Source organism: Mytilus californianus, unplaced genomic scaffold, assembly GCF_021869535.1.
Source record: "Mytilus californianus isolate M0D057914Y unplaced genomic scaffold, xbMytCali1.0.p SCAF_3, whole genome shotgun sequence".
NCBI lineage: Eukaryota > Metazoa > Mollusca > Bivalvia > Mytilida > Mytilidae > Mytilus > Mytilus californianus.
This window is the reverse complement of record NW_026262679.1, coordinates 76,321,339-76,392,369: the sequence shown is the minus strand read 5'-3', so window position 1 is coordinate 76,392,369 and position 71,031 is coordinate 76,321,339. Positions and strand designations below refer to the sequence as shown.

The 71,031-nt window shown below is 32.5% G+C and overlaps 2 protein-coding genes and 2 long non-coding RNA genes across 4 annotated transcripts; all 4 read right to left on the bottom strand.

Moving 5' to 3' along the window:
• Positions 1-11,797: 11,797 nt before the first annotated feature.
• On the bottom strand, positions 11,798-13,025 carry LOC127733257 (uncharacterized). Its single transcript, XM_052242599.1, has one exon. The coding sequence runs from the start codon at positions 12,904-12,906 to the stop codon at positions 11,899-11,901; it is 1,008 nt and encodes a 335-aa protein (XP_052098559.1). The 5' UTR covers positions 12,907-13,025; the 3' UTR covers positions 11,798-11,898.
• Positions 13,026-21,092: 8,067 nt separating this feature from the next.
• On the bottom strand, positions 21,093-25,687 carry LOC127733279 (uncharacterized). The gene is made up of 4 exons (XR_007997062.1): positions 25,603-25,687; positions 25,205-25,270; positions 22,616-22,662; positions 21,093-21,241 (listed from the first exon to the last, which is right to left on the bottom strand). It is a non-coding gene; the product is annotated as an uncharacterized LOC127733279 (long non-coding RNA).
• A 1,264-nt stretch (positions 25,688-26,951) lies between these two features.
• LOC127733647 (uncharacterized) lies at positions 26,952-30,076 on the bottom strand. Its single transcript, XM_052242964.1, has 6 exons — positions 30,047-30,076; positions 29,479-29,558; positions 29,184-29,277; positions 28,189-28,213; positions 27,498-27,552; positions 26,952-27,060 (listed from the first exon to the last, which is right to left on the bottom strand). Exons 1-6 carry the CDS (start codon positions 30,074-30,076, stop codon positions 26,952-26,954), a joined length of 393 nt encoding a protein of 130 aa, XP_052098924.1.
• On the bottom strand, positions 29,519-33,913 carry LOC127733280 (uncharacterized). The gene is made up of 4 exons (XR_007997063.1): positions 33,624-33,913; positions 32,469-32,562; positions 30,829-30,922; positions 29,519-29,558 (listed from the first exon to the last, which is right to left on the bottom strand). It is a non-coding gene; the product is annotated as an uncharacterized LOC127733280 (long non-coding RNA).
• Between the last annotated feature and the right edge of the window lie 37,118 nt (positions 33,914-71,031).

Here is a 71,031-nt window from a genome sequence, read left to right as displayed (position 1 = left end):
TAAGTCTGTTTCTTTGAAGCTAAGCAATATGTAATCTATATTTAGTGTATTGAATGATTGTAAGGTGTACATGTATTTCTAGTTTGATTTCTGTTACCTTGACCTCATTTTCTTGGATCATGTTAAGTTTATGTGATAATTGTAGTAAAGCTTTATATTAAGGACTATCAAAGGTGAGTAAAGAAGCAAGAGATTTCAGCATATGCTCTCTTATTCATGTTGAGTCCTTTTACAGCTGACTTACTTTATAGCATGGGGACTATACAAGCTTACATCCACTCATTTGAGCTCTAATGGATACCGGTAGGTATCTAGTTGGCAATGATACCACATCCTCCTTATTTGTATTAACATATAAATCTGGCAAAGAGACTGGGAGAAACTGGGTTTTTATAGCTTATACAAAATACTGTATAACTCAACATAAAGACATGCATACTTTCCTGGTAAGGAAAACGTACAATTTAAGACAACTATAAATACAAGAGCTTGCTGTGCGGTGTGAGCCTAGTGTGCTACGTGTTGAAGACCGTACTTTGACCTATAATGGTTTACTTTTATAAATTGTGACTTGGATGGAGAGTTGTCTCATTAGCACTCATACCACATCTTCTTATATCTAAACAAGAGTATTCCAATTGAAAACATAAATATGGAAACCATATCAAGAATGTCAAAAAGAAAAAAAACAACAACATGTGAGACGAAAGCATTTTCATTGGTATGATTGTTATCAAGCTATTACTTACATAATAACTGACCATTATGTATAGGTGTATCAACAAAAAATGACATATACAAAGCTACTATCACTGTGCAGAAATGTTAAATAGTATCATATACAACCTGAAAAACGATTGTGTTACAATTAGAGAAATTCACATTTTAAGTTTAAAACCACTAATTCATAGCCCAATTTCTTAATGTTTAATTCTGTAATTTCAAGCATATATGGCTACTTTGTCTAAAGGTCAAATAAAGTGGCAGTTATTTCATGTCAAAACTTTACCTTTATATCCTGACTTGTGCTGAAAAATTCAACATACCTTTAATTGCATGTTAGAGTGTACTGTTTCCCTGAAGTTTGATAGTACAAAAACAAATTCTTCTGATCTGAAGAACAGGGCAATTGTGCCCTCCTATTAAAATTTCATATGCTTCTTTATTATTTAAAAGAAACCCTCAACAAGGATTTTACTATAATCCAAAGTCCCCTAGATTTAATTTGACAGCAAAACTTCCCAAATATTTCACCTATTGAAAAAGATACAGCTATATGTAGGAACTATTTTGTTTGAAATATGTACCAGTACTACTTTCTTGTATTTTCTTTCCAACTGGACCTGAACTAGTGGTTCTATAGTCTATACCTATAACATATACTAAACTAGCTAGGAAAACCAACACTTTTTCATGTATGCCTTATTTGAAGTTATTTCTTTTGTTTTCTTATTATAACTTTTTAACACAAAGCTTTTTTACAGGAACACTAGTAGTCTACATCTTTAAATTGACATCAGAGTTTTGCATATGAAGTCTTCTTTTTCTTGTATTGCATGGATATCATTCAAGTTATGGAGACGCTTCACACAATTTTAAGACTAATTTAAACTAATAAATTTAAAATCTAAGTGTACACCTTAATTTTATACAGTATCAATATGGGGAATAAAATTTTCAAATTTATATGAATGTATAAATTTAAAATCTAGGAAGATACTATAATATTATACAGTAAAAGTTAAATGGGAATCAGAGCTTAAAATCTAAAAGGGTACTTGATACTCTGCAACAGAGACATATAATACAATATGTTTAATACTGCAAGTCTAGCGAGAATTAAACCTTAAAATCTGAAAGCAAATTTTATACAATGCAAGTTAAGCTTAAAATATAACAGGTTACTTTATACAATATGAGTAATGCAGGAAAAAACCCTGTCTCTTCCAGTTTATCAGTCTATATACATACATACACAAAAATATTGTTATTGGCAGAGCACTGTTCAGTAGCTACTTTATATACAAAGTAATTTTATAAACAACATCTCCTTGTATGCATATCTGAGAAGTATTTGTTTCTGTTTTAAATGGCCATTTAATGCAGCTGTTAATGGTTAAACAACTGTGAACTTTTCATATTTTTTTTTAAATGTGCTTAAGGTAGATGAGATGTCTTTCGTCTTATTGTATTTTAATATAGAAAATAATAATAGATCTACAGTTTAAATAACCTATTCAAATTTTGGAAATGGAATGGATTTCATTAGTAATACATTTCATCAAAAAGATGAACATTTTGGGTTGGGTCTCATTATAATTATTATTTTTTTTTAAATACATCATTTTTTTATTAGATTTCTTCTAACTTGCAAAAAAAAAGCAACAAAAATTTACTTTACAAGGGGAGACAACTCCAACAACTCTTATAAAGTATAGTGTGGTAAAATTAACTATTTCGGTGTGTAGCAAGAGAACGATTCCCTTGAAAGCAAATATTAAGAGCCAACGTCTCATAATTTAACTTAAAATCAAATTGTTATGTTGTTTTCCATAACTAAAATAAAAAAAATCATGTGAGACAAAAGGAACTATTTTTTTTGCTTTTGAATAGTTCTTTGATCAACTAGTATGCTGTTTACCATATTTTTAGAAAGCATGGTATAGACTATATTTTAGAAAATTATTACAAATCATAACAATTGACATCTAGACCCGCTATTCTACCTTAAACTGATAACACAACCATTTTTTGAAAATTAAAACATTCACTTTTCAAAAACTGTAGAGAAAACAGGAAAAAATATTCTGACGATTTTTATCATTAATTATGATAGAAATTGCAAATGGACTTTGTTAATACCAAAGAAGTTGACAATGGGTTTCTATATGAATTTACCGGTACCCTAAAAATCAAAGAATACTATAAACACATATCATTTTTCAAATTATTTGTTCTACCATAATATAGCTATGGAAAACTGGTTTTATTAAAGATTTATGGCAAGTAGCTATATCATGGGAAAACAAATAAAAAAAACCTTCTTTTTTCACTATAAAGGATATGTTTCATGGTTATTCCTGTGTAATTTTGGACTTTTTGTGTGCTTTGAGGTTAATCCGTATGGACCAGTCGATGGTGTTTATGAATTTTGTTTAATTGAATTTTGAAAATCTAAGGCTTAGACAATACAAGTATAGGAAACTGACCACCATTCACAGTTGTATTACCACTAACAGGTTCCTTGAATGTAATTTGATTCTGACCCCCATCCACATTACTACATTGTCTAATTTCTGCTCCAACACTACCTTGTACACATTCTCCATCTTCCAAAAATAGTTGCAATGTATAGCATGTTCCAGCTAACAACAATAGCGGAGCTCTAAACATTAAAACAACAACATTGCTCTGGCACACAATACGACGATCTATTTTACCAATTATTTCATTCGAAGTGGTTTTAAAGAGCTTAAGTCTGGCAGAGAAGGATATATGTGCCTTGCCGTAAACACCTACAGACCGCAAATTACATGTTGTGTCTACTGTAAAGGATAGTCGTTCTCCATCTTTATTATTGCACGGCAATAGTGTATTGGTATTACATACCATAAATCTGTTGACCACGATATCATTGTTGGCTTTGTATAATCTAGGTGAACAAATCTTTTTGTATTTATCATCTTCAGTGAAAGAAATGTCCTCAGTGCTACTAATGTACTGAAATATTTTGTTACACATATATGTTGGAAGAATGTGGTCGAACACACATCTACTGGCAAAAAAAGAAATGCTCATTAAGCAGAATCTGATATGGGGTGCAAATAAATCCCAAATGTCAGGTGCATCATTGTTACTACAGAACACCGATATCAAATCAAAAAGAAATTCCTCGCTTACAATCAAAGAGTCTCTGCTGACAACCTTGATCATAAGTTGTATAGGAAGTGCATAAAAGTCCTCTACAAAGTTGGCACCAAGGTTAACAAATTTAGCATCTATATAGTTAAAACACATGTCCTTAACAGTATTTAAATTAAACTGATCTGAAATCATCAGAATATTAAAAACATTGGCATCACAAACTGACTTTTCCAAAAATGACTGGCAAGCTGCTAATAAGTCGTCAATCAAGAAGAATGTTGATGCATGAAGAATATCAGTTACATTGGTGTAGGTTATATCTATAGGAATGTCATATAGAAAATCAATGACCTTTTTCATGGTACCTATCTGAAAATTGTTGCAGTTGACTACTATCTGATCATGATTAATATTGGAAGCACTCCATTTCTCCAACAATTTTTCCTCAAAATAATTACTTGATGTCTGCAAAATAACAGAATGGCAACTTATGGCATTGTCATCTTCACAGACCAATTTAACATTACAAAACTTTCCTGCACGGTATGCCTCTTGTAGTCTATCTTTAATAGTCATGGTATGGCTGTAAAAGAACGTAATCATAAAGCTGTATTAATTCTAAGCTTTTCATTGCATTATATTCAACCACTTTTTTAGAGGGTTTCAAAAAAGTATTTAAAAAAATAATAGGATATGTCACTTTTTGATTTTCATGTATTCAACTTTAAGCATTCCTGATGAAGGTAGAGCTACAAAAAATAAATGTGGAATGTGTCCACAGATGATGCCTCCGCTAATAAGCATTGTGTATAAGTTTTGTAACATGTGGTTGAGGCAAACTAAAGTTAGAGAAGGGAAACGAAAAATGTAGCAATTTTTCCATTTGTAAAGGGGCATAACTCTAGAATGATGAAAGTGACGCCACCAAAATTCAAACTTGATCTGTATTTAGTGGTAATAAGCATTGTGTATAAGTTTCATAACATTTGGTTGAGGCAAAATAAAGTTAGAGAACGGAAACCAACTTTGGGATGTACGTACGTACAGACGGACAAGGGTTAAACTTAATGCCCCTCTGTTACGGCGGGGCATAAAAAAGCACTTATTGTAGAGAAATAAAAGTATAAAGTAATATTTTTATTGTCACCATGCAATATGAATACAAATTTATGAATAGAACATTTAGAGAAAATGTATTTATTTTCATGTAAATAAAAAAGAAACATCAACATCTATTCCTTTACATTCATATCTGATGATATATAACTCTTAGTACAATGTTTTTACTAGTTGGTATGTTTACATATGTATATATACAATATGAGGTCAATGTCAGAAAAATATAAACTTTTTTGTATGAGGCTCAGAAACTGGGTAAGGGCGAGGTTTAACCAAGCCCTTTCCCAGTTTTGTGCCGAATACAAAAAAGTTTATATTTTTTTTAAATTGACATAATAATGTTTTTATACTGCAACTTAAATAAATACATTGATAGCTATTTAAATGTAACACAAATTTCAAACTTATTTGGATCCCTTATTGAACCCCTGATTGTGGAAAAAGTGTTCCATGATGAAATTGACATTGCACAAAATATGACTGTGTTACTATATTTAGGAAATAAACACAACTAGGTGCAGTATAAATGAATATATACTAATATATGCACAATATTATTTTCATTCACATAAAATTTTCTATAATGATAAAGTTACACAAATAAAAACATTTTTTTACTCCTCTCACCGAAGGATATATTAAAGGATAAAATAAATGGGGAATGTGTCCATAGGACACAGATGATGCCGCCACTTGCATATCATATTAAGTTATAAAGGGACACAACTGAAGAATGGTGAAAGTTTATGAAAATTTATATGTAATCTAAGTTTTGTGGTAATAAGTATTGTGTATTTCTGAAAATTTGGTTGTGGAAAACTAATGTTAGAGAACAGACACGATAAATTCAGTAATTTTTCCATTTGTAAAGGGGCATAACTCTAGAAAAATAAACGTGACACCCCAAAAATCAAACTTTCATAACATTTGGTTTAAGCTAACTTAAGTAAGAAAATGGAAATGAAAAATTCAGCATTTTTTTCTTTTGTAATGGGGCATAACTTTAGAACAGTTAAAGTGACACCACCAAAATCATAACTTAATCAATGTTTTGAGGTAATTAGCATTTTGTACAAGTTTTAATAACATTTTGTTGAGGAAACATAAGTAAGAGAAAGGAAATGAAAAATTCAGCAGTTTTTCCATTAGTAAAGGCACATAACTCTAGATTGGTAAAAGTAACACCATCCAAATCAACCTTGATCTGTATTTTGTGGTAATGAGCATTACATATAAGTTTCTTTACATTTGGTTGAGACAAACTAAAGTAAGAAAATGGAAATGAAAAATTCAGCAATTTTTTCATTTGAAAAGGGGCATAACTCTAGAACGGTTAAGGGGATGCTACATGTACCAAAATTCAAACTTGATCTGTGCTTTGCAGAATTAGCATTGTGTTTAAGTTTCATTACATTTGGTTTCGACAAACTAAAGTTAGAGAATGGAAACCAACTTTGGGATGTACAGACGGACAAGGGTAAAACTAAATGCTCCCTCCCCTATCGCAGGAGACATAAAAATTTTAAACAAGAAGAGTAGGGTTCACAACTCCCTCAGAAGACAAGACAGAAAATTTGCTTATAAAAAATTATTATCTTGTTATTATAAGCTGAATTTTCCCAATACTTTTCTTTCCTTTATGCATTGAAAATCAGTATGGGTTTAGATGTGGGTTTTAAACAAGGTTGTTTTTCCTGTTCTATTAGTGCTAATGCTGTATGAAATCTAATTAAAGGTAATAAAATGCCACTAAGAATAGGAACCTGAAAATTCATTTTTTTTTTCAAATCAAACAAAGTTTAGTTTTGAACCATAAGAACATCAAAGTGGACCAATCTAGAAATAAGGTTTTAAAATCCAATTACAAAATGACATGTTATGAAAGAAGTACACTAAGCCCCTTTGATCAAGAAGGCTAAAAATGAGGTCATCATGCTATCTTATGAGTAAAAGAATTTTGTCCTAGTTTGTCTGGGCGGAATAAAATTACTAGTTTAAAAAGTCCATGGTTACTACTAGTATATCTAATCCAATGTCAGTAATATGTCTCTTATAAAATGCTTTCAGAATATAAAAAGACAAAATGTGGTCATCATACATTTTTTTTACAATAACATAAAATAGAAAACTTTCCAGAAGATTGCTTTCTAAATTATACATTTTCTGAGTTACCTCCCCTTATAACATGCAAATTTATAGAAAATTGAAATCAACCAAAACTTTTAAAAAATAATGTAATCAAGGCCAAATATATTCTTTCCTTCAAATGAAAATCATTGTTTCTAAGTTGCATTCCTGCATCAAAATTTGCTGACTTAATAAAAGTATAGTCCTATTTTAAGATGGAAGAAGACACCCATACCATCTTAAAAGCAGTTGAACTATTTGCAACTATAGATCATTTTATATATATTTCATTAACCTTTATTGTGTCAGGTTCTCTGACAGAAATAGACTAAATTTAATTTGATCCAAAACATAAATCAAAGATTCAAGTTGCCCAGTTGCACAGAATAGAAAACAGTCTATATTGAAATGTTTGCCAAAATTGAATGTAATTTGTTGACGGTAATCCTCATATTGTTAATCTCAGATGAGACAATTATCTACTGGCCAATCAACCAAGTGACAGGTAAATTGATATATTACAAATGAAATATAATTCTTATTCATATTTCGCCTTCGGTCTCAAGTAATTAATTAGCTTAACTTCTCTATGAGGGGTGAAGCTTACATGTAATATCTCTGTTTAAAGAAACAAACTATAACCACCAGACCATAGATGGCCAGTGACCTGGACCCTAGTATATAAGCACCTGTTCCATAATAACTTGTCATTATTTTTCTAGAGGGTGTGAAGTGAACACAACACTTCACTTGAATTCTGTTTAGTTATTTTATTTTTTATCTAATATTTAGGGGCAAGTTACTTCAATTACATTTAACTTGTCTACGATGTACGACAAGTGCTAATGTTAATTAGACATAATAATTTCTCAATTGTCTACGATGTATGACAAGTGTTGATGGAAATGAATTTAAAATTTCTTGTCTGCGATGTATGACAAGTGTTGATGGAAATGAATTAAAAAAAATTTTATTGTCTACGATGTATGACAATTTTATATATTCATTAAGTTTTTGCCTACGGTGTAAGGCACATGTGTTACTAAATTCATTAACTCCTGTTTGTTAAACAGGTAGATATTTAAAAGTATTTCTTTTTACCTGAAGGTCGTGAGTACTCTTCAGAATTAGCACGTGTTTTACCTGTTCAGGTACACATTATTTTATTACAATGGCTGAATTTGATAATGCAGATGTATTGCTTTAGCAAGATGTTTAGAATGATGTTAACACTAATGAGGGTGATGGCTTTGATTTTCATCACCTCTGGGTTGTTTTAGAAATTAAAGATGATAAATTTAATAGGAAAACTAGAGGTATTTTGAATAAATCCTCTTCTTAAACAGTTATAGAACCTAGTAGTTTTATAAAAAATCATAAAAGGCATTGCAATTGGAAATGAATGACAAGTGACAAAGCAACAAAACCTGTCAAAAGGAAGTTTTAAAATCTAGTGCTACTGGTATAGCTTCAAAATATCCTAGATTTGTGAATATTTCTCAAGAGGAGATAGCACACTTGAGATTTAAAATAGGCATGTAGATTGATACATTGACTCATTATTATTAAATGTAGTAAAGAGCCTGTATGAACCATGAGGTTTGAGACAGTTTCTCTGCCTTCCACTCAAGCAGAGGTTGTAGAGAACCCTGCTGCTTTATTCCATTTTTGCCATTAGAGGCTTACTTTAATGAAGATTAAGTTCTAGATTTTGATCTGAACTACTGTAATGATACAGTGCATGTACCTCCTATTGGAGTTTGTGCCATGGCTGATGATAGTCCAGCCAGAGCTGAATTTGATACTTCTTTTGATCCTGCATTAGGGTTTTCAGAAGCCTTTAAGGCTTCTCTTAGTGAGATTAATGGTCTAGTATCTCAGCCTGTTTGTTGAACAGTTTAATCATGATACATGTATTGCTTGGGAAATCCCAAAATTGTGTAAAAAGGCAGAAAACTGGGTCTGAATTTTCTTCTGGACTTTCTGTGACTGTTAATACTACCATGTCAGTAAATATCAAATCAGGAAAATATCAAGTTGATAGAGGAGTAATAATATCTTCCTGAGAACTGCGAGAATCCTAGTGTGCCTAGGATAAATAAATAGATCTAAATGGCACTGCCTAGACAGGCCCACTCTGTGGTTTCAAAGATGCAGGAAACCCAGAGATACTTTATTAAGGGGTTGACCATCACCCCTATTGTTGAGTTGGCTAATATTTGTTGTAAGAATGAGCCATTAGATCTTGATAATATATTAGGAATTTATTGTCAAATTCTATTTGTTTGACCATGGGTTTCTGGTTAAACGCATAGGAGATGATCAGAAATATCTAGATGATAAAACCAATTTGTAATTCTGATGTGATAGTTGATTTATCACGTTTTTAGTTATGATTGCATGAAGCAAACTTGGTGATTATACCAAGATTCTTAAGCAAATCCTAGATTCCTTGGAAGAGGTTCCAGGTCTAGCAATTATTTTACTCCCAGCAGTTATGGGAAAGGCAATATCAGTCTTTTAACTGCGGAGGTTCTGTCGGTCACCAGGGCGTATGGCAATTCCCTTCATTGAGAGGGAGAGGTTTCCCAACAGGGAACAGAGAATCTCAAAGAGGTCACAATTCTCAACCAGTTCCTATATACAGTAGATAACTTAAATATTATGAATTGGAAAATATTACTAATGATCTATTGATATTCGTTTTAATAAGAAATGGTTATAAAATTATTTTTAATGTTGTGCCACAAGGTTCATCATTTTTGAATAAAATACATTTCACTTTACATTAGGATGAAATAATTTCAGAAGTCTAAAAATTGATAGCTAAGGGAGCTATTTAAAAGGACCATTTATCATTTGTTTAGATGTAATTTATAGGGATGATTATCTATATATATATATATATAGCTAACATCCATAGATCTCACAGATTCATATTTTAATATCAATAATGATTATATCAAAAATTCCTGATTCATGTGGAAAGGACATTATATGATATTTATGTTCTTTGTTTTTGGATTGGCTTCTGCATAAAGAGTTTTTACTAAGGCTTTTAAACCTGTCTACGCATTTTTATGAAAAAATGTCACTTGAAGTATATACATGATAAAGTTACATTGATGATTCTATTATTATGGATCAGAATCTAGATAGTTGTACTGTGAATACAGAAAAAATGGTGCAAATGCTTGATAAACTGTGCTTCAGAATAAATTTTAAGAAGTCGGTCCTCATTCCTTGGAAATACATTGTTTTCCTTTGTCTCATTATTGATACTGAGTTATTTAAGTTTTTTCTGACAGATGAGAAAATAGTAAAATTATCTCCCTTGGGAAGTTCTTCTTAAATAGAATTGTGTAACTGTATTATTAGATGCTTTGCATCATATATTGGTCTTGTTGCGCATGCTTTTAATGCGGTATCTGTGGGAATGTTACATTGCAGAAACATGGTGAGAAATAATGTTGAAGCACTGAATAGTTGTTACAGTGATTATTTTCATCAATAGGTGAAATTTTAACAATTTAAAATCAGAAATTGAAAATTGATAAGGCCCATCCAAATAAGTTTTTGGATTGGACCAGATGCCTCATCAGAAGGATTTGGGATCCAAATTTGAAGAAAAATTTTCTGTTGGTAGATGGAGCTTCTCGGAACGTAGGCTCATTTCATATAGATTACTTAGAATTGTTGGCTATATTTTTCTTTTGGAGAGTAATTTTTAGTCACAAAGAGTCTTGTTAATTGTTATACAATCAGAAATTACATTTTCAGTAGTTTTTATTATGCAATAGGAGGTATAACCTCTTTGTCAGTTGACAGGCTTACTACAAATATTTCATTATTTGGGCTTGGTGTTCAAGAAAGGACATTTTTATCACTGCTCATTATATTCCTGGAAAGAAAATTTTGATGCTTATCATATGTCTAGAAATTTTACAGATTCAACAGAATGGCAATTGAAAGAAGAAATATTTGTTTTGTTTTTATCACGTTTTCATTTTCAAATCTGTAGATAATTGTTTCTCTGTCTTTTGACCAAAAAGCTCCTTTCAGAGATGTTTTTACTTTTCATGGTCAGAATTAAGACCTTATATTTTCCCATCTTTTTCCTTGTTGGGGATAATTATAAAGAAAATTATTAGTGAAGTTCAGAAGGCTATTTTTATTATTTCTTTTTGGCCGGCTCAGAGTTGGTTTTCTTTGCTAAGACCATTTTAATTTATTTGCCAGTTAAACTGCTAAGCATAAAAATTAGTAACGATGTTGCATACTGAAGAATGTTCCTTCATCCAAGCATATCTTGGATGTGCAGGATGAAGGTCATTCTTAGAATATGAGCCTGAGGCTCGAAAGTAATGAATTAGCTTAACTTCTCTGTGAGGGGTGAAGTTAACATGTAATAACTCTGTTTAAAGAAACAAACTATAACCACCAGACCATAGATGGCCAGTGACCTTGACCCTAGTATATAAACACCTGTTCCATAATAACTCGTCATAATTTAAAGTAAGTTTGTGTCGACCAAAAAACCCATAGGAAAAGGGTGGGTCTGACTGATAATCCCTAGGGTGGGAATTAATTACTTTCGAGCCTCAGGCTCATATTCTAAGAATGACCTTCATCCTGCACATCCAAGATATGCTTGGATGAAGGAACATTCTTATTCATATTTCGCCTTTCGGTCTCAAGTAATGAATTAGCTTGTTTAAAGTGTAGACACAAACTAAAACCAAAAATCATACAAATGCAACATTTAATTGAGCATAAACAATCACAAGATCATCCAGTAATTACGGCAGAAGAAAAGTCCTTAGTGCCAGTATTATTCAATTCCCTGTAATAGAACTTATAAAATGTTTTAGCACATGTCCAGTTAGCTGTTACCATAATGTCTTTAATAGAACATCCTGAAGCTAATGCAGCTGAAGTAGAGGCACATCTAAATGAGTGAGCCTTAAAAATGTTGATATCAATGCCTGCTAAAAGTAGAACTGTCTTTAACCATCTAGATAATGTAGAAGTTGAAACTTTACGAAAAGTTGCATAAGAAATAAACAAACTAGATGTCTTCCTGACATCTTTTGTACGCAAAACATAATTAATCATTGTCTTAACAACACAAAGTTCTGGTTTATCAAAACGCTTGAACACCACATTAGGCAGACTGAAACCAGGTCTAGTAGTTTTCAAAAGTTCCTGTATATGAAAAACTATAGTGCCTTGTCTTTGACTAAAAGACATAAAATGTAAATCCAGAGCTGATATAGATTGTGCCCTAGCAGCTGTAGTCAAGGCAACTAAAGACACAAGTTTAAAAGTCAAAGTCTTCAATGTTAAATCCTCCAATGGATATAAAGAACTTAAAAAAGTTAGCACTAAATTCACATCCCAAGTGAAAGAGTATCTCGCTCTTGGCGGATTCAGGTTAAAACAACCTTTCAACATACGGTCAACAAAAACAAATTTAGTAACATCTACTCCAAAAAAGGATAAAGTCTGTGTCAACATAGACCGAGTAGTATTTAACACTGAATACGAAAAGTTACTGTCTTTCAAAAAATTCAAATAATCTATTACATCCTTTTCAGATGGTCGAAAGGAATTGGTTTTCCTTTGAACACACCAAATAACAAATTTTCTCCAAGAATATTGGTATTGCTTGATTGTAGAAGGTCTCCAAGATGCAATGATGACATCTGCAGATGATTCTGAAAATCCTCTATCAATAAGCGATTTCCGGATACAATACACACGGTTAAATTTAGTCTCTTCCTTAATGGATGGCATTCTCCTGTATGCGGCATCATAACTAAATCTTTGTGTTGAGGCAGTCTAACTGGCAAAGAAATTAACATTGGTATTAGCAAAGAAAACCAACTTTGTGCAGGCCAAAAAGGAATAATCAAAATAGCCTTCTCAACTCTGTCACTAATAATTTTCATTAAATTTTTCCCCAACAAAGAAAAAGGTGGGAAAATATATGGTCTAAAATCAGACCATGAAAAAGTAAAAGCATCAACAAAAGTAGCTTGTGGGTCAAAAGACCACGAAGCAAATCTAGGGATTTGAAAATTCAAACGTGAAGCAAACAAATCAATGTTTGGAACAAAGAAATGTTTACAAATTCTATCAAAGATTTCTACTTTCAATTGCCACTCTGTGGAGTCTGTAAAATTTCTAGACATATGATCAGCATCAAAATTTTCTGTTCCAGGAATATACTGAGCTGTGATAAAAATATCCCTTTTTGAACACCAAGTCCAAATCTCTGCAGCAAGCCTGTCAAGTGACAATGAGGTCATGCCTCCCATTTCATTAATATAAGCTACTGCAGTTGTATTGTCTGATCGTATACCAATATGGCATGAGTTTTTGTGACTAAAAAATGCTCTTAAAGAGAAAAATATAGCCAACAATTCTAAGTAATTAATATGAAACGAGCGTTCTGACAAGCTCCATCTACCACCAGCAAACTGTCGTTCAAATTTGGATCCCCAACCTTCTAATGAGGCATCTGTTTCAATCCAAAAATTTATTTGTATGGGTCTTATCAGTTTTCCATATTCAGAATTTAAATTGTTAACCCACCAAAAAATTTCAATTTTTGACTCTTGTGTGATAATAATTTCAGAGTCAAAATCACCATAACAACTATTCAGTGCTTCAACTTTATTTCTCTCCATGTTTCTGTAATGTAATGGTCCCACAGATACTGCATTAAAAGCATGTACAACAAGACCAATAAATGATGCAAAGCATCTTACAGTAACACACTTCTGTTGAAGAATAATTCTCCCAAGGGAGATAATTTTGTCTATTTTCTCATCTGTCAAAAAAATCTTAAATAACTCAGTATCAATAATGAGACCAAAGAAAACAATGCGTTTTGAAGGAATAAGGACAGACTTCTTATAATTTATTCTGAAACCAAGTTCATCAAGCTTCTGCACCATTTTTTCTGTATTTACAATACAACTTTCTAAATTCTGATCCATAATAAGAGAATCATCAATGTAATAAATACATCTAATGCCATTTTTTCGAAAAAATGCATAGACAGGTTTTAAAACCTTAGTAAAAACTCTTGGTGCAGAAGCCAATCCAAAACAAAGAACCTGAAATTCATATAAATGTCCTTTCCACATGAAACGCAAATATTTCTTAAAATCATTATTAATACTAATACTAAAATAAGCATCTGTGAGATCTATGGATGTTAGATAATCATCCCTTTGAATTACATCTAAAACAAATGATAAATGTTCTTGCTTAAAATGATGATAAGCCACAAAATTGTTTAAATTTTTTAAATTGATAACAGGCCTTGAAGACCCATCTTTCTTAGGAACTAAGAAAATATTGGAAATAAACTGGTTGTCCAATGAAACAACTTCTTTAATAGCTCCCTTAGCTAATAATTTTTGGACTTCTTCTGAAATTATTTCAACCTTATGTAAAGGGAAATGTATCTCATTCATAAAAGATGAACCTTGTGGCACAACATCAAATTCAATTTTATAACCATTTCTTACTGTATCTAATATCCATAGATCACTTGTAATATTTTCCCATTCGGGATAATTAAGTTCTCTCACCTTAACTAATGTCGAAAATGGTTGTTCTGGTAGAACCCTCTCTGAGAGTTGTGACCTCTTTGAGATCCTCTGTTTCCTGTCGGGAAACCTCTCCCTCTGCCCCTTAGGGAGGGGAATTGCCGTCCGCCCTGTCGGCCGACAGGGCCTCTGGAGTTTAAAGACAGATATTGGTCTCTACTATAGCTGCTTGGAGCGCTATTATTGTTAGACCTGGATCCTCTACCAAGGAATCTAGGATTAGCTATTGGAATCTTAGTGTAATCACCAAGTTCCTTCATCTGCTTCATGCAATCAGCACCAAAAAGTGATGAATCCACAGGAACATCAGAATTGCAAATTGGTTTGAACTTATCATTAAGATAAGGTCTAAGAGCTGAGCGTCTCCTCTGTGTCAGAGAAAGAAAACCATGACCTAACAAACAAATAGAATCTGACAATAGCTTTCTAGTATTATCAACATCTAATGGCTCATTCTTGCAACAATGATTAGCCAACTGAACAATGGGGGTCAACCCCTTAACAAAGTATCTCTGGGTTTCCTGCATTTTAGAATCCACAGTGTGGGCCTGTCGAGGCAGTGCAGTCCAAATCTCCTTATTCACCCTAGGAACACAAAGGTTCTCACAATTTTCAGGCCGTAAGTATCTCTCCTCTATTAACTTTATACTATCCTGATTTGATTTTACAGACATTGCAGCATTTACAGCCTTAGAAAGACTAGAAGATATTTTAGGCCCAGTCTTCTCTTCTGTATTTAATTGTGGGATTTCCCAGGCAAAATCAAAATCATATTGTTCAACCTGTTCAACAACAGGTTGAGATACTGGTACATTAATCTCACTAAGAGGAGCCCTAAAGGCATCTGAAAACCCTAATGCTGGGTCAAAAGAAGTTTCAAAATCAACTGGGGCTGGACTATCATCAGCCCTAGCACAAACTCCAGAAGGAGGTACATATACAGGATCATCTAAGTAGTCCAGATCAAAATCATGAACTGCATCTAAGTTAGCCTCTAGTGGCAAAATTGGAGAGTTAGAGGATACAGCAGCAGGGTTCTCTACAACCTCTGCTTGATTGGAAGACCGAGAAACTGTCTCACACCTAGGGGTCGTTACAGGCTCTTTCCCACATTTATTTATAAATCCTCTAAAAAGATGAGTCAAAGTGTCAATAGACTTGCCCATAGTAGATATGCCCATCTTATCCCTCAACACTGATAACTCCTCTGGAGAAAAATCCTCAACTCTAGGAGATTTAGTAGCTTTACTAGTAGCACTAGTAGACTTAGCCTTCCTTTTGACTGGTTTAGGTGCTTTGTCACTTGGAATGGCAGTGCCTTTTATAATTCTACTAGGCTTTTTAGAGGGTTTATTCAAACTACCTCTAGTTTTCCTATTTAATTCAACATTTTTAATTTCATCAGCAACATAGAGATGCTGAAAATCATAGCCATCGGCTTCATTAGTTTCAATATCATTTTCATCATCTTGCAAAAGCAATACATCTTCATTTTCAAACTCAGCCATTGTAATTAAATAATGTGTACCTGTGCAATAAAACACGTGCTAATTCTGAAGAGTACACACGACCTTCAGTTAAAAAGAAAAACACCTGTATTTATCTACCTGTTAAACAAACAGGAGTAAATTAATAAAGTAACAAATTTGCCGTACAGCGTAGGCAAAAACTTTAATGAATAAACTTGTCATACATCGTAGACAATAATTTTTTATTTTCTTTTCATCAACACTTGTCGTACATCGTAGACAAGAAATTTTTTATTTCTAATTAACATCAACACTTGTCGTACATCGTAGACAAGAAAATTTTATTTCTAAGTTACATCAACACTTGTCGTACATCGTAGACAAGATAAATGTAATTAAATTAACTTTCCAACTTACTTATCTATAGATAACAATAAATTAACTATAAAAGAATATCAGTGAAGTGCTGTTCACTTCACACCCTCTAGAAAAATAATGACGAGTTATTATGGAACAGGTGTTTATATACTAGGGTCAAGGTCACTGGCCATCTATGGTCTGGTGGTTATAGTTTGTTTCTTTAAACAGAGTTATTACATGTTAACTTCACCCCTCACAGAGAAGTTAAGCTAATTCATTACTTGAGACCGAAAGGCGAAATATGAATAAGAATGCCTTCCCCTCAGGAAGAGACTAAATTTAACTGTGTGTATTGTAAAAATATAAGTGAACAACACCTGAAGTGGTGATTGTGTGGTAGGGTAAAAACATGTGTATTGTATTCAGAAATCACTTATAAATAGAAGATTTCAGAATCATTTGCAAAATATGTTTACACTTCATCTTGGAGACCATGCATCTATGATCAAGCATTATCAATATTTTTTGAGAAATTTCATTATTTGGTGTGTTCAAAGGAGAACCAATTCCTTATCACCATCTGAAAAGGATGTTATTGATTATTGAAATTTTTTGTAAAACAGAAGCTTTTCATATTCAGCATGTTCAATGTAAATTTTACTTGGTCTATGTTGAAACAGACTTGATCCTTTAAAAAGTAGATGTTACTAAATTTGTTTGTTTACTATATGTGAAGGGTTGCTTAAACCTGAATCTGCAATTGAAGAGTTAGATACTCTTTCACTTGGGAGGTGAATTTAGTGCTAACTTTTTTAAGTTCTTTATATTCATTGGAGGATTTAACATTGAAGACTGTCTTTTATACTTTATTTGCCTTGACTACAGCTGCCAAAGTACAATCTTTATCAGCTCTAGATTTACATTCTATGTCTTTCATTCAGAGACAAGGCAATTTATTTTTTCATATACATGAGCTTTTGAAAAATACTAGATCTGTTAGTTAGTCTACCTAATGAGGTGTTCAAGGGTTTTGATAAACCAAAACTTTGTGTTGTTAAGACAATGATTTATTATGTTTTGTGTACAAAATATGTGAGGAATTCACCTAAGTCTGTTTATTTTTTATGGAACTTTTCATAAAGTTTAGATAGTTAGAGAGAGTTCTAATTTTAGCCGATGTTTTAAGGTTCACTCATTTAGAGGAACCTCTTCATAAGTGCCTATAGCTTTAGGATGTTCTATTAAAGACATTATGGCAACAGCTTAGTCTGGACATGTGCTAGAACTTTTTATAAGTTCAATAACAGGGAAGTGAATAATATCAGTACTAAAACACTTTTCTTCAGTTGTAATTACTGGATGATTTTGTGATTTTTATGCTTTATTAAATGTGGCATTTATGTAAAAATTGTTTTTAGTTTGTGTCTACACTTTAAACAAGCTAATTCATTACTTGAGACCGAAGGCGAAATATGAATAAGAATGTTCCTTCATCCAAGCATATCTTGGATGTGCAGGATGAAGGTCATTCTTAGAATATGAGCCTGAGGCTCGAAAGTAATTAATTCCCACCCTAGGGATTATCAGTCAGACCCACCCTTTTCCAATGGGTTTTATGGTCGACACAAACTTGCTTTAAATTATGACAAGTTATTATGGAACAGGTGCTTATATACTAGGGTCAAGGTCACTGGCCATCTATGGTCTGGTGGTTATAGTTTGTTTCTTTAAACAGAGATATTACATGTAAGCTTCACCCCTCATAGAGAAGTTAAGCTAATTCATTACTTTCGAGCCTCAGGCTCATATTCTAAGAATGACCTTCATCCTGCACATCCAAGATATGCTTGGATGAAGGAACATTTCACACAATTAACAGCTATCATCACAGTATCAACATGGTAAAACAATATATATCATTAATAATTGTGATTTAATTCATGCTTATACATTTACATTCATAGCATCTCAACATCTAAACACACACAAAAATCAGTTTCAATGTTTGTAGTTATCACAAATTCTCATACAAGTTTATGTTGATTCTGAAAAGTTTAGTCTTCAAAGATTTTGTCACCTGACACATCATTAAGATACCAGTAACAAATATTGTCTCTTCTAGTTAGAGTGGATAATGATGACTTTATGATTTGACTGACACAAATAAGTCTTTAAAATCTGAAAAAATAATGATAAAAATTAGTGACATATTTTTAATACATCTAACTTCTGTTAATGTGCATTCATTTATTTTCATTATTACCAATTTTAAACTGATTGAAATTGTCCTTTCTTTTTTTTTTGTATTTGATGGTTTTTGCCAATAGTTGAACGTTTAAAGGGGCACTAGCTGTCAAATTCATGTTCACCGATTTGACTCAAATTCTCATATTTGATTTATAACAATGTAAAACAATTATCCAAACTATTAAAAGTCTAAAATAAACAATTTACAGGACATGGGCTCGATAATATGTAGCTTAGTTTCGTGTGTATTGTAGTCTAGACGCCATCTAATTAACTATCGAGTTGACCTCCAAAGTCGTCCGATGACCATATAAGCGATGTAAACATAAATATAGATATAAATAGATTAAGCGAACTTGTGCAATGGGATTTTTCTATGTCTTTTTAATTTCGTATTTTGATTAAAAATATATGTTTATCATCGTTTTTACCTGTATAAGAATGATTTTTGTGGATCGAATCAGTCAATCAAATGATTTACTTTTGTTTCACTTTCAATGTTGACATTCTTTTCCTTTAAATAACTATACACGAACAATTCATGCGTTATCCATCTCTAGCTAAGTGGTTAAATTGAAGTTCACATGAATACGGATTCAATGAGGTCGAATGATTCACTTGCATCAATGTTTCTTAGCTTATTTTGACAAAATTAAACCATACTGGCTGCTTAAAGCGAATAATTATTTCACTATTTCACTTTCATTAATGATTGAACAAAAAAAATCCTATTTTAGATTTTTTTTATATCTCGTAGCTAGTGCCCCTTTAAATTTGTGATTTACCTATAACCATGGAATCAGTGGAAATTGGTGGTATCCGATGGATTATAATGAATCAACAGGAACTATTTAACCTTCATTAAATTGATTGAAAATATCATTATTTCCATTCTGACATACATATGAAACCTAAAAGTTTGTTGTTAGATGTGTAATTATGATTTTGATGAGTATAGCAAATACTCTTATTTCAAGGGAAATCTGCAAATTGCTACTTGTATACAAAATCAACATAAGTTATTGTGTATGACTAATTCTATTGTGTATATCACCAAATTTGCCATAATAGTACCTCTAGGATAGCAAGTTCTCCATTCTGTCCTTAAGATATATAAATAAATGCCGTGCATTTTGTACAGAATCAACTGCAGCTTGGATGTTTATATTGTCCCTAAGTTCAGTTAGAACTGCCTCAAAGTCTTCATCAATTTTATGAAATAGACTTGCTTCTTGGTGACACTGCTCATTGAAAAAATTTAAGGTCAGCTCATCTGCAGGAATACACAGAAATCTGAAGTACCTAAAACAGATTTTTAAACTGGTATAAATATTACAGAAAATGAAAACATAAAGAAGTTCATATCCTTATCATCATAAATTTTCATCTTTAGACAGTATTCTGTATTGTTCCAAGAGTGCTATGATGTTGTGGTGTAATTTTGTTTTCATGTAGTCAATCTATTCTCAATTTGAGTTTATCATTTTGTAATTTATGAAACAATTTTCATGAATTGATAAACTTATATCTTTAATTTTATATGTGTTGTTGCTCTGCCAAACACAATGTAGCATACAATGAAAAGTTTGAATAACAGTTGTGGAAAGTAACTCAGTCACCTAGCATGCAAATAATATATATGTCATGAATATATTAATGTTTTTCACTTAATGTTTACCAGGTATCAATTATTTTAATAATCAGTTAATTCAAGTAAATCTTCTTAAAACTTTTGAGAAAACAAGCATGCACATGTGTCATGATAATAACACTTTCACACACTATCAAAAGATTTGAAAACAGTAGTTAGATGTCTGGTAGATCAATAAGCTGTTGCACTTTAAAAATCTAACTGTGGAGCTCTTGGTCGAAATTAAAGTCATTCTGTTAAGTATCAGGAAAGTTTGTGTGTGTTTTTTTAAATTCATTCAACATATTGACTAAAATAAGTAGGGAGTTTCTGACAGATAAAAAAATCCTCACACTTTAAAACTAATTGCTATTACAAGTGCAAGCTGTTGAATAAATCTGAAAGCATTCTTTAAGAGTTTTTTGAGAAAAGTGTGACACATATATTTGTTGGGCAAACAAGGTGAATGCAATGTAGGCCCAACTCGAGTTGTGGTAGAAAAGTAATTGATTAATAAATCAAGAATCTGGAAGCCAATTCATTAAATCATAGGTATGAAAAAAAAACTAATACAATTACTTGTACATGTATAACCAGGTGGTTAATATTATGAGAGGGGAAAAAATTCAAAAATATGCATTGTATTCTTACCATAAACTTCAGGATAATGATATAGAACATCAGGTATGCCTGACAATATATCTCCCTGATTTTGTTTTCTTATATTATGGCTGTTCCAAAGAACTATAAGGTCTGCTAAATCTTGTTGAATTATCGGCAAATATACAAACTGCAGGCATATTCTGAAATGTTAATGGAGTATATTTTAATAAGATCCTAATATGATCCCTATTTAGAGCAATATGAATATCACAATGAATCATACATAAAATCATATTGTTGTAAAAAGATGTGGGTCTTTTTGTTGAAAAATTATGTACATGTAATAGCATTCTTTTAATGACATGAAGAACATATCTTGACTTTAATATTTAGTTTGACGAATTTCAATCGATTTAATCTACTACACGCAACTTTTCTTCACATACAGATGATTTTGTCAACTTTCATCAAAACTCTATTTTTGGCATAATTTGAGTGTAAATTTCAATGTTTTTTTTACAAGAAATAGTTCTGTTTCACATTTTATGTGCATGAATATTAAACAATATTACATATGGTGTAGCATTCTTTTGTTTGCATTGGATATTAGGATCACATGTTTCAAAGGTTATTTTATGTATCCAAAGCCCTGGTTCTATTTTTATGTATATTGATGTTATCTTTCTATTTATATGTTTATTGACTGTAAATATAAAAAAATCTTGCTAAATTTAGATTCATGACGTCATTACATGACACCGAACATACATGAAGGATTGAGCACTAGTAGACAAATAGAAAAGAAAATTTGCAAGTATATCAGAAGGAGATATCAATAATTGTATGTTAAATGCAGTTGCTGAGAATACAAGGAAGCTTATAACACAACAAGCTTTGAAATAGTTCAAAGAATATTGATATTTTCAATAACATGTTAAAATTCTTGCAAAATACATTTTAAACAAGAATGTGCCCCTCTGCACTATCATTTTCAATGTTCAGTGGACTATGAAATTGGGGTCAAACATATGTAATATTTAAATCAAGGACTTTCACTCAGTCAATTCGTTATATAACTATAATAAATTTGAAGAAAACACAAACAATTGAATAAAATTGTCAACAACCACCAATGACTAGAATAAGGAGTTTTCAGATGTTTTCCTCCAAATTGTCTTAATAGTAGATCTTTTCTTGATGATTTTAGTTTCCTATTATCTATTCTAATTTTTTTAATATAAGGCAAAAAATGTAATGAGTCAACGGACGATTTTGATCGTGTTGTCCTATTTGTAGAACTTGTCTTGTTAATCATTTTTGTTATTTAAAGTTTGTCTCTATCTTGCATGGTTTTTTATTTTATTGTTTTGACACAGTGTCTTACAAGCCTACAGATAATTTGTACCTCATGGGACATTAATATTTGTGGTTCACCTATACTCATAAAAGTCAGCGACAATTGATATCCCACAAATAATAACAGTCAATTGGAATACTACAATGATGTGTCCCACTGTTGAAGCAACTTTGCTACAATTTTCCCACTATATAGTTTCATTTAGGATGCAACTCACTTGTGGATTTGACTGTTAACATTCAATAAGCCATCTGCTTGAAGGCACTGTAATGAAAAATATATAACTGGCTTAAAATCTATATCACAAGATATCGAAAATGAGCTGACAGCATTTTAGAAATGATTTGTACTTTTACATGCAGATGATATTGTTTTATTAGCAGAAAACAGCACTGATCTACAATACATGTTAGACACCATTTACAAATATTGTGAAGAATGGAACATGACAATAAATACAAAGCATTGCAAAGTTTTGATCTTTTCGAGCGGCAGAATGCCAGCAAATCTAAAGTTCACAGTAAATTGTAAAAGAAAACAAATTTTTAGGAATTTTACTTTCTAGATTCTAGAAGTGGATCCTTTTTATCAAATTAAAAATACTGTGGTATGTCGGAATCCAATATATAAAATGCACAGTTTGCTCATAAATGGGTGTCAAAATGTACTAAGCAAAATCTCAAAGACCAGTTTCAACAAGAATTACTAAAACTTCATGTTATGGTATTTTTAAAAATAATTTAAGAAAAAAATTTTGTTTTTCCTTACAAATTCATGTTTACATTATGCAAATATATATGTGGTAGTCACCACTTGCCAACTGAGTCTGGACAGTGGCAGGGTCTACTGAGAGGACATTGGTGACGAGGACCATTACAATATGAATTGTGGAACATTTAAGTCGGAAAGAAAGAAATTTCAACCTAAATACAAAAACAGGCTCTCAAGAGCCTGAATCGCTCACCTGTATTTCAGAGGAGAAGATTTTTAAATGTTAGCAAACTTGATGAACAAATTGTGTAAAATTGTCTTTAAAGGGCAATAACTCCTTAAGGGGTCAATTGACAATTTTGGTCATATTAACTTTTTTGTAGATCTTACTTTGCTGAACATTATTGCTGCTTACAGTTTATATATATCTATAATAATATTTAAAATAAAAACAAAAAACTGCAAAATTTTGTTAAAACTACCAATTCTGTGGCAGCAACCCAACAATGGGTTGTTGGATTTGTATGAAAATTTCAGAGCTGATAGATCTTGACCAATTGAACAAATTTACCCCCTGTCAGATTTGCTCTAAAAGCTTTAGTTTTTGAGATATAAGCCAAAACTGCATTTGACCCCTATGTTCTATTTTTAGCCATGGTGGCCATGTTTGTTGATGGATCAAAACTTCGGATACAATTTATAAACTAGATACCCTAAGGAACATTTAGTTAAAGTTTGAAGGTATTTGGCCCAGTAGTTTCAGAGGAGAAGATTTTTGAAATAGTTTACGACGACAGACAACGACAGACAACGGACGCCAAGTGATGGCATAAGCTCACATGGGGCCCTTTGGGCCCTGGTGAGCTAAAATTCAGCCCCTAATATCTATCAATTTGATCAACTGTTCAACTCATCATCAAATATTGTAATATTAGAAAAACTATGTAAATTTATCAAAGTTATTATTGCGAACCCAATGAAAGTTTTCAACAGTGCCATCTCTATCTTGACCAGGTATTTAAACTTTTGTAAGTTCACCTGTCCTATTGAATGAATACAATAGCTATTTTTCTCTGTGTAGTTTATTCACTGGGATCTTTAAATATCTTCTAAGAGAAATCTATCACACATTGATTAATTTACCTGAGTAAAAAAAATTTCTTATATATAGACAAAAATACTTTTTTTATACTCGTTAACTGCGTGTGATGATGTATTTATTCAATATTAATAATATATTTTCATTCAGTTTAATATAAACATTGTTTCAATCATAAAAAGTGGATTTCAATCAAAAGTTTTATCAATGTTCCTATTGAAATTTGATTTTTTTTTGTCTAGTTATAGAGAACATTTAAGAAGATCCTAATTTGAACATTATAATTTTTAAGTTTTTATTCATGTCAGACAAATTTTTTTTTAAAAGGAACAATGTTGAAAGTTTTATTTATGTATGTTCTCTATATAATTGTACTTTATGAGAAATAAAGTATTCATATTCATATGAAAGAAACACTGCTTCTATCAGTTATATAACCCATGTATAAGTTTGGTATTGCTATCATATCCCTTTATGACTAACTTGACTTTTTTTTTTTTTGCCCTAAAACTCTACACCCTTATGCATCTTAACTTTTCTTTTAACTTCTTAACAGCGAAGATGCTACCATTATGAAGGTATACACAGAAATGGAACTTGAATGGGTCCTTTTTTGATTTGTCAAAGATATCAATGGGTTTCAATTTCACCAATGTCGAATCACAAAAATTTTAAAAAGATGTAAGACAGATATATACCATTTTGCAAGGTTTTGACAAAATTTTCATGAATAATCCAATTGGCTCTTGAAAACATATTATTGATCAGAGCAATTCAAAAAGAAATCTACAGTTTCCTCTACAAATTGGTTACCTTATTTTCAATGAGACTTCCCTGAATACCAATTGCATGTTTTAGTGGAACAGTCCTGAATGTGTTTTTATTCAACAGTGAAGTTGCTTTGAAACATGTCTTAGATGCTTTTTCAATGAATCATAAAAAGAACAAATCACCTTATATCAAAATTACAAACAATAAAATAAAAAATGCACATACTTTGAAATGATTGATCCAAAAGTCTGACTTGCTTTGCCTTAACCAACCCCATTGCCTTTCAATTCTCTGAAAAAAGTTAAAATATTAATCACTGAAAATCTGATGAATTATAGCATTCTAACAGAAAATCCTGTAACAATGTTGTTAAGTACTACCTGGGTTCAATACATACAAAATTACCAAAAAATCAAAATAACTGACCAATAGCATATACTTTATTATTAACAGATATCCTAATGAAATATAGCAGAATTATAAATTTCTTCAATTAAAAAAATTGAGAAAAAATAGTCAGATAGCTTTTGTGAGTTTAAGAAATCAATCTAGATTTGCTTAGAATCAGTCAGTCAAAGACAAATTATGTAAACAGGTATATATACAAATTACACCTTAAATACCTGATTAAAAACTGAGGAGCCATAAATCACAGACTTCTCATTGGAAGTGTGAGTGACTTGAATAGCTGCTGCTAACCCATTTTCGATACCAGGGTCACATCTGATCTTGGTTGGAAAAACTGTAAAATACATTGTATCCTTTCAACTTCACGACAGTTTTAATTTAAAATAATTATGCAAGGAATTATTTGTATAAATTTCAGTTCTCACAAATTATAATGGAATGGCACATTTGCTGTGTTGTTCAGTTCAATTCCTTGAACCAGTACGCTCTTATATGCAATTAAAGGTATGTTGAATTTTTCACCACAAGTCAGGGTAAGGTATAGTTATGACATGAAATGACTGCCACTTTATTTGAACTTACAAAGTAGCCATAAATGCTTAAAATTGCAGAATTTAACTGAGAGCAATAGTCTAGAAATAAGTGGTCTTATACCTTAAACACAAGTTATTGTCTGTAAACTAATGAAATGCTTGGTTTTTTGGGACCTTTTTTTGACACTAATTCATCAACATTTGGGGCAATTACTCCAAAACTCTAGCCCACAATTCCCTTTGTATAAGAAAACCTTGTAATACAAGTTCAGAGAACCATACACTTACACACAAGTAATAGTCCTGAAACTACACAAATATAAAAAAGAAGATGTGGTATGATTGCCAATGAGACAACTCTCCACAAGAGACCAAATGACACAGAAATTAACAACTATAGGTCATCGCACGGCCTTCAACAATGAGCAAAGGCCCATACTGCATAGTCAGCTATAAAAAAACTGTTGGTACCATTACCCCTAAAATCAATCCCAAACCTTCCTTTTGTGGTATTGGACCTTCTAGCAAAATTCAGAGATCCATTCACTTAAACTAAAGTTATTGTCTGGAAACCAAATGTGTCTTCGGACGAGGAAGACGACATCATAGCATTATACAAACGCAAATTTTTTGTGGTTGTATAATTACATGTATAACATTATTAATTGAATTTGCTGTACATAGGGACACTAATATCATTTTGTGTGTACTAAAAATATTAGAGCTCTTTCAAAAAATATTTTATATATTATGTTTAAACTTGCCAAAAATTCACTGTCAATAAGGGTTTCACTGCACAATTTAATTTTTTCTTATTGGCCTAATGCAAGAATATTCAAAGGATATTTACAGGATTCTTTCTAGATATTGACTCTGACTTTTTTGGTCTGATAATTCAAAAAGAATAGCTAATACAAACTGTGATGTTAATAATCTTGTATTCATTGGTAAACATAAGTTCATACTGAAATGACCTTTTTAAAAGGTTCACTATTTGAGGACCAGATTAAAAAAAAAGGTATAAATTGAAGTTATTGCCAACCTTTAATGTTATCAGCTTCTTTCAGGAAGAAATCAGCTACAACTTCTGGTCTTTTATTGGTAATACTGGCACACATCCATATAATTTTTCTTGAAAAACTGAATGGAAAATAGAATTAATACAAAGCATTTATTCTTGTATAGTTCATCATATGCAAAATCTGAATGTTGATAACTAAAAAAAGAGTCCTAAGTGTACACATTTGACAAGATTATGCTCTGTCGGTCATTGTTATTCTTGCACAGATTTCATAAGAATATTGTTTTAACAAAATTTAGGCACAAGAATATATACTGTTAATTACGTAAAAATATGTCAAGATCACAAAACTTTTATGATAGTTTTTTTTTTTTGTATTGTTATATTAATGGGAGTTATATCTGTTATTGTTTATAATTCTGCCAGAAATCATTTTCATTATGTGTACTTGAGTAAAAAGTAAATAAACAAAAACTGTGTCATGTTTATCATTACTATCATTTTGCGTCTATTACAAAAAATTAAATGTATATGTGGAATAAATTGTTCTTCTTACCCATCTACACATCCATGTATACATATGCCAAAGGGCTTTAGTTTGTCATAACCATCTACAAAGTAATTTCATACTGTAAGTTATATAAAGAAGTGAAATAGTAGATGTATATCAAAGGTGCATGTAATTAGCTGTGAATGTTTGCTTCACATCAAACCCATCAGACAAAAAAAAAGTTATTTTGAAATATTCATCTGCTTTCTAGTATATATTCTTATTTGAATCAATTTTATTCATCAAGGCTTTTTGCAACAATGGTAACAGATTCATTAATAGGAACCGCATTCTTTTATTCTTATTATTTCTGTATTTCATGACACTTTCAGAGAATTCCAGAAATTGCATTGTTTTTATTAGTGTGAAAAATGTGACAGAGTTTTAAACGCAATTATTTGAACTCGCATTTTGAACTTTTTTTAAATGAATTAAACAGGATTTTTCTGAAAATCGTTAAAATTAAAATTGCATAGAAGTCTAAAACGAAAAAAAATCACAATAATAAATGCACAAAAAATAAATGGTACAAAGTTGCTTAAAATTAAACAAAAAATGACCCCAAAATATTATTTTGGAAACAATGTAGTTCTATATACAATATTTAGTGAAAAATCTCAAGTTGATGAATACTTATGGCCACACTCTGTATGTATCATGAGAATTAAATAATGAAATATAAAATTATGCTGCTTACCTAAGTGCCAAATATAGTTAGGACCCTGAAAAGAAATATGAACACAAGTAAGTTGATGTAATTTGCAACTGGAATATTTCCGTATATTTTTGTTCATTTCATGTGGACTTAAAGGTCAGAATTTAATTTTCAAAGAGGACATTATACATACTTATGAACCGGTATCAAAAGTATTGTAGCCTTGAGTGCATGAAACTTCATAACTGTATGTGTAAAAACATTGAGGAATGATGTAGGGTTGAATGCAATAGTTGAAAACTGTAATGATTTTGATGACATAATTGAAACTGTAGGAATTGATCAAGGTACTGACTTTTCTTAGTAACCTGAAGATTTCAATTACACTGTATAATTTAAGAATTTACAACTATCAAATGACAGTAAATCATTTTTTTTTTACTATCATGAAGAATTTGAAAAGTTTGAAAGAATGTACATGTTACAATGATGTAGGTTACTTAGCTACCCTCTTGCAGAATATATATGTATCAATACAAAAAATAATACTTACTTAGAAATTATGGATGATGAAAAAAAAACATTCAATATGACCTTTTTAATTTTTCTATTAAAAATGCATCAAACTTGTAAATACTATTAGTGTGCTAGTGACCAAATACATCATATATGGGGTCAGAAAATTCCATATGGGTGAAAGCATAATTTTGACAACACAAAGTTACCAAAAAAACTTGTTAGCTTTAAATGTGTTTTATGAATTTATTTCAATCGTTCATTATCCATTTTTTCTATTGTTGAAACCATTCAGATTTTCACTCAACACTGTGTTGTTTTTATAAAGGGACATAACATCACTACTAACCTTGTATCAAAATAAGCCCGCCTACTAACCTAATATGAAATATTTTAACCATTCATATTCCTAGAAATGTATAGGAGGTAAGATGAGATTAAATAATGTTACTACAAACATGTATGTAGATCAACTACAAATAAGAACTGAATTAAGTCCTTTTCTTCTTTAAATAACATACCTTGGATATGTATTGTCTTCTTCTTAATCTTCTACCTTTACGCCTTTTAATACCATCTGCATCTAAGATTCTAACAAGTTCTCTGGAAAGAGACCTAGAGAAAAAGTATCTATATAAATAATGTGCCAAAATGGTTTAGGATGCATGTGCAGAACCTTTTGATATCAAGGAGCCACAATGACCCATTAAAAAGTTTTTGGATCAAGGTTTGAAAATTATTATTAAAACTCCTAAACATGTTTGTAGTTGATGCCAACTGTTTATAGATCAACATTTAGTTACAAGACTGAATTACCTTGTTATTTGCAACTGGTATTTTATTTTCAAAGAACTACGTAAATTTTCACATCCATTACAACCATTCCTGATTTCTTTCTAAAATAACAAAACAAAATAAACAATTTTAAGAAAGGTAATATTGCCATGATCATATGATTATATCTAAATAGTGAAATTACAAAAAAATCAACACCTCTATAAGGGTTAAGTTTTTTTCCTGTAACTTCAAAGAATTAAAAAAAGAAAAGACCTAGGTCAGCATGTGGCAGGAGTGTCATCAACAATGTACAAAACGTAGTAGGATGTGATGAGTTCAGTTTAAGAGTAACCACTAGATGTACATTGTACGTTAATGATTTTTGTTTGCAGTTCAGTGGTCCATTTTATATCTGTGGAGATTATTTGGAAATGTCCCTCTCAGGCATGGTTTATTTTAGAAATAATTCATGGCAGCCATAGATTTGTTCTCATTTAAACACCGGTTGGGTTTTTATATACAATTATTTTATGCCGAGCGATAGCCATGGTTAAAGAATTACATTCCATGTATGTTTCATTATGATACCTTATTTTGATTGGCTAACAGCAATCTCGTGTCCTTCTGAAATTGACATTCATTACACAATGAAATGTAACATTCATGACACGAGGTCCCACAAAAAAGTGCACAGGTAAATTAAAGAAAAACTTGATAGAAATCGTGTTTTCATGATCCTAGCTACAAAATGGAATAAGAAGTATTGAATGCTTCTTTTTGTAATTTTATAGGGTTGTAAAAGAATTTGACCGTGTGCAGATTTTTAGAATGAAGCGCACAAGCGCTTCATACAAAATGTACTTCGGTTAAAGCTTTTACGCCACGATGAATTTGCAAAAAGAAGCATTCAATTCTTAAATGAAAATAAATCTATTACTGTATGTGTGGTAAGGGATTTATTTGATATCCCATATAAATATTAAAAAAGAAGATGTTGTATGATTGCCAATGAGTCAACTCTGGGACAGTGGTGTAACAGTACAAAATAAGAACGATCTATAGACATCAGTTGAAAAAGACTTAACTCATCACATGGATATAGTATTTGTGATAACAAACAAATATATAATCATAAAATACTATCTCCTGTACAGCAGAAGTGAAAAATATCAATATTGAACTTTACATTGTCATCAATTACATCTTAAAATTTGAAAGGCACTGATTGGACTGTTGAGTTACTATTTGAATGGTTGAATCTGAAATCAGTATCAAGGCATTTCCCTTAATCACAGTTAAAATAAATTATTTTAGAAATTCATTTTTTTTTAAATTTCTTAGAAAAAAACCAAATACACCATTTTATGCTATCTTGAACTTGTCACATACCACTGCCAATGTAATTGCTGTATCAATGTTAATTCTGCAGTTTCTTCTCTTTAAACCTAACCTTGGGATGACTTTGTGCTGTAAATATTGGAAACTGGAAAAAATTTAAGTCAGAATAAAATATATAATCATATAAGGGATGAAAAAAACAGAACCTGCTTGTTAACTTCTGTTGGTATGTAGACAGGATGTTTTAAATTACATAAGTGAAATTCTGAATAACTTGAGTTATTTCATAAATTTATAGTGACTTTAAACAAACTCATTTTAAAAGAGTACCTCTCCCTGATAAACAGAGGAAAAAGCTCTCAGTGAGCTGAATTAATTTTTTCTGTTCTACCTAGAGCTTTGAAGCATCATGGTACCCTTGGTGCTGTCTATGATTATTTTATAAAAGAATGTATAGGGGCCATGGTGATATATTTTTTTTTAAATAGTGCTATATTAGTTTCTATATTCCATGGTGCTATGTGAAAGTTTTGGGAAGAACACTGGTGAACCCCTTAGAAGTGAGTTTTTGAAGCTTCTATGATTTATCTTGTTGATCTTTTTGTAAAAAAATTTATTGCTATTGCAGGGATGGAAATTAACACTTTTTCATTCACTTCTGTAAAATTAAAATAAGTATTGTTTTTTTTAAGTTTTTTGTCCCCAGTAGACCTTTTAAAGTGGTGAACTTCATTATTTACCTAAATTTCAGTAAAGAGACATTCATCTCATTAAATGTTATATATAAATCAAAGTAATGGTGCAATAAAAAGTAAGTGATTTAGAAAGCAAAAATGAAAATGACTGTCATACTGACAGACAGGCCTAATCCTAATCCCCCTCTGTATAGCATTTTCAACATTTATACTTACTTTTCTTGAAGTGTAAACACGCAGTTGTGTGTATAATTTAAGCGATGTGTGTACATTTGTAAATCCTTGTCATTTTACATTTATACTTTACTTATACCAATATCTTAGATTACATTTATAAATGCATATGAGTGTTTAAGAGAAAAATTTATGGTAACAAAATTGCCACATGTTTTGCAGGCATCATGGTAATTTTCTAATATGATTGAGGTAATAATATATATACTTTTTCACTTTTTTGGTCTTTTTGAAAATGTTGTTTGTGCTGTATTTAGCCCCTCTATCAAGAAATTTGTTTTGCATGCACACGTATAAAAATTGTGATATGTATATCCTCATTCTCACATATGCCATACAAACAATTACTAAATTTAGAACTAAAAAAACATTGTAATCTTATTTGTAATCTGTATGTATTAAAGTGTGTGTTCCCTTTCTTGTCAACCATGATCCAACAAGTGAAACTGTGAGCTATTGCTCACTGGTGATACCCCTGCTGCATCTGGATACTATTAATAGTGTAAAAATATGTAAGTGTTTGGGAAGGAAGCTGTTTAGTGTTGAATCTGAAAATGCAACACACAATATAGCTGACTTATATAAAACCTGAAACCAAATGTCAGAAATCCTTGTATTGCAGTGTCTGAGAAAAATGCGACAAAATATATTCATGGGACAGATGGACAGACTGATGGAAAGACAGAGGTAAAACAGTATATCCCCACTGTTTTAAAGCGGGGTATAATAATTAGGACAAATTAATATTTTACAGCAATATACCTAATCTGAAAGTTCTTTTCTTTTTCCAGGATGTAGTGTATCAGTCTGTAAGGATATCCTACATAAAACATTTCACTTATCAACTGCTTTATTTCTGAAATTTTATTGCATTTTATATAAAAACAATAAACACAGAATTCAAATCTCATTCATAATAAATTAAAGTTAGGAATTATAAATATTCTTTCTTCTAATATATATGCTAATTATATATATTCAATTATTCACTATTGAATCATCTTTTTACAGTCAGTGATACTACTTGCACAAATTAATTTTATTTACCTGTATAGGTAATTAATAATATACCTTTATAAGTAAATTGTTATTTTCATATTTTCTTTGTGGTTTGAATAATCTCCCCTTAATTGTCTCAAAAAATTTACATGTACAAGTATTTTTTTACATCCATAAAATTCTCAAGTTTTGGGATGTAAAAACATGACTTAAACAATTTTTCTCTGGTTAGCTTATAATTTTTTAATAGAGTTCAATGTTACATCTCATTAATTTAACAAAGAAACTAATTGTGCAAAGATCTAATCAATTCTGCAAGGCAACTAAGCTAATAATTTACCTATACAAGTAAATAAAATACATTTGTCTAAGAATCTTAAAAATCTACTTATATAAGTATATTAATATTTACTTCTTCAAGTAAACAAAAATAACCTGTACAAGCAGTACCCCTGACTGTTTAATGTGACCTCCATGATAAAACCAAAAAAATAGGGATCTCTGGTGGTGAATATAAAACGGGTAAGGTCAGCTGAACAAAACAACTTTATGAAATAATTTCTGAAAATCAACCACCTTACACTACTCATTCACTTTCTGAACAAAACTTTGTGTATCAATACAGCTATACTTCAAATCTTATAGAAAAGTTAATATAATATTATATAGTTATTTTTGTTACATGAATTAAAGGAAGAGAACTTTTTTCTTGAAATTAATTCCAGATCAAACTGTATTAACTTTAGAAATAACTGATTTAAAATCATCTTTCACTTTAGAGAAAAACTGTTTTGAAAACAATGTCTTGTGGGTAATATCCATAACTTATTGTATAGTAAAACATCAGTTTGTAATGCATAGTTTGAACAGAAACTTAAAAACAAGTATTAAAATCAAATATATATATGTAACAATAACCATCAGGTATCATTTTGAGTTAATCAGGTATTACATGTATATAGATAGACAACCTGAAAAGAAAAAAGAACTAGAAAGATAGACTTTGACATTTCCTATTATCACTGTGATAATGATTATGTATTCTGTAAGATGCTACAACTAATAGCATACTAATGAGTATACTGATGTGTATCACTACTAATAGTTATTACGGTAAGGTTAAATTCCCTATCATTCATTCATCCACGCACGAACTTGTCTCAGATTTTTTTTTATGAAATTACCTTTACCTAACTTTCAGGTATAGATAGGAGATGTTATTTTTTTTTGTGCTTGTCACTATCCAAAAGAACTTGTGGTAATAGGATGTTCAGTACTTCAGTACTTTGATTTAATATTTGTGTTGTTTTAGAATTTTTATGCATACATGTATATACTATTTATTTATTACTGTACTGTTTTGTTTTCCATTACCATCTAGCACCTCCAAACTGTCATAGGAAATTGGTTGACTAATATCTTAATGTTTTAAAATAAACAAGAAACATGGGACAACTTTACAAATGACATCCTCCTTTAGAGAATTAACTCTGACATGGTTAATCAGAACTAAAACAATAATTTATATATTTATGACATAAGCTAATTAACTATACATTTAACTATAGGTACCAGTAAAATTACCTGAACATCAATATAGCTGGAATGGAGACATATAAAAGCAAAGTTTTATCTGGAAATAATTTTTCTTCAATAAAATATCCGACACACAAGAAAATTATAGAAAACATGAAACTTATAGCACGTAGATTTTTTCAATTTGTCAGTCATTAATGACTTATATGTAATGCTATTGTTTCTTAATTTAAATTGGTGGCTGTGCAAAATACATGTACTTCATATACATGTACATTTTTACTTCATAATTGTTTAATTTTGATGAAAACCCAAATTCATGAAGCTGATCAGTACATTGTAGCTGCATTTTGGAGATGCAATAACCAAAGCTGTACTGTTGCATGATTTAGAAAAGAGGGGCGAAAGATACCAGAGGGACAGTCAAACTTAAAAATGGGTCTTAATATCTTTTAAAAGGGTTTTAGATTTTTCCTATGTTAACAGTCTGTTACATAGCATTCAACAGAAATGTACCCCAAATGGAGGATCTCATGATATTTTACTGAAAGCTTAAGGTTTATGCAAGTTGTCTTTCCTAATGAAAATCAAAAGATGGAAAATGCAGTATGATTTTTTTTCTATTTTTCTATTGCAGTTCATGGACTTTACATATCTGAAACAATAGTGTAACATCACAACATAGAAAGACATATAGTTTCTGATTTTGGAATACTCAAAAGTTGTTGAATCCAATCTAGCAGATGAAAAATAAAACGATAGAATGCAGTCTAGTCGCTTGTCACTGAAATTGATGATATTTATCAATGTTTGTGATTCAAGGAACTCAATGTCTGAGACGATCATAGATTCATAACTGTAAACGGTCTGTTTATAATTATATTTACAAAAATCTGTATAATTAGCTATTTTTTCAATTTTTTTTTAATCACTAAATTTTGTTAAATCCTCTTCTTATGCACTGCCTACCTACAATGGTTTCTTCCCATTGGTAGTAAATGAAATAATTAAGTCTCGAGTGTTTATTCTATACAATTTACTCAAATGCTGAAAACTGTCCACTGGCAGGAAGTTTTACATAGCATTCAACAGAAATGTACCCCAAATGGAGGATCTCATGATATTTTACTGAAAGCTTAAGGTTTATGCAAGTTGTCTTTCCTAATGAAAATCAAAAGATGGAAAATGCAGTATGATTTTTTTTCTATTTTTCTATTGCAGTTCATGGACTTTACATATCTGAAACAATAGTGTAACATCACAACATAGAAAGACATATAGTTTCTGATTTTGGAATACTCAAAAGTTGTTGAATCCAATCTAGCAGATGGCTCCAAAGTTATTGTGAAACTGCCTATTCTAGAGGTGGATACTAAAAAATTCCAAAGATCTTTTAGAGTACATACAATCTAAGACTCTCTCATCTTGCAATAGTATTAAAACATTTGACTTTTCTACACTTTACACAAGTATTCCCCATTCCAAACTAAAAGACAAATTGAAAGAGTTGGTATTACTTTGTTTCATTAAAAAGAATGGCGAACGTAGATACAAGTATCTTGTCTTGGGGAGGGATAAATCCTACTTTGTAAAGAATCACTCTGATTCAAACAAAAAATTCTCTGAAACTGACATTATCAAGATGCTTGATTTCTTGATTGACAACATATTTGTTACGTTTGGAGGACGTGTTTTTCAACAGACTGTCGGAATTCCAATGGGAACCAATTGTGCCCCTCTTCTTGCCGACTTGTTTCTTTATTATTATGAGGCTGACTTCATACAGGAGCTTCTTAGGAAGAGAGATAAGATATCCTTTAACTCTACGTTCCGCTATATAGATGATGTTCTCTCACTAAATAATACAAAATTTGGTGACTATGTTGAACGAATCTATCCCATCGAACTAGAGATAAAGGATACTACAGATACAGTTAAATCTGCCTCATATCTTGACTTACATCTAGAAATTGACAATGAGGGTCGGTTGAAAACAAAACTTTACGACAAAAGAGATGATTTCAGCTTCCCAATTGTGAACTTTCCATTTCTATGTAGCAACATTCCAGCAGCGCCTGCATACGGAGTATATATCTCCCAATTGATACGATATTCCCGGGCTTGTGTTTCCTATCATGATTTCCTTGATAGAGGATTGCTGCTCACAAGGAAGCTATTAAACCAAGAGTTCCAAGTGGTGAAGTTGAAGTCATCCCTTCGTAAATTTTACGGACGCCATCACGAGTTGGTTGACCGTTATGGAATAACCGTTTCACAGATGATATCGGATATGTTCCTTATGTCGTAACTACAATACCCTTCCCTTTTCACGAATGTGACTTACCGAATTAGACTATTTACCGGATTTGTAATAACATAAGCAACTCGACGGGTGCCACATGTGGAGCAGGATCTGCTTCAATGTGACCCTTCCGGAGCACCTCAGATCACCCCCAGTTTTTGGTGGGGTTCGTGTTGCTTAGTCTTTAGTTTTCTATGTTGTGTCATCTGTACTATTATTTGTCTGTTTGTCTTTTTATTTTTGGCCATGACGTTGTCAGTTTGTTTTCGATCTATGAGTTTGACTGTCCCTCTGGTATCTTTCGTCCCTCTTTTAAGATTAAGAAGATACCATGTTTAAAACAAAAGGGAGTTCACTTCAATAGATATAAACAATTCAACAAAGATTCATGCGAATTGTTTAAAGCGTTTTTGAGTTATTGTCCAACATGTTGATGACTGACGGATGGACAGAAGGACAACTGTATACCATAATACCTACCGTAAACGGGCGTATAAAAAAATAAAGAAAAGAACATTGAAATAGAGAATATAGAATAATGGAGTGTTGTATTGAGTGATTGAAAAATAATGGGGAAAAATATGAAGAATACAGAAAAAATGACCTAAAATTTTGAACAATACAGAAATGACATTGAATGAAAAACCCCAAAACCCTATCCAGACTTTTGTATAAAATAAGGAGATGTGGTATGATTGCCAATAGAAACAACTACCACTCTGTCTCGTTGGTGTATAAACTTCATATAGGGTTTATACCCATCGAAAAACTTTGTCTCATTTATGTATGAACGATAAATATGGTTTATACCCATCGAATAACTCTGTCTCATTTTTGTATGAACGTTATATAGGGTTTATACCCATCGAATAACTCTGTCTCATTGGTGTATAAACGATGAATAGGGTTTATACCTATCTTAAAACTTTGTCTCATTAGCGTTTTAGCGTCATATAGGGTTTATACCTATCGAATAACTCTGTCTCATCGGTGTATGAACATTGTTTAGGGTTTATACCCATCGAATAACTCTGTCTCATTGGTGTATGAACGTTATATAGGATTTATACCCATCGAATAACTCTGTCTCATTGGTGTATAAACTTCATATAGGGTTATACCCATCGAAAAACTTTGCCTCATTTATGTATGAACGATAAATAGGGTTTATACCCATCGAACAACTCTGTCCCATTGTTGTTTGAACGTTATATAGGGTTTATACCCATCGAATAACTCTGTCTCATTGGTGTATGAACGTTATATAGGGTTTATACCCATCGAATAACTCTGTCTCATTGGTGTATAAACGATGTATAGGGTTTATACCTATCTAAATCAAAGTACTGAAGTACTGAACATCGGATGACCGCAGGTTCTTGTGGATGGTCAAAAGCACATGTCACAGAAACAGATCACATCTCTATACCTGAAACTGAGGTTAATTTACAGAGATTTTTTTTTCTTATACAAGTTCGTGCTTGGATGATGAATAAATGACAGGAAATTCAACCTCACCGTAATAACTATTATATTGTAGTGATACAAATCAGTATACCTTAGACTATTATACTAATATAATAATAGTTCCAGAGAATACATTGGTTTGTTGTTATATATTATATTAATATTACGGTTGCATGTATATATAATTTTCATCTATTTGTATATCATACTATTCTACTATTATTATAGTGTAATGCAAGTGCATGGTGGACACTCTTCTGTAAACAAAAATCAAAGTCTTAAAGGCTGTAAAAGCAATTGCTGCCATGTTAATGTTTTGTGGACTTTTATTTTTCATCCATATATATATAAGAATTAAACCTGACAGGACAGGAGTGTTGACTAGTGAGAAGCAAGACGGTTTTAACTTTATATCAATATAAGACTTTAGCAGGAAATCATTTTAAATATGTTTTATATTTTACAAGGAGACAACAAGTTTACAAGGCTAAAGTTGGGGTTAATTATTATGTGCTGAAACATATAACTGAAAAAAAAATCATTATGGATTATCCCCTGGTAGTGTTTGTAACTGGGCAATAATTTCCTTTATTGATTTAATTTTAACCATTTTCATAATTAATTTAAATTAACCATTCAGTTAAAACATTTCAACTTTCCAGACGCAAATGTTGAAAAACGGGACAGAAATAAAATATCTTACAAGACATAAACATGTAAAAAATAAATATATATTTCAGCTTACTAAAAATATTTTCATAATGTTACTTTGACATCATTTCTTAAAACTAAGTCCCAAACATAATTGCTCAGTTGACATGTGTCATCCTCATGCGATACGAGATAACTATAATTCTGATGCAATCCCGAAAAGGGGGGTCATCACAAACAAACATGACATTAAATTGTCATTATACGAACTAGAACAAACAGCTCTATGTTGCTTTGATATTTATCAATTTTCAGGAAACATGTGAAATAAATTTCAGGTCCATTTCATTATAGTGCCTAACAAGATTGTGTGAGGTAGACGAAATTGACCTTAAAACGATCGTATTGTCTTTTGATGTCCAAAAATAGGCAGATCGGACATATAAGGACTTTATCTAATGACTACATAAATTTGGGATTTATTATTATTATAATGTTCTAATGAAACTGAAAATTGTATTTTTTTTTAGGATAAACAACAATTTTACCTGGCGTAGCCGTTCATAAATGTTTTTCTGCATTTATCTTCGAAAAATGGCGTATTTAATGGAATAGAACGTTAATACAGTAAACTTTCTCTTTTTTCTCCGCAATAGGCTATCAAAAATAATTTATCTAATGTGTATGTGGAAAATTATGTGAAAAGATAAAAAGTGGCAATTGTTACCTTTCATACCTTAAGTTTCGTTCATCTGATTCTGACCAATGCTTATATACTAAATATCTATTTATATGCCGCTATTATTGTTGTTGTTACCAATTATGTAAATCAATTGTATCTGATGTTATGCCCTTTATGGGCTCTGTAATTTGGGAAATAAAAAAAAAAATCTATTCATCAGTGATAAAACGTAATATGGACTGGTCCAGTGTCCAGTTTGCAGGTCATTTAATTTTCTGTACACATTCATGCACGCTCTGATTTAATCAATATACTCGTACGAAAAAGCATGAACAGTTTGAAGGTAATCTAATAATAACTTAATCCAATCAAATTGCATAAGGTTCAATAACAATGTCAAGTCCACATCATAATGAGTAATAGAGGTAAACTGGGTAGGGAGAAAATGACAGATATTTCAAGTTAATATTTATGCAATAACGAATTAAAATTTGTCAACCAAAAGTTTTGCTACAATTTCAAAAACATGTCGTTCTGTATGGGTATAGTTTTCGGATCTTTCATTAGCGTATTTAAGGTTATAAAAAGTTTGGGCTTCAAAAATTCACACAATTATTGACTTTATACAGAAAATTCGTCCTTGTAAAACATTTAATAGTTCACAAATGATACGCGATTTTAAAGTAAAATTATTTCTTAAAACACTGCAAAAAATTTCATTCATATTGATAAAGTGGTATAGTCATAAAGTGCGTTGAAATGAACAGTGGTATAGCAAACATCGAATTCCCTCACAAAATGTTATCACACACTACAGCAGAGACATATAATACTTTATATGTCTCTGACTACAGTAAGGGGAGTCAGTTAAGTTTGTCTATTTTTAGATACTATACAGGTAATCTTTTGACACGTATACAACCTGTGTGACCTGTGTAGTGATTTTGATTTTACGATAAATTCATGAATGAACGATAATTTTATGAATGAACATGAGCACCTGACCTCTTTCTTAAACACCTATTAAACATATAAAACCGTATTTAATAAGGAGATAATTCAGTCAAATTTTCAGTACTAAATCAACAACTGAAATGATTCCATTTTTTGATGAAACATCGTACGAACGGAGAACGAAATCGCAGGTATAAAAATGCACTTTTTTCCCTTGTAATGACCGCGGATCTATAATTTTTATAGATCGGTTGAAATCCCAAAACTAATTTGCATAATGTCAATTTAGGCGATAGCAATACATCGGAGTGACCTCAAGGTCATCCTCTGTAAAAATTGTCTCATTGGTGTTTTAACGTCATATAGGGTTTATACCCATCGAATAACTCTGTCTCATCGGTGTATTAACATTGGTTAGGGTTTATACCCATCGGATAACTCTGTCTCATTGGTGTATGAACGTTATATAGGATTTATACCCATCGAATAACTCTGTCTCATCGGTGTATAAACTTCATATAGGGTTTATACCCATCGAAAAACTTTGCCTCATTTATGTATGAACGATGAATAGGGTTTATACCCATCGAACAACTCTGTCTCATTGTTGTTTGAACGTTAAATAGGGTTTATACCCATCGAATAACTCCGTCTCATTGGTGTATGAAGGTCATATAAGGTTTATACCCATCGAATAACTCTGTCTCATCGGTGTATGAACATTGTTTAGGGTTTATACCAATCGAATAACTCTGTCTTATTGGTGTATGAACGTTTTATAGGGTTTATACCCATCGAATAACTCTGTCTCATTGGTGTATGAATTGTATATAGGATTTATACCCATCGAATAACTCTGTCTCATTGGTGTATGAATTGTATATAGGATTTATACCCATCGAATAACTCTGTCTCATTGGTGTATGAATTGTATATAGGATTTATACCCATCGAATAACTCTTTCTCATCGGTGTATGAACATTGTTTAGGGTTTATACCAATCGAATAACTCTGTCTCATTGGTGTATGAACGTCATATAAGGTTTATACCCATCGAATAACTCTGTCTCATCGGTGTATGAACATTGTTTAGGGTTTATACCCATCGAAAACTCTGTCTTATTGGTGAATGAACGTTATATAGGGTTTATACCCATCGAATAACTCTGTCTCATTGGTGTATAAACTTCATATAGGGTTTATACCGATCGAAAAACTTTGTCTCATTTATGTATGAACGATAAATATGGTTTATACCCATCGAATAACTCTGTCTCATTGTTGCATGAACGTTATATAGTGTTTATACCCATCGAATAACTCTGTCTCATTGGTGTATAAACTCATAGGGTTTATACCCATCAAAAAACTTTGTCTCATTTATCTATGAACGATAAATATGGTTTATACCCATCGAATAACTCTGTCTCATTGTTGTATGAACGTTATATAGGGTTTATACCCATCGAATAACTCTGTCTCATTGGTGTATAAACGATGAATAGGGTTTATACCTATCTAAAAACTTTGTCTCATTAGTGTTTTAGCGTCATATAGGGTTTATACCTATCGAATAACTCTGTCTCATCGGTGTATGAACATTGTTTAGGGTTTATACCAATCGAATAACTCTGTCTCATTGGTGTATGAACGTTATATAGGATTTATACCCATCGAATAACTCTGTCTCATCGGTGTATAAACTTCATATAGGGTTTATACCTATCGAATAACTCTGTCTCATCGGTGTATGAACATTGTTTAGGGTTTATACCCATCGAATAACTCTGTCTCATTGGTGTATGAACGTTATATAGGATTTATACCCATCGAATAACAGTGTATTATCGGTGTATCAACTTCATATAGGGTTTATACCCATCGAAAAACTTTGTCTCATTTATGTATGAACGATAAATATGGTTTATACCCATCGAATAACTCTGTCTCATTGTTGTATGAACGTTATATAGGGTTTATACCCATCGAATAACTTTGTCTCATTGGTGTATAAACGATGTATAGGGTTAATACCTATCTAAAAACTTTGTCTCATTGGTGTCTTAACGTCATATAGGGTTTATACCCATCGAATAACTCTGTCTCACTGGAGTATGAACATTGTTTAGGGTTTATACCCATCGAATAACTCTGTCTCATTGGTGTATGAACATCATATAGGGTTTATACCCATCGAATAACTCTGTCTCATTGGTGTATGAACGTCATATAAGGTTTATACCCATCGAATAACTCTGTCTCATTGGTGTATGAACATTGTTTAGGGTTTATACCCATCGAATAACTCTGTCTTATCGGTGTATGATCGTTATATAGTGTTTATACCCATCGAATAACTCTGTCTCATTGGTGTATAAACTTCATATAGGGTTTATACCCATCGAAAAACTTTGTCTCATTTATGTATGAACGATAAATATGGTTTATACCCATCGAATAACTCTGTCTCATTGTTGTATGAACGTTATATAGGGTTTATACCCATCGAATAACTCTGTCTCATTGGTGTATAAACGATGAATAGGGTTTATACCTATCTAAAAACTTTGTCTCATTAGTGTTTTAGAGTCATATAGGTTTTATACCTATCGAATAACTCTGTCTCATCGGTGTATGAACATTGTTTAGGGTTTATACCCATCGAATAACTCTGTCTCATTGGTGTATGAACGTTATATAGGGTTTAAACCCATCGAATAACTCTGTCTAATTGGTGTATGAACATTGTTAAGGGTTTATACCCATCGAATAACTCTGTCTTATTGGTGTATGAACTTTATATATGGTTTCTACCCATCGAATAACTCTGTCTCATTGGTGTATGAACGTTATATGAATTCATAACCATCGAATAACTCTGTCTCATTGGTGTATGAACATTGTTTAGGGTTTATGCCCATCGAATAACTCTGTCTCATCGGTGTATGAACATTGTTTAGGGTTTATACCTATCGAATAACTCTGTCTTATTGGTGTATGAACGTTATATAGGATTTATACCCATCGAATAACTCTGTCTCATTGGTGTATAAACTTCATATAGGGTTTATACCCATCGAAAAACTTTGCCTAATTTATGTATGAACGATAAATAGGGTTTATACCCATCGAATAACTCTGTCTCATTGTTGTATGAACGTTATATAGGGTTTATACCCATCGAATAACTCTGTCTCATTGGTGTATAAACGATGAATAGGGTTTATACCTATCTAAAAACTTTGTCTCATTAGTGTTTTAGCGTCATATAGGGTTTATACCTATCGAATAACTCTGTCTCATCGGTGTATGAACATTGTTTAGGGTTTATACCAATCGAATAACTCTGTCTCATTGGTGTATGAACGTTATATAGGATTTATACCCATCGAATAACTCTGTCTCATCGGTGTATAAACTTCATATAGGGTTTATACCTATCGAATAACTCTGTCTCATCGGTGTATGAACATTGTTTAGGGTTTATACCCATCGAATAACTCTGTCTCATTGGTGTATGAACGTTATATAGGATTTATACCCATCGAATAACAGTGTATTATCGGTGTATAAACTTCATATAGGGTTTATACCCATCGAAAAACTTTGTCTCATTTATGTATGAACGATAAATATGGTTTATACCCATCGAATAACTCTGTCTCATTGTTGTATGAACGTTATATAGGGTTTATACCCATCGAATAACTTTGTCTCATTGGTGTATAAATGATGTATAGGGTTAATACCTATCTAAAAACTTTGTCTCATTGGTGTCTTAACGTCATATAGGGTTTATACCCATCGAATAACTCTGTCTCACTGGAGTATGAACATTGTTAAGGGTTTATACCCATCGAATAACTCTGTCTCATTGGTGTATGAACATCATATAGGGTTTATACCCATCGAATAACTCTGTCTCATCGGTGTATGAACATTGTTTAGGGTTTATACCCATCGAATAGCTCTGTCTTATCGGTGTATGATCGTTATATAGTGTTTATACCCATCGAATAACTCTCTCTCATTGGTGTATAAACTTCATATAGGGTTTATACCCATCGAAAAACTTTGTCTCATTTATGTATGAACGATAAATATGGTTTATACCCATCGAATAACTCTGTCTCATTGTTGTATGAACGTTATATAGGGTTTATACCCATCGAATAACTCTGTCTCATTGGTGTATAAACGATGAATAGGGTTTATACCTATCTAAAAACTTTGTCTCATTAGTGTTTTAGAGTCATATAGGTTTTATACCTATCGAATAACTCTGTCTCATCGGTGTATGAACATTGTTTAGGGTTTATACCCATCGAATAACTCTGTCTCATTGGTGTATGAACGTTATATAGGGTTTAAACCCATCGAATAACTCTGTCTAATTGGTATATGAACGTTATATAGGGTTTATACCCATCGAATAACTCTGTCTCATTTGTGTATGAACATTGTTTAGGGTTTATACCCATCGAATAACTCTGTCTTATTGGTGTATGAACGTCATATAAGGTTTATACCCATCAAATAACTCTGTCTCATCGGTGTATGAACATTGTTAAGGGTTTATACCCATCGAATAACTCTGTCTTATTGGTGTATGAACTTTATATATGGTTTCTACCCATCGAATAACTCTGTCTCATTGGTGTATGAACGTTATATGAATTTATAACCATCGAATAACTCTGTCTCATTGGTGTATGAACATTGTTTAGGGTTTATGCCCATCGAATAACTCTGTCTCATTGGTGTATGAACGTCATATAAGGTTTATACCCATCGAATAACTCTGTCTCATCGGTGTATGAACATTGTTTAGGGTTTATACCCATCGAATAACTCTGTCTTATTGGTGTATGAACGTTATATAGGGTTTATATCCATCGAATAACTCTGTCTCATCGGTGTATGAACGTTATATGAATTTATAACCATCGAATAACTCTGTCTCATTGGTGTATGAATTGTATATAGGATTTATACCCATCGAATAACTCTTTCTCATCGGTGTATGAACATTGTTTAGGGTTTATACCAATCGAATAACTCTGTCTCATTGGTGTATGAACGTCATATAAGGTTTATACCCATCGAATAACTCTGTCTCATCGGTGTATGAACATTGTTTAGGGTTTATACCCATCGAAAACTCTGTCTTATTGGTGAATGAACGTTATATAGGGTTTATACCCATCGAATAACTCTGTCTCATTGGTGTATAAACTTCATATAGGGTTTATACCGATCGAAAAACTTTGTCTCATTTATGTATGAACGATAAATATGGTTTATACCCATCGAATAACTCTGTCTCATTGTTGCATGAACGTTATATAGTGTTTATACCCATCGAATAACTCTGTCTCATTGGTGTATAAACTCATAGGGTTTATACCCATCAAAAAACTTTGTCTCATTTATGTATGAACGATAAATATGGTTTATACCCATCGAATAACTCTGTCTCATTGTTGTATGAACGTTATATAGGGTTTATACCCATCGAATAACTCTGTCTCATTGGTGTATAAACGATGAATAGGGTTTATACCTATCTAAAAACTTTGTCTCATTAGTGTTTTAGCGTCATATAGGGTTTATACCTATCGAATAACTCTGTCTCATCGGTGTATGAACATTGTTTAGGGTTTATACCAATCGAATAACTCTGTCTCATTGGTGTATGAACGTTATATAGGATTTATACCCATCGAATAACTCTGTCTCATCGGTGTATAAACTTCATATAGGGTTTATACCTATCGAATAACTCTGTCTCATCGGTGTATGAACATTGTTTAGGGTTTATACCCATCGAATAACTCTGTCTCATTGGTGTATGAACGTTATATAGGATTTATACCCATCGAATAACAGTGTATTATCGGTGTATAAACTTCATATAGGGTTTATACCCATCGAAAAACTTTGTCTCATTTATGTATGAACGATAAATATGGTTTATACCCATCGAATAACTCTGTCTCATTGTTGTATGAACGTTATATAGGGTTTATACCCATCGAATAACTCTGTCTCACTGGAGTATGAACATTGTTTAGGGTTTATACCCATCGAATAACTCTGTCTCATTGGTGTATGAACATCATATAGGGTTTATACCCATCGAATAACTCTGTCTCATTGGTGTATGAACGTCATATAAGGTTTATACCCATCGAATAACTCTGTCTCATTGGTGTATGAACATTGTTTAGGGTTTATACCCATCGAATAACTCTGTCTTATCGGTGTATGATCGTTATATAGTGTTTATACCCATCGAATAACTCTGTTTCATTGGTGTATAAACTTCATATAGGGTTTATACCCATCGAAAAACTTTGTCTCATTTATGTATGAACGATAAATATGGTTTATACCCATCGAATAACTCTGTCTCATTGTTGTATGAACGTTATATAGGGTTTATACCCATCGAATAACTCTGTCTCATTGGTGTATAAACGATGAATAGGGTTTATACCTATCTAAAAACTTTGTCTCATTAGTGTTTTAGAGTCATATAGGTTTTATACCTATCGAATAACTCTGTCTCATCGGTGTATGAACATTGTTTAGGGTTTATACCCATCGAATAACTCTGTCTCATTGGTGTATGAACGTTATATAGGGTTTAAACCCATCGAATAACTCTGTCTAATTGGTGTATGAACATTGTTAAGGGTTTATACCCATCGAATAACTCTGTCTTATTGGTGTATGAACTTTATATATGGTTTCTACCCATCGAATAACTCTGTCTCATTGGTGTATGAACGTTATATGAATTTATAACCATCGAATAACTCTGTCTCATTGGTGTATGAACATTGTTTAGGGTTTATGCCCATCGAATAACTCTGTCTCATTGGTGTATGAACGTTATATGAATTTATAACCATCGAATAACTCTGTCTCATTGGTGTATGAACATTGTTTAGGGTTTATACCCATCGAATAACTCTGTCTTATTGGTGTATGAACGTTATATAGGGTTTATATCCATCGAATAACTCTGTCTCATCGGTGTATGAACATTGTTTAGGGTTTATACCTATCGAATAACTCTGTCTTATTGGTGTATGAACGTTATATAGGATTTATACCCATCGAATAACTCTGTCTCATTGGTGTATAAACTTCATATAGGGTTTATACCCATCGAAAAACTTTGCCTAATTTATGTATGAACGATAAATAGGATTTATACCCATCGAATAACTCTGTCTCATTGTTGTATGAACGTTATATAGGGTTTATACCCATCGAATAACTCTGTCTCATTGGTGTATAAACGATGAATAGGGTTTATACCTATCTAAAAACTTTGTCTCATTAGTGTTTTAGCGTCATATAGGGTTTATACCTATCGAATAACTCTGTCTCATCGGTGTATGAACATTGTTTAGGGTTTATACCAATCGAATAACTCTGTCTCATTGGTGTATGAACGTTATATAGGATTTATACCCATCGAATAACTCTGTCTCATCGGTGTATAAACTTCATATAGGGTTTATACCTATCGAATAACTCTGTCTCATCGGTGTATGAACATTGTTTAGGGTTTATACCCATCGAATAACTCTGTCTCATTGGTGTATGAACGTTATATAGGATTTATACCCATCGAATAACAGTGTATTATCGGTGTATAAACTTCATATAGGGTTTATACCCATCGAAAAACTTTGTCTCATTTATGTATGAACGATAAATATGGTTTATACCCATCAAATAACTCTGTCTCATTGTTGTATGAACGTTATATAGGGTTTATACCCATCGAATAACTTTGTCTCATTGGTGTATAAACGATGTATAGGGTTAATACCTATCTAAAAACTTTGTCTCATTGGTGTCTTAACGTCATATAGGGTTTATACCCATCGAATAACTCTGTCTCACTGGAGTATGAACATTGTTTAGGGTTTATACCCATCGAATAACTCTGTCTCATTGGTGTATGAACATCATATAGGGTTTATACCCATCAAATAACTCTGTCTCATTGGTGTATGAACGTCATATAAGGTTTATACCCTTCGAATAACTCTGTCTCATCGGTGTATGAACATTGTTTAGGGTTTATACCCATCGAATAGCTCTGTCTTATCGGTGTATGATCGTTATATAGTGTTTATACCCATCGAATAACTCTGTCTCATTGGTGTATAAACTTCATATAGGGTTTATACCCATCGAAAAACTTTGTCTCATTTATGTATGAACGATAAATATGGTTTATACCCATCGAATAACTCTGTCTCATTGTTGTATGAACGTTATATAGGGTTTATACCCATCGAATAACTCTGTCTCATTGGTGTATAAACGATGAATAGGGTTTATACCTATCTAAAAACTTTGTCTCATTAGTGTTTTAGAGTCATATAGGTTTTATACCTATCGAATAACTCTGTCTCATCGGTGTATGAACATTGTTTAGGGTTTATACCCATCGAATAACTCTGTCTCATTGGTGTATGAACGTTATATAGGGTTTAAACCCATCGAATAACTCTGTCTAATTGGTATATGAACGTTATATAGGGTTTATACCCATCGAATAACTCTGTCTCATTTGTGTATGAACATTGTTTAGGGTTTATACCCATCGAATAACTCTGTCTTATTGGTGTATGAACGTCATATAAGGTTTATACCCATCAAATAACTCTGTCTCATCGGTGTATGAACATTGTTAAGGGTTTATACCCATCGAATAACTCTGTCTTATTGGTGTATGAACTTTATATATGGTTTCTACCCATCGAATAACTCTGTCTCATTGGTGTATGAACGTTATATGAATTTATAACCATCGAATAACTCTGTCTCATTGGTGTATGAACATTGTTTAGGGTTTATGCCCATCGAATAACTCTGTCTCATTGGTGTATGAACGTCATATAAGGTTTATACCCATCGAATAACTCTGTCTCATCGGTGTATGAACATTGTTTAGGGTTTATACCCATCGAATAACTCTGTCTTATTGGTGTATGAACGTTATATAGGGTTTATATCCATCGAATAACTCTGTCTCATCGGTGTATGAACGTTATATGAATTTATAACCATCGAATAACTCTGTCTCATTGGTGTATGAACATTGTTTAGGGTTTATACCCATCGAATAACTCTGTCTCTTTGGTGTATGAACGTTACATAGGATTTATACCCATCGAATAACTCTGTCTCATTGGTGTATGAACATTGTTTAGGGTTTATACCCATCGAATAACTCTGTCTAATTGGTGTATTAACGTTATATAGTGTTTATACCCATCGAATATCTCTGTCTCATTGGTGTATGAACGTCATATAGGGTTTATACTCATCGAATAACTCTGTCTCATCGGTGTATGAACATTGTTTAGGGTTTATACCCATCGAATAACTCTGTCTCTTTGGTGTATGAACTTTACATAGGATTTATACCCATCGAATAACTCTGTCTCATTGGTGTATGAACATTGTTTAGGGTTTATACCCATCGAATAACTCTGTCTAATTGGTGTATTAACGTTATATAGTGTTTATACCCATCGAATAACTCTGTCTCATCGGTGTATGAACATTGTTTAGGGTTTATGCCCAACGAATAACTCTGTCTCATTGGTGTATGAACGTCATATAAGGTTTATACCCATCGAATAACTCTGTCTCATCGGTATATGAACATTGTTTAGGGTTTATACCCATCGAATAACTCTGTCTTATTGGTGTATGAACGTTATATAGGGTTTATATCCATCGAATAACTCTGTCTCATCGGTGTATGAACATTGTTTAGGGTTTATACCTATCGAATAACTCTGTCTCATTGGTGTATGAACGTTATATAGGATTTATACCCATCGAATAACTTTGTCTCATTGGTGTATAAACTTCATATAGGGTTTATACCCATCGAAAAACTTTGCCTAATTTATGTATGAACGATAAATAGGGTTTATACCCATCGAATAACTCTGTCACATCGGTGTATGAACGTTATATTGGGTTTATACCCATCAAATATCTCTGTCTCATTGGTGTATGAACGTCATATAGGGTTTATACCCATCGAATAACTCTGTCTCATCGGTGTATGAACATTGTTTAGGGTTTATACCCATCGAATAACTCTGTCTTATTGGTGTATGAACGTTATATAGGGTTTATACCAATCGAATAACTCTGCCTCATTGGTTTATAAACTTCATATAGGGTTTATACCCATCGAAAAACTTTGTCTCATTTATGTATGAACGATAAATATGGATTATACCCATCGAATAACCCTGTCTCATTGTTGTTTGAACGTTATATAGGGTTTATACCCATCAAATATCTCTGTCTCATTGGTGTATGAACGTCATATAATGTTTATACCCATCGAATAACTCTGTCTCATCGGTGTATGAACATTGTTTAGGGTTTATACCCATCGAATAACTCTGTCTTATTGGTGTATGAACGTTATATAGGGTTTATACCCATCGAATAACTCTGTCTCATTGGTGTATAAACTTCATATAGGGATTATACCCATCGAAAAACTTTGTCTCATTTATGTATGAACGATAAATATGGTTAATACCCATCGAATAACTCTGTCTCATTGTTGTATGAACGTTATATAGGATTTATATCCATCGAATAACTCTGTCTCATTGGTGTATGAACATTGTTTAGGTTTTATAGCCATCGAATAACTCTGTCTCTTTGGTGTATGAACGTTACATAGGATTTATACTCATCGAATAACTCTGTCTCATTGGTGTATGAACATTGTTTAGGGTTTATACCCATCGAATAATTCTGTCTCTTTGGTGTATGAACGTTACATAGGATTTATACCCATCGAATAACTCTGTCTCATTGGTGTATGAATATTGTTTAGGGTTTATACCCATCGAATAACTCTGTCTAATTGGTGTATTAACGTTATATAGTGTTTATACCCATCGAATATCTCTGTCTCATTGGTGTATGAACGTCATATAGGGTTTATACCCATCGAATAACTCTGTCTCATCGGTGTATGAACATTGTTTAGAGTTTATACCCATCGAATAACTCTGTCTTATTGGTGTATAACGTTATATAGGGTTTATACCCATCGAATAACTCTGTCTCATAGGTGTATGAACATTGTTAAGGGTTTATACCCATCGAATAACTCTGTCTCATTGGTGTATAAACTTCATATAGGGTTTATACCCATCGAAAAACTTTGTCTCATTTATGTATGAACGATAAATATGGTTTATACCCATCGAATAACTCTGTTTCATTGTTGTATGACCGTTATATAGGGTTTATACCCATCGAATAACTCTGTCTCATGTTATATAAACGATGAATAGGGTTTAAACCTATCTAAAAACTCTGTCTTATTGGTGTATGAACGTTATATAGAGTTATTACCCATCGAATAACTTTGTCTCATTGGTGTATAAATTTCATTTAGGGTTTCTACCCATCGTATAACTCTGTCTCATGGGTGTATGAATTGTATATAGGATTTATACCCATCGAATAACTCTGTCTCATTGGTGTATGAACATTGTTTAGGGATTATACCCATCGAATAACTCAGTCTCAATGGTGTATGAACGTCATATAAGGTTTATACCCAACAAATAACTCTGTCTTATCGGTGTATGAACATTGTTTAGGGTTTATACCCATCGAATAACTCTGTCTTATTGGTGTATGAACGTTATGTAGGGTTTATACCCATCGAATAACTCTGTCTCATTGGTGTATAAACTTCATATAGGGTTTATACCCATCGAAAAACTTTGTTTCATTTATGTATGAACGATAAATATGGTTTATAGCCATCGAATAACTCTGTCTCATTGTTTTATGAACGTTATATAGGGTTTATACCCATCGAATAACTTTGTCTCATTGGTGTATAAACGATGTATAGGGTTTATACCTATATAAAAACTTTGTCTCATTGGTGTCTTAACGTCATATAGGGTTTATACCCATCGAATAACTCTGTCTCATTGTTGTTTGAACGTTATATAGGGTTTAAACCCATCGAATAACTCTGTCTAATTGGTGTAAGAACGTCATATAGGGTTTATACCCATCGAATAACTCTGTCTCATTGGTGTATGAACATTGTTTAGGGTTTATACCCATCGAATAAATCTGTCTCATCGGTGTATGAACATTGTTTAGGGTTTATACCCATCGAATAACTCTGTCTCATTGGTGTATAAACGATGTATAGGGTTTATACCTATCTAAAAACTCTGTTTTATTGGTGTATGAACGTCATATAGGGTTATTACCTATCGAATAACTCTGTCTCATTGGTGTATAAACTTCATATAGGGTTTATACCCATCGAATAACTCTATCTCATCGGTGTATGAACATTGTTTAGGGTTTATACCAATCGAATAACTCTGTTTTATTGCTGTATGAATGTTATATAGGGTTTAAACCCATCGAATAACTCTGTCTCATTGGTGTATAAAGTTCATATAGGGTTTATACCCATCGAAAAACTTTGTCTCATTTATGTATGAACGATAAATATGGTTTATACCCATCGAATAGCTCTGTCTTATTGGTGTATGAACATTGTTTAGGTTTTATAGCCATCTAAAAACTTTGTCTCATTTGTGTTTTAACGTCATATAGGATTTATACCCATCGAATAACTCTGTCTCATTGGTGTATGAACATTGTTATGGGTTTATACCCATCGAATAACTCTGTCTAATTAGTGCATGAACGTTATATAGTGTTTATACCCATCGAATAACTATCTCTCATTGGTGTATGAACATTGTTTAGAGTTTATACCCATCGAATAACTCTGTCTTATTGGTGTATAACGTTATATAGGATTTATACCCATCGAATAACTCTGTCTCATAGGTGTATGAACATTGTTAAAGGTTTATACCCATCGAATAACTCCGTCTCATTGGTGTATAAACTTCATATAGGGTTTATACCCATCGAAAAACTTTGTTTCGTTTATGTATGAACGATAAATATGGTTTATACCCATCGAATAACTTTGTCTCATTTATGTATGAACGATAAATATGGTTTATACCCATCGAATAACTCTGTCTCATTGTTGTATGAACGTTATATAGGGTTTATACCCATCGAATAACTCTGTCTCATTGGTGTATGAACGGTAAATAGGATTTATACCCATCGAATAACTCTGTCTCATTGTTGTATGAACATTGTTTAGGGTTTATTCCCATCGAATAACTCTTTCTCTATGGTGTATGAACGTCATATAAGGTTTATACCCATCATCTAACTCTATCTCATCGGTGTATGAACATTGTATAGGGTTTATACCCATCGAATAACTCTGTCTCATTGGTGTATAAACTTCATATAGAGGTAATACCCATCGAAAAACTTTGCCTCATTTATGTATGAACGATAAATATGGTTTATACCCATCGAATAACACTGTCTCATTGTTGTATGAACGTTATATAGGGTTTATACCCATCGAATAACTCTGTCTCATTGGTGTATGAACGGTAAATAGGATTTATACCCATCGAATAACTCTGTCTCATTGTTGTATGAACATTGTTTAGGGTTTATTCCCATCGAATAACTCTGTCTCATTGGTGTATAAACTTCATATAGAGGTAATACCCATCGAAAAACTTTGCCTCATTTATGTATGAACGATAAATAGGGTTTATACCCATCGAATAACTCTGTCTCATTGTTGTTTGAACGTAATATAGGGTTTATACCCATCGAATAACTCTGTCTCATCGGTGTATGAACATTGTTTAGGGTTTATACCAATCGAACATTTCTGTTTTATTGCTGTTTGAACGTTATATAGGGTTTATACCCATCGAATAAATCTGTCTCATTCGTGTATAAACTTCATATAGGGTTTATACCCATCGAAAAACTTTGCCTCATTTATGTATGAACGATAAATAGGGTTTATACCCGTCGAAATACTCTGTCTCATTGTTGTTTGAACGTTATATAGGGTTTATCCCCATCGAATAACTCTGTCTCATCGGTGTATGAACATTGTTTAGGGTATATACAAATCGAACAACTCTGTTTTATTGCTGTGTGAATGTTATATAAGGTTTATACCCATCGAATTACTCTATCTCATTGTTGTTTGGACGTTATATAGGGTTTATACCGACCGAACAACTCTGTCTCTTTGGTGTATAAACGATGTATAGGGTTTATACCTATCTTAAAACTTTGTCTCGTTGGTGTTTTAACGTCATATAGGATTTAAACCCATCGAATAACTCTGTTTCATCGGTGTATGAACATTGTTTAGGGTTTATACCCATCAAATAACTCTGTCTCGTTGGTGTATGAACGTTATATAGGGTTTATACCCATCGAATAACTCTGTCTCATTGTTGTATGAACGTTATATAGGGTCTATACCCATCGAATAACTCTGTCTCATTGGTGTATAAACTTCATATAGGGTTTACACCCATCGAAAAACTTTGTCTCATTTATGTATGAACGATAAATATGGTTTATACCCATCGAATAAATCTGTCTCATTGTTGTTTGAACGTTATATAGGGTTTAAACCCATCGAATAACTCTGTCTAATTGGTGTATGAACGTTATGTAGGGTTTATACCCATCGAATAAATCTGTCTCATTGGTGTATGAACATTGTTTAGGGTTTATACCCATCGAATAACTCTTTCTCTATGGTGTATGAATGTCATATAAGGTTCATACCCATCAAATAACTCTGTCTCATCGGTGTATGAAGATTGTTTAGGTTTTATACCCATCGAATAACTATGTTTCATTGGTGTATGAACGTTATATAGTATTTATACCCATCGAATAACTCTGTCTCATTGGTGTATGAACATTTTTTAGGTTTTATAGCCATCGAATAACTCTGTCTAATTGGTGTATGAACGTCATATAGGGTTTATACCCATCGAATAACTCTGTCTCATTGGTGTATGAACGTCATATAAGGTTTATACCCATCGAATAATTCTGCCTCATCGGTGTATGAACATTGTTTAGGGTTTATACCCATCGATTAACTCTGTCTTATTGGTGTATGAACGTTATATAGGGTTTATACTCATCGAAAAATTTTGTCTCATTGTTGTATGAACGTTATATAGGGTTTTTACCCATCGAATAACTCTGTCTCATTGGTGTATAAACGATGTATAGGGTTTATACCCATAGAATAACTCTGTCTCATTGATGTATGAACGTCATATACGGTTTATACCCATCGAATAACTCTGTCTCATCGGTGTATGAACATTGTTTAGGGTTTATACCCATCGAATAACTGTCTTATTGGTGTATGAACGTTATATAGGGTTTAAACCCATTGAATAACTCTGTCTCATTGTTGTATGAACGTTATATAGGGTTTTTACCCATCGAATAACTCTGTCTATTTGGTGTATGAACGTCATATAAGGTTTATACCCATCGAATAATTCTGCCTAATCGGTGTATGAACATTGTTTAGGGTTTATACCCATCGAATAACTCTATCTTATTGGTGTATGAACGTTATATAGGGTTTATACCCATCGAAAAATTCTGTCTCATTGTTGTATGAACGTTATATAGGGTTTTTACCCATCGAATAACTCTGTCTCATTGGTGTATAAACGATGTATAGGGTATATACCCATAGAATAAATCTGTCTCATTGATGTATGAACGTCATATACGGTTTAAACCCATCGGATAACTCTGTCTCATCGGTGTATGAATATTGTTTAGGGTTTATACCCATCGAATAACTCTGTCTTATTGGTGTATGAACGTTATATATGGTTTATACCCATCGAATAACTCTGTCTCATTGTTGTATGAACGTTATATAGGGTTTTTACCCATCGAATAACTCTGTCTAATTGGTGTATGAACGTCATATAGGGTTTATACCCATCGAATAAATCTGTCTCAAGGGTGTATGAACATTGTTTAGAGTTTATACCCATCGAATAACTCTGTCTTATTGGTGTATAAACTTCATATAGGGTTTATACCCATCGAAAAACTTTGTCTTATTCATGTATGAACGATAAATATGGTTTATAGCCATCGAATAACTCTGTCTAGTTGGTGTATGAACGTCATATAGGGTTTATACCCATCGAAAAACTTTGTCTCATTTATGTATGTACGATAAATATGGTTTATACCCATCGAATAACTCTGTCTTTTTGGTGAATGAACGTTATATAGGGTTTATTCCCATCGAATAATTCTGTCTCATTGGCGTATGAACGTTATATAGGATTTATACCCATCGAATAACTCTGTCTCATTGGTGTATGAACATTGTTTACGTTTTATAGCCATCTAAAAACTTTGTCTCATTGGTGTTTTAACGTCATATAGGATTTATACCCATCGAATAACTCTGTCTCATCGGTGTATGAACATTGTTTAGGGTTTATACCCATCGAATAACTCTGTCTTTTGGTGTATGAACGTTATATAGGATTTATTCCCATCGAATAACTCTGTTTCATTGGTGTATGAACATTGTTTAGGTTTTATAGCCATCGAATAACTCTGTCTCATTGGTGTATGAAAGTCCTATAGGGTATATACCCATCGAATAATTATGTCTCATTGGTGTATGAACGTCATATAGGGTTTATTCCCATCGAATAACTCTGTCTCATCGGTGTATGAACATTGTTAAGGGTTTATACCCGTCGAATAACTCTGTCTTATTGGTGTATGAACGTTATATAGGGTTTATGACCTATAATGGTTTACTTTTATAAATTTTTACTTGGATTGAGAGTTGTCTCAATGGCACTCATACCACATCTTCTTATATCTATTTATACCAATCGAATAACTCTGTCTCTTTGGTGTATAAACTTCATATATGGTTTATACCCATCGAAAAACATATTCTCATTTATGTATGAACGAAATATAGGGTTTATACCCATCGAATAACTCTGTCTAATTGGTATATGAATTTTATATAGGGTTTATACTCATCGAATAATTCTGTCTCATTGTTGTTTGAACGTTATTTAGGGTTTATACCCATCTAATAACTCTGTCTCATTGGTGTATAAACGATGTATAGGGTTTATACCTAACTAAAAACTTTGTTTCATTTGTGTTTGAACGTCATATAGGGTTTATACCCATTGAATAACTCTCTATCTCATTGGTGTATGAACGTCATATAGGGTTTATACCCATCGAATAACTCTGTCTCATCGGTGTATAAATTTATATAGATTTATACCCATCGAAAAACCTTGTTTCACTTATGTTTGAACGATAAATAGGGTTTATACCCATCGAATAACTCTGTTTCATTGTTGTTTGAACGTTATATAGGGTTTAAACCCATCGAATAACTCTGTCTTATTTGTGTATGAACATTGTTTAGAGTTTATACCCATCGAATTACCCTGTCTCATTGGTGTATGAACGTCATATAGGGTTTACACCCATCGACTAAATCTGTCTCATTGGTGTATAAACTTCATATAGGGTTTATACCCATCGAAAAACTTTGCCTCATTTATGTATTAACGATAAATATGGTTTATACCCATCGAATAACTCTGTCTCATTGTTGTTTGAACGTTATATAGGGTTTAAACCCATCGAATAACTTTGTCTCGTTTATGTATGAACGATAAATACGGTTTATACCCATCGAATAACTCTGTCTCATTTATGTATGAACGATAAATATGGTTTATACCCATCGAATAACTCTGTCTTATTGGTGTATGAACATTGTTTAGGTTTTATAGCCATCTAAAAATTTGTCTCATTGGTGTTTTAACGTCATATAGGATTCATACCCATCGAATAACTCTGTCTCATCGGTGTATGAACATTGTTTAGGGTTTATACCCATCGAATAACTCTGTCTTATTGGTGTATGAACGTTATATAGGGTTTATGACCTATAATGGTTTACTTTTATAAATTTTTACTTGGATGCAGAGTTGTCTCATTGGCACTCATACCACATCTTCTTATATCTATTTATACCCATCGAAAAACTCTGTCTCATTGGTGTATAAACTTCATATATGGTTTATACCCATCGAAAAACTTATTCTCATTTATGTATGAACGATAAATATGGTTTATACCCATCGAAAAACTCTGTCTCATTGGTGTATGAACGTCATATAGGGTTTATACCCATCGAATAACTGTGTCTCATCGGTGTATGAACATTGTTTAGGGTTTATACCCATCGATTAACTCTGTCTCATCGGTGTATGAACATTGTTTAGGGTTTATACCCATCGAATAACTCTGTCTCATTGGTGTAAAAAACATTGTTTAGGTTTTATAGCCATCGAATAACTCTGTCTCATTGGTGTATGAACGTCATATAGAGTTTATACCCATCGAATAACTCTGTCTCATTGGTGTATGAACGTCATATAAGGTTTATACCCATCGAATATCTCTGTCTCATCGGTGTATGAACATTGTTTAGGGTTTATACCCATCGAATAACTCTGTCTCATTGGTGTATGAACGTTATATAGGGTTTATACCCATCGAATAACTCTGTCTCATCGGTGTATGAACATTGTTTAGGGTTTATACCCATCGAATAACTCTGTCTCATTGGTGTATGAACATTGTTTAGGTTTTATAGCCATCGAATAACTCTGTCTCATTGGTGTATGAACGTCATATAGGGTTTATACCTATCTAAAAACTTTGTCTCATTGGTGTTTTAACGTCATATAGGATTTATACCCATCGAATAACTCTGTCTCATCGGTGTATGAACATTGTTTAGGGTTTATACCAATGGAATAACTCTGTTTCATTGCTGTTTGAACGTTATATAGGGTTTATACCCATCGAATAACTCTGTTTCATTGGTGTATGAACTTCATATAGGGTTTATACCCATCAAAAAAAATTTGTCTCGTTTATGTATGAACGATAAATATGGTTTATACCCATCGAATAACTCTGTCTTATTGGTGAATGAACAGTATATAGGATTTATACCCATCGAAAAACTCTGTCTCATCGGTGTATGAACATTGTTTAGAGTTTATACCCATCGAATAGCTCTGTCTTATTGGTGTATGAACGTTATACAGGGTTTATACCCATCGAATAACTCTGTCTCATTGGTGTATAAACTTCATATAGGGTTTATACCCATCGAAAAACTTTGTCTTATTTATGTATGAACGATAAATATGGTTTATACCCATCGAATAACTCTTTCTCATTGTTGTTTGGACGTTATATAGGGCTTATACCGATCGAATAACTCTGTCTCATTAGTGTTTTAACGTTATATAGGATTTATACCCATCGAATAACTCTGTCTCATCGGTGTATGAACATTGTTAAGGGTTTATACCCATCGAATAACTCTGTCTCATTGGTGTATGAACGTTATATAGTATTTATACCCATCGAATAACTCTGTCTCATTGGTGTATGAACATTGTTTAGGTTTTTGTATAGCCATCGAATAACTCTGTCTCATTGGTGTATGAACGTCATATAGGGTTCAAACCCATCGAATAAAACTGTCTTGTTGGTGTATGAACGCCATATAAGGTTTATACCCATCGAATAACTCTGTCTCATCGGTGTATAAACATTGTTTAGGGTTTATACCCATCAAATAACTCTGTCTTATTGGTGTATGAACGTTATATAGGGTTTATACCCATCGAAAAACTTTGTCTCATTTATGTATGAACGATAAATATGGTTTATACCCATCGAATAACTCTGTCTCATTGTTGTATGAACGTTATATAGGGTTTTTACCCATCGAATAATTCTGTCTCATTGGTGTATAAACGATGTATATGGTTTATACCTATCTAAAAACTTTGTCTCATTGGTGTTTTAACGTCATATAGGATTTATTCCCATCGAATAACTCTGTCTCATTGGTGTATGAACGTTATATAGGGTTTATACCCATCGAATAACTCTGTCTCATCGGTGTATAAACATTGTTTATGGTTTATTCCAATCGAATAACTCTGTTTAATGCTGTATGAACGTTATATAGGGTTTATACCCATCGAATAACTCAGTCTCATTGGTGTATAAACTTCATATAGGGTTTATACCCATCGAAAAACTTTGTCTCATTTATGTATGAACGATAAATATGGTTTAAACCCATCGAATAACTCAGTCTCATTGGTGTATAAACTTCATATAGGGTTTATACCCATCGAAAAACTTTGTCTCATTTATGTATGAACGATAAATATGGTTTATACCCATCGAATAACGCTGTCTCATTGTTGTTTGAACGTTATATAAGGTTTATACCCATCGAATAACTCTGTCTCATCGGTGTATGAACATTGTTTAGGGTTTATACCCATCGAATAACTCTGTCTTATTGGTGAATGAACGTTATATAGGGTTTATACCCATCGAATAACTCTGTCTCATTGGTGTATGAACGTTATATAGGATTTATACCCATCGAATAACTCTGTCTCATTGGTGTATGAACATTGTTTAGGTTTTATAGCGATCTAAAAACTTTGTCTCATTGGTGTTTTAACGTCATATAGGATTTATACCCATCGAATAACTCTGTCTAATTGGTGGATGAACGTCATATAGGGTTTATACCCATCGAATAACTCTGTCTCATCGGTGTATGAACATTGTTTAGAGTTTATACCCATCGAATAACTCTGTCTTATTGGTGTATGAACGTTATATAGGGTTTATACCCATCGAATAACTCTGTCTCATTGGTGTATAAACTTCATATAGGGTTTATAACCATCGAAAAACTTTGTCTTATTAATGTATGAACGATAAATATGGTTTATACCCATCGAATAACTCTGTCTTATTGTTGTTTGGACGTTATATAGGGTTTATACCGATCGAATAAATCTGTCTCATTGGTGTATAAACGATGTTTAGGGTTTATACCTATCTAAAAACTTTGTCTCATTGGTGTTTTAACGTCATATAGGATTTATACCCATCGAATAACTCTGTCTCATCGGTGTATGAACATTGTTTAGGGTTTTTACCCATCGAATAACTCTGTCTCATTGGTGTATGAACGTTATATAGTATTTATACCCATCGAATAACTCTGTCTCATTGGTGTATGAACATTGTTTAGGTTTTATAGCCATCGAATAACTCTGTGTCATTGGTGTATGAACATTGTTTAGGGTTTATACCCATCGAATAACTCTGTCTTATTCGTGTATAAACTTCCTATAGGGTTCATACTCTTCGAAAAACTTTGTCTCATTTATGTATGAACGATAAATATGGTTTATACCCATCGAATAACGCTGTTACATTGTTGTTTGAACGTTATATAAGGTTTATACCCATCGAATAACTCTGTCTCATCGGTGTATGAACATTGTTTAGGGTTTATACCAATCGAATAACTCAGTTTCATTGTTGTATGAATGTTATATAGGGTTTATACCCATCGAATAACTCTGTTTCATTGGTGTATAAACTTCATTAAGGGTTTATACCCATCGAATAACTCTGTCTTTTTGGTGAATGAACGTTATATAGGGTTTATACCCATCGAATAACTCTGTCTCATTGGTGTATGAACGTCATATAGGATTTATACCCATCGAATAACTCTGTCTCATTGGTGTATGAACATTGTTTAGGTTTTATAGCGATTTAAAAACTTTGTCTCATTGGTGTTTTAACGTCATATAGGATTTATACCCATCGAATAACTCTGTCTAATTGGTGTATGAACGTCATATAGGGTTTATACCCATCGAATAACTCTTTCTCATCGGTGTATGAGCATTGTTTAGAGTTTATACCCATCGAATAACTCTGTCTTATTGGTGTATGAACGTTATATAGGGTTTATACCCATCGAATAACTCTGTCTCATTGGTGTATAAACTTCATATAGGGTTTATAACCATCGAAAAACTTTGTCTTATTTATGTATGAACGATAAATATGGTTTATACCCATCGAATAACTCTGTCTCATTGTTGTTTGGACGTTATATAGGGATTATACCGATCGAATAAAATTGTCTCTTTGGTGTATAAACGATGTATAGGGTTTATACCTATCTAAAAACTTTGTCTCATTGGTGTTTTAACGTCATATAGGATTTATACCCATCGAATAACTCTGTCTCATCGGTGAATGAACATTGTTTAGGGTTTATACCCATCGAATGACTCTGTCTCATTGGTGTATGAACGTTATATAGTATTTATACCCCTCGAATAACTCTGTCTCATTGGTGTATGAACATTGTTTAGGTTTTATAGCCATCGAATAACTCTGTGTCATTGGTGTATGAACATTGTTTAGGGTATATACCCATCGAATAACTCTGTTTAATTGGTGTATGAACGTTATATAGGGTTTATACCCATCGAAAAACTTTGTCTTATTTATATATGAACGATAAATATGGTTTATACCCATCGAATAACTCTGTCTCATTGTTGTTTGAACGTTATATAGGGTTTATACCCATGGAATAACTCTGTGTCTTTGGTGTATAAACGATGTATAGGGTTTATACCTATCTAAAATTTTTGTCTCATTGGTGTTTTAACGTCATATAGGATTTATACCCATCGAATAACTCTGTCTCATCGGTATATGAACATTGTTTAGCGTTTATACCCATCGAATAACAGTGTCTCATTGGTGTATGAACGTCATATAGGGTTTATACCCATCGAAAAACTCTGTCTCATTGGTGTATGAACGTCATATAGGGTTTATACCCATCGAATAACTCTGTTTCTTTTATTTATGAACGTTATATAGGATTTATACCCATCGAATAACTCTGTCTCATTGGTGTATGAACACTGTTTAGGGTTTATAACCATCGAATAGCTCTGTCTAATTGGTGTATGAACGTTATATAGGGTTTATAACCATCGAATAACTCTGTCTCATTTGTGTATGAACGTTATATAGGATTTATACCCATCGAATAACTCTGTCTCATTGCTGTATGAACATTGTTTAGGGTTTATACCCATCGAATAACTCTGTTTTATTGGTGTTTGAACGTTATATAGGATTTATACCCATCGAATAACTCTGTCTCATTTGTGTATGAACATTGTTTAGGGTTTATACCTATCGAATAACTCTGTCTTATTGGTGTATGAACGTCATATAGGGTTTATACCCATCGAAAAACTCTGTCTCATTGTTATATGAACGTCATATAAGGTTTATACCCACCGAATAACTCTGTCTCATCGGTGTAAGAACATTGTTTAGGGTTTATACCCATCGAATAACTCTGTCTTATTGGTGTATGAACGCTATATAGGGTTTATACCCATCGAATAACTCTGTCTCATTGGTGTATGAACGTCATATAGGGTTTATACCCATCGAAAAACTCTGTCTCATTGTTATATGAACGTCATATAAGGTTTATACCCACCGAATAACTCTGTCTCATCGGTGTATGAACATTGTTTAGGGTTTATACCCATCGAATAACTCTGTCTTATTGGTGTATGAACGTTATATAGGGTTTATACCCTTCGAATAACGCTGTCTCATTGGTGTATAGAGTTCATATAGGGTTTATACCCATCGAAAAACTTTGTCTTATTTATGTATGAACGATAAATATGGTTTATATCCATGGAATAACTCTGTCTCATTGTTGTTTGAACGTTATATAGGGTTTATACCCATCGAATAACTCTTTCTCATTGGTGTATGAACGTTTTATAGGGTTTTTACCCATCGAATAATTCTGTCTCATTGGTGTATGAACATTGTTTAGGGTTTAAACCCATCGAATAACTCTGTCTTATTGGTGTATGAACGTTATATAGGGTTTATACCCATCGAATAACTCTGTCTCATTGGTGTATGAACGTTATATAGGATTTATACCCATCGAATAAATCTGTCTCATTGGTGTATGAACGTCATATCAGGTTTATACCAATCCAATAACTCTGTCTCATTGGTGTATGAACGTCATGTAGGGTTTATACCCATCGAATAACTTTGTCTCATTGGTTTATGAACGTCATATCAGGTTTATACTAATCGAATAACTCTGTCTCATTGGTGTATGAACGTCATATAGGGTTTATACCCATCGAATACTCTGTCTCATTGGTGTATGAACGTCATATAGGGTTTATACCCATCGAAAAACTTTGTCTCATTTATGTATGAACAATAAATATGGTTTATACCCATCGAATAACTCTGTCTCATTGTTGTTTGAACGTCATATAGGGTTTATACCCATCGAAATACTCTGTCTCATTGGTGTATGAACGTCATATAGGGTTTATACCCATCGAATAACTCTGTCTCATTGGTGTATGAACGTCATATAGGGTTTATACCGATCGAAAAACTCTGTGTTATCGGTGTATGAACATTGTTTAGGGTTTATACCCATCGAATAACTCTGTCTGTTTGGTGTATGAGCGTTATATAGGTTTTATACCCATCGAATAACTCTATCTCATTGGTGTTTAAACGATGTATAGGGTCTATACCTATCTAAAAACTTTATCTCATTGGTGTATGAACGTCATATAGGGTTTATACCCATTGAATAACTCTGTCTCATTGGTGTATGAACGTCATATAGGGTTTATACCCATCGAATAACTCTGTCTCATCGTTGTATGAACATTGTTTAGGGTTTATACCCATCGAATAACTCTGTCTTATTGGTGTATGAACGTTATATAGGGTTTATACCCATCGAAAAACTTTGATTCATTGGTGTATAAACTTCATATAGGGTTTATAACCATCGAATAACTCTGTCTCATTTGTGTATGAACGTTATATAGGATTTATACCCATCGAATAACTCTGTCTCATTGGTGTATGAACATTGTTTAGGGTTTATACCCATCGAATAACTCTGTTTTATTGGTGTTTGAACGTTATATAGGATTTATACCCATCGAAAAACTCTGTCTCATTGTTATATGAACGTCATATAAGGTTTATACCCACCGAATAACTCTGTCTCATCGGTGTATGAACATTGTTTAGGGTTTATACCCATCGAATAACTCTGTCTTATTGGTGTATGAACGTCATATAGGGTTTATACCCATCGAAAAACTCTGTCTCATTGTTATATGAACGTCATATAAGGTTTATACCCACCGAATAACTCTGTCTCATCGGTGTATGAACATTGTTTAGGGTTTATACCCATCGAATAACTCTGTCTTATTGGTGTATGAACGTTATATAGGGTTTATACCCTTCGAATAACGCTGTCTCATTGGTGTATAGACTTCATATAGGGTTTATACCCATCGAAAAACTTTGTCTTATTTATGTATGAACGATAAATATGGTTTATATCCATGGAATAACTCTGTCTCATTGTTGTTTGAACGTTATATAGGGTTTATACCCATCGAATAACTCTTTCTCATTGGTGTATGAACGTTTTATAGGGTTTTTACCCATCGAATAATTCTGTCTCATTGGTGTATGAACATTGTTTAGGGTTTAAACCCATCGAATAACTCTGTCTTATTGGTGTATGAACGTTATATAGGGTTTATACCCATCGAATAACTCTGTCTCATTGGTGTATGAACGTTATATAGGATTTATACCCATCGAATAAATCTGTCTCATTGGTGTATGAACGTCATATCAGGTTTATACCAATCCAATAACTCTGTCTCATTGGTGTATGAACGTCATGTAGGGTTTATACCCATCGAATAACTCTGTCTCATTGGTGTATGAACGTCATATCAGGTTTATACCAATCGAATAACTCTGTCTCATTGGTGTATGAACGTCATATAGGGTTTATACCCATCGAATACTCTGTCTCATTGGTGTATGAACGTCATATAGGGTTTATACCCATCGAAAAACTTTGTCTCATTTATGTATGAACAATAAATATGGTTTATACCCATCGAATAACTCTGTCTCATTGTTGTTTGAACGTCATATAGGGTTTATACCCATCGAAATACTCTGTCTCATTGGTGTATGAACGTCATATAGGGTTTATACCCATCGAATAACTCTGTCTCATTGGTGTATGAACGTCATATAGGGTTTATACCGATCGAAAAACTCTGTGTTATCGGTGTATGAACATTGTTTAGGGTTTATACCCATCGAATAACTCTGTCTGTTTGGTGTATGAGCGTTATATAGGGTTTATACCCATCGAATAACTCTATCTCATTGGTGTTTAAACGATGTATAGGGTCTATACCTATCTAAAAACTTTATCTCATTGGTGTATGAACGTCATATAGGGTTTATACCCATTGAATAACTCTGTCTCATTGGTGTATGAACGTCATATAGGGTTTATACCCATCGAATAACTCTGTCTCATCGTTGTATGAACATTGTTTAGGGTTTATACCCATCGAATAACTCTGTCTTATTGGTGTATGAACGTTATATAGGGTTTATACCCATCGAAAAACTTTGATTCATTGGTGTATAAACTTCATATAGGGTTTATAACCATCGAATAACTCTGTCTCATATGTGTATGAACGTTATATAGGATTTATACCCATCGAATAACTCTGTCTCATCGGTGTATGAACATTGTTTAGGGTTTATACCCATCGAATAACTCTGTTTTATTGGTGTTTGAACGTTATATAGGATTTATACCCATCGAATAACTCTGTCTCATTTGTGTATGAACATTGTTTAGGGTTTATACCTATCGAATAACTCTGTCTTATTGGTGTATGAACGCTATATAGGGTTTATACCCATCGAATAACTCTGTCTCATTGGTGTATGAACGTCATATAGGGTTTATACCCATCGAAAAACTCTGTCTCATTGTTATATGAACGTCATATAAGGTTTATACCCACCGAATAACTCTGTCTCATCGGTGTATGAACATTGTTTAGGGTTTATACCCATCGAATAACTCTGTCTTATTGGTGTATAGACTTCATATAGGGTTTATACCCATCGAAAAACTTTGTCTCATTTATGTATGAACGATAAATATGGTTTATACTAATCGAGTAACTCTGTCTCATTGTTGTTTTAACGTTACATAGGATTTATACCCTTCGAATAACTCTGTCTCATTGGTGTATAAACGATGTATAGGGTTTATACCTATCTAAAAACTTTGTCTCATTGGTGTATGAACGTCATATAGGGTTTATACCCATCGAATAACTCTGTCTTATTTATGTATGAACGATAAATATGGTTTATACCCATCGAATAACTCTGTCTCATTGTTGTTTAAACGTTATATAGGGTTTATACCCATCGAATAACTCTGTCTCATTGTTGTTTGAACGTTATATAGGGTTTATACCCATCGAATAACTCTGTCTCAATGGTGTATAAACGATGTAAAGGGTTTATACCTATCTAAAATCTTTGTCTCATTGGTGTATGAACGTCATATAGGGTTTATACCCTTCGAATAACTCTGTCTCATTGGTGTATGAACGTCATCTAGGGTTTATATCCATCGAATAACTCTGTCTCATTGGTGTATGAACGTCATATAGGGTTTATACCCATCGAATAACTCTGTCTTATCAGTGTATGAACATTGTTTAGGGTTTATACCCATCGAATAACTTTGTCTTATTGGTGTATGAACGTTATATAGGGTTTATACCCATCGAATAACTCTGTCTCATTGGTGTATAAACTTCATATAGGGTTTATACCCATCGAAAAACTTTGTCTCATTTATGTATATGAACGATAAATATGGTTTATACCCATCGAATAACTCTGTCTTAATGTTGTTTGAACATTATATAGGGTTTATACCCATCGAATATCTCTGTCTCATCAGTGTATGAACATTGTTTTTCCATTTGTGTATAAACGATGTAAAGGCTTTATACCTATCTAAAAACTTTGTCTCATTCGTGTATGAACGTCATATAGGGTTTATACCCATCGAATAGCTCTTTCTCATTGGTGTATGAACGTCATATAGGGTTATACTTATCGAAAAACTTTGTGTCATTGGTGTATGAACATTATTTAGGGTTTATACCCATCGAATAACTCTGTCTCATTGGTGTATGAACATTGTTTAGGGTTTATACCCATCGAATAACTCTGTCTTATTAGTGTATGAACGTTATATAGGGTATATACCCATCGAATAACTCTGTTTCATTCATGTATAACCTTCATATAGGGTTTATACCCATCGAAAAACTTTGTCTCATTTATGTATGAACGATAAATATGGTTTATACCCTTCGAATAACTCTGTCTCATTGTTGTTTGAACGTTATATAGGGTTTATACCCATCGAATAACTCTGTCTCATTGTTGTATGAACATTGTTTAGGGTTTATACCCATCGAATAACTCTGTCTTATTGGTGTATGAACGTTATATAGGGTGTATACCCATCGAATAACTCTGTCTCATTGGTGTATAAACTTCATATAGGGTTTATACCCATCGAAAAACTTTGTCTCATTTATTTATGAACAATAAATATGGTTTATACTCATCGAATAACACTGTCTCATTGGTGTATAAACTTCATATAGGGTTTATACCCATCGAAAAACTTTTGTCTCATTTATGTATGAACGATAAATATGGTTTATACCTATCGAATAACTCTGTCTCATTGTTGTTTGAACGTTATATAGGGTTTATACCCATCGAATAACGCTGTCTCATTGGTATATAAACGATGTATAGGGTTTATACCTATATAAAAACTTTGTCTCATTGGTGAATGAACGTTATATAGGGTTTATTCCTATCGAATAACTCTGTCTTATTGGTGTATGAACGTTATATAGGATTTATTCCCATCGAATAACTCTGTCTCATTGGTGTATAAACTTCATATAAGGTTTATATCCATCGAAAAACTTTGTCTCATTTATGTATGAACGAGAAATACGGTGTATACCCATCGAATAACTCTGTCTCATTGTTGTTTGAACGTTATATAGGGTTTATTCCCATCGAATAACTCTGTCTCATTAGTGTATGAACGTTATAAAGGATTTATACCCATCGAATAACTCTGTCTCATTGGTGTATAAACTTCATATAGGGTTTATACCCATCGAAAAACTTTGTCTCATTTATATATGAACGATGAATATGGTTTATACCCATCGAATAACTCTGTCTCATTGTTGTTTGAAACGTTATACAGGGTTTATACCCATCGAATAACTCTGTTTCATTGGTGTATAAACGATGTATAGGGTTTATACCTATCTAAAAACTTTGTCTCATTTGTGTATGAACGTCATATACGGTTTATATTATTCGAATAACTCTGTGTCATTGGTGTATGAACGTCATATAGGGTGTAAACCCATCGAATAACTCTGTCTAATTGTTGTTTGAACGTTATATAGGGTTTATACCCATCGAATAACTTTGTCTCATTGGTGTATAAACGATGTATAGGGTTTATACCTATCTAAAAACTTTGTCTCATTTATGTATGAACGATAAATATGGTTTATACCCATCGAATAACTCTGTCTTAATGTTGTTTGAACATTATATAGGGTTTATACCCATCGAATAACTCTGTCCATTGGTGTATAAACGATGTAAAGGCTTTATACCTATCTAAAAACTTTGTCTCATTGGTGTAAGAACGTCATATAGGGTTTATACCCATCGAATAGCTCTGTCTCATTAATGTATGAACGTCATATAGGGTTTATACTTATCGAAAAACTTTGTTTTATTGGTGTATGAACATTATTTAGGGTTTATACCCATCGAATAACTCTGTCTCATTGGTGTATGAACATTGTTTAGGGTTTATACCTATTGAATAACTCTGTCTTATTAGTGTATGAACGTTATATAGGGTTTATACCCATCGAATAACTCTGTCTCATTCGTGTATAAACGTCATATAGGGTTTATACCCATCGAAAAACTTTGTGTCATTTATGTATGAACGATAAATATGGTTTATACCCATCGAATAATTCTGTCTGATTGTTGTTTGAACGTTATAAAGGGTTTATACCCATCGAATAGCTCTGTCTCATTGGTGTATGAACGTCATATAGGGTTTATACCCATCGAATAGCTCTGTCTCATTAATGTATGAACGTCATATAGGGTTTATACTTATCGAAAAACTTTGTTTTATTGGTGTATGAACATTATTTAGGGTTTATACCCATCGAATAACTCTGTCTCATTGGTGTATGAACATTGTTTAGGGTTTATACCCATCGAATAACTCTGTCTTATTAGTGTATGAACGTTATATAGGCTTTCTACCCATCGAATAACTCTGTCTCATTCGTGTATAAACTTCATATAGGGTTTATACCCATCGAAAAACTTTGTTTCATTTATGTATGAACGATAAATATGGTTTATACCCATCGAATAAATCTGTCTGATTGTTGTTTGAACGTTATATAGGGTTTATACCCATCGAATAACTCTGTCTCATTGGTGTATCAACGCAGTATAGGGTTTATACCTATCTGAAAACTTTGTCTCATTGGTGTATGAACGTCATGTAAGGTTTACACCCGTCGAATAACTCTGTCTCATCGGTGAATGAACGTCATATCGGGTTTATATCCATCGAATAACTCTGTCTCATTGATGTATGAACATTATTTAGGGTTTATACCCATCGAACAACTCTGTCTTTTTGGTGTATAAACTTGATATAGGGTTTATACCCATCGAAAAATTT

Coding starts and splice junctions, on each gene's coding strand:
- LOC127733257 (XM_052242599.1), bottom strand. CDS start 12,906: ATGCCATCCATTAAGGAAGAGACTAAATTTAACCGTGTGTATTGTATC.
- LOC127733647 (XM_052242964.1), bottom strand. CDS start 30,076: ATGTCAATTTCAGAAGGACACGAGATTGCT. Junction 28,214..29,183: donor GAAGACAATACATATCCAAG/GTATGTTATTTA, acceptor ATTTCTTTTCAG/GGTCCTAACTATATTTGGCA. Junction 27,061..27,497: donor ATACATGGATGTGTAGATGG/GTAAGAAGAACA, acceptor TTTTCCATTCAG/TTTTTCAAGAAAAATTATAT.